This window comes from Tenrec ecaudatus, chromosome 14, assembly GCF_050624435.1.
Source record: "Tenrec ecaudatus isolate mTenEca1 chromosome 14, mTenEca1.hap1, whole genome shotgun sequence".
NCBI classification, from domain to species: Eukaryota; Metazoa; Chordata; class Mammalia; order Afrosoricida; family Tenrecidae; genus Tenrec; species Tenrec ecaudatus.
The window spans coordinates 8,288,963-8,359,931 of NC_134543.1; the positions used below are offsets into that span (position 1 = coordinate 8,288,963).

Sequence of the window (70,969 nt, forward strand, 5' to 3'; positions counted from 1 at the left end):
GATGGAGTGACCCAGTGGCTGTGACGCTGGGCTTGAACATGACAATCGTGAGGATGGAGCAGGATGGGTTAGAGTCGCATTCTGTTGGGCACGAGGTTGCTGTGCGTCAGAACGGACTGGATGGTGCCCACAACACCACCATGTGGGCTGATGCTCAGAGATGTTTGTGGGAGGTCTACCAGTCCTTGTCCAAATTTCCCATGACTGTTCCCAGGAGGCCCGGGATCCCCCTCAAGTTGCTCCTGGCTTGAAGTTTTGCTCCCTGGTGACTTGTCGTTAATGTTCAGCTTGGAGGAAGGTCTTTGAGGCCAGGTGGGAGGTAAGAGTGGCTGGTCTTGTTTGTGTTCCTAGTTGCTCAGGAGGCCTTTGGGACAGGGACGTTGGTGTCTGCTGGGCTGCTCTGTGTACCTTGCACGACTCTCGGATTGGTCTCCATCTCTGTAGGGTTTAGAGACCATGGCTAACCCATTAACATGCTTGGCTACTGAACAGAAGGTGGTGGGAGGCTTGATTTGCCCCAGAAGCATGCTAGAAGAAGGGTCAGGCTTGTGACTTCTGAAACTAGCTCTCAAAAGTCCCCGGAAGCACAGTTCTAATCTGACCCAGGGAGTCCCTGGGAGCAGAGTCAACAGCTTCTGGTTGGTTGGTGTTCGGGGCCAGGCTTGGTGCATAGTAGGTGCTCAGGCGATGCTTACACTGGAGAAAGCTGAACGCATTGCGCATGTTCAAAGCTTCAGCAACACCGTGGAAAGTGAGCTGGATGTGGTCATGGTAGGGCTGGGTGAAGAAGTCATCGCTTTTCTTCCAGCGGGCTTGCTGCTGACGCACTTGCTGCTAGAATGTGAATTTCCCCAGCTTGACTCAATCACCACCCGTTGTTACTGCAGATGAAGAAGTGGACCAGTGACCTTCTCCATGGGCCCTCCTCCACACCAGCACCCACAGGACAGAACCAGGGAGATCAGAACCCTTTAGGACAGACAGGTCTTCAGACACCTCCTGCCTTCAATCAGGGCAAAAACCAAACCCTCGCACAGGGTCAGACTCCTGGACAGTGGGCGTTCACACACACCTGCTGACCTGCCTGGCTGCACTCTAGGGCCTGTCCAGGGTGGGGTGTGGGGGTCTCTAGGGGACAGGTCTGTGCCCCCAGGTAGATGGGCCTGGTGTGGAGGGTCAGCGGAACATCTCAGAGTCTGAGTGACCCAAAAGCAGGCACCCGTGGCCCTTCTGCTATGCTCTCAAGTCTGGCAAAGCACCAGGCAGCCTGCTTCTAGGCGGGTTTTCTGCAGGGCCAGTCAGTCACTGTGGGGGCCTCGAGGGGGCCCGTGGGCCCTTCCTGTGTCCTCCTCCCTCCTCCTCCCTTTCCCCCTCTCCCTCTCTCTCACAGCTCTTCCCTCTGGAATTCTCCCTTCTCCCTCTTCCCTCTCCCTTCCCCCCTCTCCTCTTCCTTCTTTCCCCCTCCCTCCTTCCTTCCCTCCTCCATTTTCACTTCTGCCCCCTTCTCCCTCTCTTCCCACCTCCTCCCTACTCTCTACTCCATCCTCCCCTCCTGCCCTTCTCCCCCTTCTCCCTCTCTCACCCCTCCTCTCTCCTTCCCTCCCCTCTCCACTCCCTCCTCCCCATTTCCTTTCCCTCTTTCCTCTTCTCTCCCGCCTTCATTTCCTCCCCCTCTTCTCCCCCCACTTCCTCTCCTCCCTCCTCTTCCATATTTTTCTGTCTCCCCCACCCCCCTGTCCTTCTTCCTCCCATTGAGTGCCAGAGCTCTGCTGGGCCCTGGTTGAAGCCAGGTAAACCTAGCAGATAGGGGCCAGGACCTGGGAGAACTGGAGAGCTCACAGAAAACACACACTCACACACACCACCACCACTACTCCCCTCCCCCAAGCTCAGGCCTGGGATGAAGTGGTGTTTTGTTGAAAGCGTGTTCAGGGCAGCTGGGCAGAGCTGGTCCTGATGCAGTCTGAGGTCAAAGATGCGGAGCCTCGGGCCCTGGGGCCAGTAGAGTAGGAAGGACAGGGCGGGTGGGCACTGTGCTGAGCATGGGTGGGGATGGAGCCCATGGGAGCAGGGAGGGCTTCTTGTCCTTGAGAACTAGGTGGAGTTGACCGCAGTCTCTGTTTACCTGTGAGCCAGGGTGCTCCAGGGACAGTCTCTCAGTGCCTGCAGTGGGAAAGCCGGGCAAGGGGCTGCACAGGTCACCCGGGACAGTGAGACCCTAGGAATTGTTGCAGGTCCCCTGGGGCTCTGAGTCCCTGGGAGCCACAGATGGCGCCCTGCCTTGGGGTCAGCAGGCTGGACAGCAAAGGGAAAGTGAGCGAGAGTGAGCGTGTGTGTGTGTGTGTGTGTGTGTGTGTGTGTACTGTTCTGGCAAGCTTGCCTTTGGTCGGAAATGACTGGCTGGCGGGCAGTGGATGACCAGTCTGGGGTCACTTTTGTGGTCACTGACGTGTGGCATTTGAAACTGATTACACAGCCCTGGAGGGAGGGGTGTGTTGAGATGACGTTGCTGCCGGCCTGGCCACCCCCTTGGTTTGGCAACCCTGGAAGCTGCGGGGATGACCACTCAAGCCTCCGTGGCCTCCTGCCCCTTAGCATGTGGTCAAAGGTCACCACATTTCTCCCCAGGAGCTTCCTGGTGTGCCATAGGAGAGGCAGAGGGGCGGACTGAGGAAGAGGTCACTGTGTGGGGCCTCTGCTAACATCCAGGGTGGCAGCGGCCAGCCCCCTGGGCCCCAGCCTGCACCTTGATGGCCTCTCCAGCATCATCTTGGTTCCTCCCCCACCTGTCCTGTGCTGTCCCTGATGGCTGTAAACACAGTGGCTGGTATGCTATGGTGCTGGAGGCCAGCGCTGAGCTGAGGTCACCGAGTCACACACAGGCCTGGCTCTCGCTAGGGCTCCAGGGCAGACTTTTGGCCCTTGGTGGGTGGCCCATTTCATCCATCACTCTCACTTCTTATTCCCACAGTTCTGTCTCCTCTCACTCTGACCCCCTGCCGCCCTCTGAAAGAACCTGGTGGTGCAGCCCTGAACTCTGCATTCGCTGCTGCCTGAGGAGTCAGTGGTTCAAGCCCACCAGCTGCTCTGGGGGAGAAAGATGAAGCTGTCCGTTCTTGTAAAGGTTGACAGTCTGGGGAACCCACAGGGGCAGGGAGTGGCCCTCCTCTGACAAGGGCACTGGTGATTGCGGTCAGGGTCCACTCAGACAATCCCAGACCCCACCCCCCTCTCCAGATCCCTGATTTCAACCTGTCTGCAAAGCCCCACAGGCCACAGGAGAACATGGCATCATGGTTCTATTGTGGTTGAGGGGACTCAGTAGGGTGACCTCATGCATAACAAAACAAAATGGTACCAGGCTCAGCGCTGTCTTCACAACTGATGGTGTGTTTGAATCCATCGCTGCAGCTACTGCGTCCCAACAGCTCATCTGGGGCTCCCCGAAACCCAACGGGGTGATGCCCTTTCCTAGCACTGGTCCCTCTTGGTGACGCATCAGCAGTGAGCAAGCTGAAGTCTGACGCCCTCACTTCTAAGGGGCTTCTGATTACAGTTCTTCTAAGACAGATTTGCTCTTTCTTTTTGGTCATCCATGTTCCAAGTTCAATGTTCCATGGTCTATGTTCAAGTTTCGAAGTTTGATGTTCATGTTCAATTGTCACAGTTCACTGTTCATGTTCACTGTTCAAGTCCCAAAGTTCAATGTTGTTCAAAGTCCAGATTCAATGTTCTTCCCCATCACCATAGTTCCAGTGTAGTGGGCGACCGTGGGGGCCATTGTCCGCCTTCCCACCTGGTTACTTGTAGAAAGCAGAGACTCAGAGTGGGGGTCACTGGCCAGAGGCTAGGCTCAGGGTTGGGATGAGAGGCTGAGCTGTCATGCTGACTCATGTGGCTGATATGGCACCTTCACTGAGAATTAATAGGGAGGGGCTGTTCTTTCTCTGGCCAGAGGTAGCTCATGCCAGGCACCCAGCTTGGTGTGTGGCATGTGCTGCAAGCCACCAGATGTCCTCTCAGTCACATGCTGGGGAGTGTACTGTCAATGCTGCCTCCCCTATCTGTTAACCCTCTTGACCCATGGACTAGTGGGTGGGCTCTTTGGGAGTAAAGAGGGAGGTAATGGGGTCAAGCAGATGTGGTAGCTTCTCTGTGTTGGCTGTGCTGAGAACAGATGCCTTCTGTCAACCACAGGCCCTGGGGATCACTCCCCTCAAACATGACACAGCGTGGGGAATGGGGCATGGGAACCCCTTTGCTTCTCGAGGAAGGAGTAGCCCTCAGTCTTATTTCCCAAGGCAGGCCTTGTTAAGCATGTGCTGTCATGGGTCAGCTAAGGGGTGTTCTAGACTCTGCTGGCCATCGAGTGACTGTTGAGTCAACTCCCCTCTGTTCTTGGAGCTGATAGTAAATCCTAGACCAGCTGGAAAGGGTGGGCGTGGTTGGGCTGCAATAAAACTTTATACCAACAGACAGGGGGCTGGGTTTGGCCCAGGGGCCCTGGTTTGCCGGCCCCTTTCCTAGGGCAGCCGCCTCTCTTTCACCTCCTCCAGGAGGGTCACTAAGGAATCTGGAGAGGGTGCAGCTGGGGAGCCAGAAGGCACTGCAGGCCCTGCCTCAATCTAGGCAGTCGAGGGCCGGCTGCCGAGCAGGGAACACCCACGGTTGCTGCTCTGGCTCAGGGAGCGCAAGGCCAGCTGCAACACGTGTCCTGTGAGGTGAGTGAGAAGACCCCTGGGAAACTGCGGCCCTAACTGAGCCCCCTCTCCTGGTCCGATGCCCACCCTGCTCTTCCAGAGCTTGAGCCGGCCCCATACACAATGAGGGTGAGTAATTATCAGCCTTACAGAGCCGGTGTCCCTGGGGGTCAGGGGAGCAAGGCAGGTCTGCATCGGGCTGGCCATCCAGAGTGGCAGGCAGGCCAGGAGTGTCTACAGCAGCCTGTCTGCCAGGTGCCTAAATGTTTAGGAACTATACTCAGCTGGAGGATGGCTGAATAAGATATGCTTCCCCTCCTAGCTTCACAAAACACCCCCACAACCTAGAAGGCCGGACTCAAACTCCGTGGGGCTCTGTGCTGGGGCCCACAGCCTTCTCTTCCCATCTCCGCCTGCCCACCCGAGATCCACCCAGTGCCTTTCTCCCCACCCTGCTTTCAGCAGCTCTTTACCCGTCTCGGAGCCTCCAGGGGCAGACAGACATCCACAGCAGAAGGTTCTCCAAACGCAGATTAGAGGGGAACCATCCAAAGGCCCGCCAATGAATGACTGGGCTGACTGACACTCCGGTCCCTACGTGGAGCCCTGCCACTGACTGTGAAAGGAAGCCAAGGGTGGAACTTGTGAAGACGTACAGGGGTCCTGAGAACACAAAGCGGCCATCCACAAAGGCCACCGATTGCATCTCATCATGCATGTCGCCTGTCCACAGCGAGGATGCTCCTAGAGACGCAAAGTAGACAGATGCATAGTTGTCCAGGATTGGGCTGAGGGGGGTGGCATGGATGGGGACATAGAAAGGCGGTTTTACAGTTTCTCTCTCGAGTTGACTGTGGTCTCGGAGCTTCTATGGTCCTTCCTGCACCCACCGGCAGCACCAGGTCTCCCTCAGCTCTTAAATCCCCGGTAGCAGAGACTGGCTGGAAGCCACCAGCCCATCCGGCCTCTGCCAACAGATCCGAGGGTCCCCCTGAACCCACAGGCTCCCAGGCAGCCAGCTGGGTTGGTACTTCCTGAACTGGCCGGGTTTCTGACACCACACTGCCCCCTGCTGGCCATGGGTGATCGTGCTTTTCCACCTGCAAAGCGTTTCCTGGACTCAATAAGTCCGTGCTTGTAATGAATTAAGTGCATCAGAGATTCTGGGGAGTAGGGTAGGGGTGGGGGGCAAGGCAACATTCTCAATCGTTTTCCAGAGCCAGGAATGTTGACAATCAATAAAGCTACAAACACGTCTGCGCAGGCCTTCAAATAAGCATCTGTACTTGAGGCATGTAGATACATACATGCAGACACACCCATCAACACATGATCGAACAGGCACATGCACTGACGAACATGTGCTTGCTCATGTGTGCACATGGTCTGTACACTTGGACACACAAAAGTGGTCTATGCATCCTCCAACAGGACTATGCATTCAACACGCACAGGCATGTACTGTACACGTGTACACAGGCATGCCCCTACATGCATGCATATAGGCATGCACGCACACAGAGGTGTGTGCTCAAACACACACACACACACACACAGCCATACACACGCATGCGTGATCACAGGCATGCCGTCACACTCTGGAGACAGGCATGTGCCCTCATGCACATACACACTGGTACGCCTTTACAGACATGGACACGCTCACAGGCACTCACTCACCCACGTGGGCGCGCACACACCACAGCTGCTCTCCCACACTGACCAGACTCTCAGCTGAACCCCAGAGCAGGTCAGGCCCTTCTCCTGAAGACCCCCCCACCTTCCACCGCCACCCCTTTCCTTCAGCTCTGCTCTCTCGGCTTGCTCCAGCTCCGTCAGGCCTGGCCACTCAGGACCCTCTAGCCAACACTTCCATTTAAAAGTCCGGGGCCTCTATCCCACAGGCCTGCCTCAGTCTGACCCCACTCTGTCAGTATGCAAACAGAATAAGGTGTGGGTGGGGTGACATACCTTATGGTTCTTTCAGGGCAGAGCCCAGAACAGGCCGACGCCAGGTACAGATCCTCATTGCTGGGGCCATCAGAGACCAAAGGTCAGTGTCTTCTTGCCCAATCAGCAAAGTAAGCGCAGGCTGCCAAGTGCTTACTAATCTGGAGCAAGCAGTGCCACCTGCTCTCGCCACCGCCAAGGCTCTGCTCCTAGGCCTGGCTGGCAGTGGCCTCCCTCCCAATCCCAGAGCCCCTTCCCCCAAAGTCCAAGCCTCGCTTCCCAGGTCTACCCCCTGACCGGAACGGCGGACCCAGTACATGAGGCAAGCATGGACTGACTTATGCTTACTAGTCTGGAGTGAACAGTTTCACCACATCTTCGGGCTTACATGTGATGACTGGCTAATCAATAGTCCGTTTCACTGGTTTCTTACTGTGGTCAGTGAAAAAGCAAGCACAGGTCGGTCCATGCTTACCTTGCTCATGGGGCAATCACCCCAGTGGTGGAAGGAACCAGCGGGGCAGAGTCAGGCAAGGGAGCATGAGTAGGCCAGGACAGCTGACCGGTTGTCGTTTTCTCCTTATTATGCCTCCATGTTTGCTGCTATGTGTTAGCGCTAGGGTCCCGTGGCAGCGTTACTAGGGACAGTAGCAGACATTGATTCTGTTTACAAAGCCCACTCCACCTGTCTTCCTGCCCAATTCAGTGACTCAGCTAGCTGAAGCTAGCTCCTGGCCCACTGGAGACATCCTCCCAACCAGAAAGATGGGCGTGATTCGTCATGTCTACAACATTTATAGATGCCCCAAATACTCTGGAATTTCCTGTGCGCGGGCTCTCTCTTGCTTCTTGCTCCCTAGCAGAAATGCCTACAGTTCTCTCTCTCTCTCTCTCTCTCTCTCTCTCTCTCTCTCTCTCTCTCTCTCTCTCTCTCTCTCTCTCTCTCTCAGAAGCCTGGGCTGTGGCTCCAGAGCCAGTTAACTCTTCCCTCACCAAACTCTGTTGCAGTTTGTTAGTGGGTGGGTCTGCATTAAACCTAATTGTCTCTTCCCTTCTGTAGTAGCGCTCCCGTGGTCTCTGTACCTTTTAAGTTACATAGTTCTCTGGCTTTAGATAAAGGGCCAGCCTCAACCTTTCTTTATCCGGTTATCCTACCCGCCTTCACCTCATCTCCTTTGATTTCCTGTTCCCTACAAACCTCACCTCCCTCAATAAATCGATTCATTAAAGGCCTCGCTCTCTCTTGTCTCTGGGAGACCTTACATTACCTGTGTGTTTCTCGTCTGGCTCACTATGAGCAGGACAGGCCCCCACCGCAGGCAAGCTGGTTCTGACCTGTAGCAACCCTGCAGGACAGCATGGGACTGCTCCGTAGGGCTCCCAAGGCTGTGTGCTGCCTGAAGGCAGACCGCACCCACGTTGTCCTACTGAGCTTTCAGTAAGCTGAGCATTTAACCCTGCACCTAAAGGCACAAACGATGGCTGGGCCATTGTTTATTGCCCTTCCTTGAAAGGACAGTGAATTCTGTGATGTGGCTTTTGTAGCCAGAGTCTCTAACTCCCACCAAATGACCTGTCCCTGCATGCTTCTGGCAAGAAGGTGGGGGAAGATACTGATTAGATACACCTGTGAGTAATTACAAACAGGCGTCCCTGGATTGCCATCCTGCTGTGTATCCTGCCTTCTGAGAAGCAGGAGGAGGGATCTCATTACCAGCAAGAGCCAGAAGTGGAGCACGCCCTCTGGACCCAAGATTCCGGAACCTCCTGGATCCAGATGACAGCTACACCATCAGAGTAGCAGCAGCAGAACCAGGAGCCAGAGCATTTAACAGAGTATTGGGCTGCCCAACCCATGGATCAAGTTAAATGAGTGCTTTTGTGCAGGAGGCTGGCTTGTGGAGTGGTGTGCCTCTGGGCACTTAATTGGGGAAGATGGACTTGCCCACGCACAGAAAGGAACAGAGAACCTTCCGGCTGAGGCTTCCTGGAGTGGGGTGCCTCTGGGGACTTAATTCAGGGAGCTGGGCTTGCTGACCTATAGAGCTGAAGGCCTTCGGGCTGAGGCTTACTTTTCTTAACAGACCTGAAACTTTGTGACACATCCTGGTGAACAGCTACCCTGAGCATTTCTCACTGGCTGACAACTTGTCAACTTCCTGATAAACCCTTTCATCTTGAACTCATGGCCATGGATAATAGAACCCACAGAAGGAAATGAAGAACACGAAGACCAGGAAGCACTCTTCCTAGGTAGCAGCTCTCCCCCAGACTCGGCTCCTACACGTACACCCTGTTGTCTTCACCCCAAGATCTAGAATGGGGTCTCCCTGCCAGGTACGTGGGATGGTGGTGACTTGGCAGTGCTGGCTGGAGGGGTAACTGGACCCTGGCCTGGTCAGGGACCACCGGAACTGGAGGATCGGAAGCTGTTTCGCAGGACTCAGGGCAGCAGGGCTGATTACCGTGACAGATGACAGACAGCTGTTGTGTCGTGTGCAGCCTGGCCCTGCATCAATAATAGTACCTTCTCTGTGGTCATCAGGAGCGTCCACCCATGAAGAGCCAGTCTGAGACAATGGGAAAACCACCGCTGGCAGGCTTTGGAGACCACACTGACCCACAAACAGCCCAGCCTCGCTAGGTGCCGGGGGCCCATCATGACTCAAGCATCCACCTCCCCTCACCCTCCACCATAGAAGCTCAGGCAGCTTGCCAGCTTGGGAGAAAAGGGTGGGCATGGGTTTGCACTGGGCAGCAGAGGGAGGCGGCAAGTTCACACTTTATTCTGGGAGATGGAGTGGTAGTGCCAGGGGCACGGTCTGGCCTGATCAGCCGCCCTGCAGCCAGGGACTTCTTAGCCATGGTGCCCTTGGCCCATGAACCTCTTGACCGGTGTGCCCCATTCTGTACCTGCCCTACTGTATTTGAGAGCTCCTCCAACGCTGGAGCCAATCCTGGATTCCGGCCCAGGTTCTGCGACTCACCCGCTACTTGGTTTCCTCCTCTGTAATGTGGGGCATTAATAATACTGGCCTTGATAGCTGTGACCCAGTGCCCCTGAGTCCTGGGGACCCCATGCACGATGGCAGCCCCCACTCCTGTCCATCTGTAGATCAGACCAGGCGGTCCGTTGGTCTTTCACCTGCTGAATTCCAGTAGATCACCCCTTCTCTTTCTTGTCTTCCCCTGGAAGGGCTGCTTGCATCTCCTCTGCATCACAGCAGCATGCAAACCTCCGCTGACGAGGCTGTGCATGAGATGAATCGGCGGGGAATCGAACCCAAATCTCTTAGGACGGCCAGGGGCCCTTTCAGGATGCCAACTGACACTGGCAGAGCAGGGCTGGCCCACGGGAGGCAGCTGGCACATAACCATCACACTGCCAGGCCTCCTCAGAGGTGATACTTGTACCTCCTTGGTGGAGGCCTCGTGAGGACCCAGTGAGCCTGTAACTAAGAGAATGGAATTTTCCAACACTCTTTGAAGCACCCCCGTTCCCCATGTGTGAAGAGTGCAGACAGTGCCTAATTACTAGTTGTGGTACTCACCTAAGCTGGTGTCAATTTAAGAATTGAGTGTAGGGGTGGAGTCTAGGTTGTCAATATGGAGATAGCCAATGAGACTTCTGTGTGGGCCTGGCCCTCTCCTGAGAATTCTGGTACTTCCTCCTTGGAGGCAGAAGACACCTCTCTCTCTGTCTCTCCGCCACTTCCTGGGAGACATTGCAGAAGACAAGCCACATGGACACAACCAGACCTCAGAAGCCGGAGAAGCCACAGAGAGGACCCTGCCAGCGTTGAGATGCTTACAACGCCACTGGACCCAAAGCCTTTCTACCCACTGGCTTGTGATCGTCCTGCAATTGGCTTCATTGCATGTGTTTCATGTGTCTGAAGAGGATGGTATAGACTGGTATCGGACATATGAGCTAATATCAGACTTATGGCCTTGGACAGGACTGCTTTCTCAATGTTCAATTCCTCTTATATATAAACCTCTCCCTTATATACATACATATGCGTGTTTATGAATTTGTTTCTCCAGTCTACCCAGACTAACACACTAGTGAAGGAATGTGCTCTCAAGGAAGGGTTTTTGTAGTGTTGAAGGACCACAGGCTCACTCATGGAATATCTGTTAGGCGCCCTGGAGCCAGGCACCATGCAGGTGCCAAGGATGAACAAGCCAGGTGACACGAAGCATCTGCTCTCCTTTGGCTCAGGGATGGTGTCCCAGGTGTGATGTCGCTCCAGAGAGCTTGGTCAGAATGGAGGGGGTTCGGGAGTTGGGTCTTTCCAAAACAAGCCCATCATGCTCTCTGTGTGAATCACAGTCAGGGACCAGACCTTAGGGTTCACGTTTTAATTCATGTCACAGCAATGACAACCACAGACATAATGCTCACGGTCACAGGGACATCTCACAGATACAACCGACCCTCTCTTGAAGGGAGGTGTTTTTAACCAAAAGAGCACGCTGACCCCCCACGGGCAGCAGGGACAGGCTTTCCACTGTGATCTGTGAGTGAGCTGGGCTGGTAGTGAAAAGGGGGTGAGGGCAGGAGAATGACACAGGAGTAGTTAAAATTACTTACATCACAGCTGAACCATGGAAACACTAAAATACAAAGGTTGACCATGTCCTTGGCCTGGAAAATTGGCCTCTGGATGGTTGGTATCTCAGGTTTCTGTAAAATGGTCACTATACAGAGAGTGTGACTGCAACTTCAGTGGGGTGGGGGGGAGGCAAAGGGTCAGGGTTCACAGAGAAGGGTTGGAGAGACTGAAGCTAGAGTGTCCCTGGGGGCTGCTGACCAGTCTTCCTCAGCCCACCCCACTTCCTAAATTCGCTCCACCCCAAGAGGGGGCTTCTCCCGGGCTTTGGGGAGTGGCCAGGCCCTAGAAATACAAAGTCAGTGATGGGAACAGGTTCTGCCCACCCACCCTTCTGCTCTTAGGGGTTCCCACTATGCAGGTTGTGAACGCTGCAGAGAGTGGAAGCCCATCAGACTTGCTAAGGACTCGCGGGACGGTTTTTGCCGGGGGTTCTCTGATCTCAGGAGAGTCGCTGTGATCAGAGCTTTGGGCAGGTCCAATCTTTCCTGCATCTGACCAGCAGGGGAAAGGTGGAGCTTCACAGAATGCCCACAGGTTTAGGTTCAGATCAGAGAAAGGGTGACCTAGTACAGGGGTTCTCAATCTCTGCACCATTAGCATTTGGGGCCAGAAAATCCTTTGTTGGGGGGCCACTGCCATTAGCCTCAGCCTCTACACACCAGATGTCAAGGGCAATCCCTTCCAAGTGTCCCAGTCATGACGACCAAGGAGGTCTTCAGATGTGGCCAGATTGGTGGTGGTGGGGGGGGGCACTCAGTCCCATTGGGAACCACAGGGCTGAAGGGCTCTGTAGTCAGGAGCCCTGGGCTCAGTGATGCTCTCCTGCTCATCAACTCCCCAAAGCCCGTTGGGCACAAGGTGTCTTCAAGTGTGAAGAGGGGTGGTCTCCTTCCCGCCAGGTTCAGCTGGATCTCTGAGATGATGCTTTGGCCTGTGTGGACCCCCGGTTCTCTGGTTTGACGACACGCTGGCAGAAAGAGACCCGTGAGACAGTGTCTATGGTGGCCACTCTTGAGTGTGGAGAGTCCCCAATGGCTGCAGGTGACACTGATCACTTGTCACATCCACTGCCCAAGACTGGAAGAGGCTCAGACCTCCTCTTCAGGATGGCAGCTTGACACAGGACACCAGGAGCATCAGCTTATGTCTGGATGGGAAGTTCCAGACAGGTACCACTCCTGTGGTCTCAAAGACCCATGCATGTCCTTGGGGCTGCGGCCCGTGGGCTCTCTCGAGGGCAGAATGCCCAGCGTCTGTCTCTCCATTTTATACCTTGATGGAATGCCTGATTTCTGCAGTGACGGAGAATATCGGCTTGACAGTCCAGAGTGAACGGAGCTCACCATTAGAACATGTGGCCAACCTGTCACTTGGCATGCTTTTCTTCCTGGTTAGTGTGCGGTGGGAATCCTTGGTGTGTGCCCCTCAGCCTTAGACACCATGATGCCATTGTTGCAGTCTTGTCCCCTGCCACCTCCCCCAAAGTCAGCAACAACTCAGGCTCAGGCTGAAACGGGTAGAAGCGGTGACAGGTTTGATGACTTGGCGTTCTCTACATGGCCCCCTTTTCTGTTGGAAGGCTCTGTTCTTTTGGATGCTCACACTCCCATTCCTCTCTGGGTGCAGTTGTGGTCAAGGGACCCTGGGAAGGGTCAGGGGGCAGAGATTAAGACAGGTGGATGGAGCGTGTTGACTCTGCCCACTTCTGTCTGTCTCCTGAGCTGAGATTCACCCACGGCTCCATCACAGAAGCTCCACCTACTGCCGTGTCCTCCTCTGGGACCAGGCTGAGCCTCCAGCTGGAGCTGGTCGCCTGATGCCCCTGGTGGCTGCCCAGTCCAGATCACTGGGAGACGGGACCCTAGGCCAGGCATCCTGGAGAAACGAAGGCCCTACCTTCTGCTATTAGCTGTGGGGTCCGTTCTGACTCCTAGCCACCCCCACCCCAGTGCGTACAGTAAAGCTGCCTCCCCAGGTGTTCTTGTGTGGGGTTGAGCCACCAACTTTCAGGTGCCACTCAGGGACCCACCTAACCGTCTTGACGAGATGGCCACCAAGGTCCCTGCAAACCCACGTGGCTCTCGGCCAAGCCCTACTGACGAGGGTGCAGAGAGGTGTCATTTTGGGAAATTAAACTTGAAATAAGACCCTCCAGGGGGGCGGGTCACTGTCCATGGCAGTTGCTGATGGGGGAAGGGGGCACAGAGGAGAGAGCTGGGTGTACCTCCCAGCTTCCCACTGCTCAGAGACCAGTCCGTGTACTGTCACATGCCCCGAGGGGCGCTTTGGACCATGCATGAGGTGCAATTGGAGGACAGCAGGAGCATCCAAACCCACTGCCATCGAGTCGAAGCCAACTCAAAGTGACTCCAAAAGACAGGGTAGAGCTACCCCTGTGGGTTTCTTAGACTGTAGCTCTTTAGGAGAGTAGAAAGCCTGGTCTCGCTCTCTCAGAGCGACTGGTGTTTTTGAACTGCTGACCATGCAGATCGCAGCCAACATGAAACAACACCGAAGGGTTCCTCAGCAGGAGCGCGGAGCTCCTCAAAGTGACCAGACTAAAATAAACAAGCTCACTGCCGAGGGGGTCGATTCCGACTCTATAGGAAGGGGTAAACTCCCCTGTAGGTTTCCGAGCCCACATGGACCATATGGAAAGCCTTATCGTTCTTCCGCAGAGTGGCTGGTGGTTTCAAACTGCTGACCCTGCAGTTAGCAGTCCATGCATAACCACCACACCCCAAGGGCTCCGACACTAGACCCAAACCCACTGCCATCAAATCGAGTCTGGCTCCTGGTGACCCTAAAGGTGGGCCTCGAGGTTGGAGCCTCACCTAAGAGCAATAAACCCCATCCACAAACTCACTCCCATTGAGTGGCTTCTGACTCACAGCGACCCCAGAAGACAAGGTGGTTCCACCTCTGTGGGTTTCCAGGTCTGTAAATCTTGAAGGGAACAGAAACCACATCTTTCCCCCTCCGAGTGGCTGGTGGTTTTGAACTGCTGACTCTGAAGTGAGCACATGTCACCACTAGACCACCAGGGGACCGACACTAGCTCCAGACTCACTGCAGTCAGGGGATTTGGACTCACTGTGAGCCTGTCAGGCAGAGGAGGGCCTGCTCCTGCGGGTTTCTGAGGCTGTAGCAATTTACACAGGCAGACTGTCTCATCTTTCGCCCTAGGAGTGGCTGGTGAGTTTGCACCGCGGACCTTGTGGTTTCAGGGCCATGCTTCCCAAAAATGCCACAGGACTCCGTTCTAAGATCCATCAACCCCAAGACCAAGCTCTCTGGCATTGAGTCCATTCTGACACACTGCAGCCCCTCTCCAGTGGGTTTCCAAGACACCTTTACAGGAGCAGACAGCCTCATCTTTCTCCCTTGGAGCAGCTGGTGGATTTGAACTGCCAATCTTGCAGTTGTTACGTAGGGCACCACCAGGGCTCCTCCTGAGGTTAAAAGCCATGGATCAATAATAGCTGTGAATTATCTTCCTGACAGCGGCGAATGAAGGTCACGCACAGAGAAGGAAGCACCATTCTTCTGGGAGCCGGTCAGCGGCAGCAGCCCAGATGACAGACACAGCCGCCAGGAAGGGATGGGGACATCCGTTAATGGACTTGGCTGCCACCCAAGCCTTCCATTTACAGGCGGCTGCAGAGCCTGCTGCAGACCCAGTTAAGTGGGCTGTGCCCTGCCAGCCTCCCTGCCTGTCTCCCTGGAGATGAGACCATCTCTCCTAGGGTCGGGGGAAAGGAACTTTCACTGACTCTCGACCTTGATGTCATTGAAAAGCAGCAACACAGAGTAGGAACAACGGGCTGTGTGGCCGCTGAGCCAGGCTCCCACGGTAGACAGAGTACTCTGAGTGTGTGCCCAGCCCAAGAGCCCCGCAGCCCTCCTCCCAGGGCCGTGGACCCCATGGAGTGCACACTTCCCTTTCTGCTGCTCAGTGTCCCTCACACAGGCGGAAATAAAGTCCAGTACCACCACTGCCCGCTGACGTCAACTCCAGAGCAAGTGGCTGCTTAAAAAAAACCCAAACGTTTTTATGGGACACGCATAGAGGGCTGTTGACCTCAAGATCAGCGGTTCAAAACCACCAGCCACTGCTCAGGATAAAGGCCAGGCTTTCCACTCCTGTACAGAATGAGTCTCAGAAACCCCTAGGGGCAGTTCTACCCTGTCCTACAGGGTTGCTGTGCGTCAGCACTGACTCGATGGCAGTGAGTGCTTTATAGAGGGGCCACCCTCAAGGAACATTCCAGCAAGAGCAGGCCTGTCTCAGAGAACAAGGAGACCCGGCAGCATAGCGGGTTACACATTGGCTACTAACCTTGCGGTAGTCCAGCTGGTTCCCAGGAAATCCACCAGCAGCAGATGCACAGGAGAAAGATGAGGCTCTCGGCTCCAACAGAGTGAGTCTTGGGAACCCCTAGGGGCAGTTCTGCCCTGTCCTACAGTGTGGCTGTGAGTCAGAATCCACTCAGTGGCAGGGTTTTTGTTTTCGTCTAAGGAGCTTTCCTCTTTCCTAGGAATGACTTGACCAATATCAAAGGAGCTTGTGGCCCCAGCCTTACTGATGGGGGAGAAGCCCCCACAATTCCCTCTGCAGCATGCGGGGTGCACTAGAGGCTTGGCCTTTGGGGAGGATGGCCCTTGGATTTGGCTCTGAAGATCCAGCCGTAGGGGGACTCTCACTCCTTGTGCTGGGCTCCCCATCTCAGCCTCGGGGAAGGTGGTCTCTTGCCTCTCTCTGGCTCAACCTTATAGCGCTGTTGTCTCACCATCCCCAGGACACCAGGCCTGAAGCCTGGCAGTGGGGTAGTGGGCAGGGGAATGTGCCTGGCCCCATCCAAGGCGAGCCACACCCTGTGAAGCTGGACCTCACTCTCCCCAGCTGCCAGGCGATGTGGACCTTGTGGAATGGCCTCTGGAGACCCAGAGCCTGCTGCCCAAGGTCCTGGAGGTGTCGCTCAGCCCCTGAGGGCAGCGGGGTGGCATGAAAGGAGCTTGTTCTAGAGCAAAGTGGTGCTGAGTTCCAGTGCCAGCTCAGCCACTTGCATGTTGTGTGGCAGGGGGGGTGGGGGCTCCACCTCTCTGAGTCCCAGCCTGAGGTGCACAGGTGAGCACCAGAGGCCGTGCATTGGGGAGGTGGGGTGCGGAGTGAGCGTTAACGGCTCGGCTTAGAGCCCACACTGCCCTCACTTGGGTCAGCTGTCTGGGCCAGCTTCCCCCAGATCCCCAGACGGGAGGGACTTGCCTCCTGGCCCCTGGTTGGATCCACTTTCTAGTTCTACTGCTGAGAGATGGCAACAAGTGACCAACTCACAGTCCTCGGGGATGGCCCCTTTGGGAAGGTGGCTGTGAATGTCCCACCCTGGAGATGGAGCACTTGAAGGCTGGATTTCAGGGACACTCATATTGGTAAAAAAGCACAGCCAACCTTCTCGGGGCCAGTGGGACTGGTCTGGGGTCCCCGCTGCACCCCCCCACAGGGCTGCCCTCCCCAGGGTGCTGGAACCTATCTAGAGACAGAGCTACCCTTTCTCCCCCTCCCATCCCACCCTCTGCCTCTGCAACCTTCCCCTGGTTAGAAAGCAGGGGTGGCCACCTCCTCTCCCCAGGAATGGAGGCTCCCAGAGGTCAGTCAGAGCGTGCTGGGGTGGGGGTGATCCAAGAAGACACCCCTCAGACAAAGGCTGGGGCTGACACAGGGGCAGGGGGGCTTTCTGGAGAACCAGAAAGACCCAGGACCCGAGGGACCCAAGGCATGAAGGCCAAACCAAACTCACTGCCACTGAGTGGATGCCGACTCCTAGGGACCTTGAAGGACAGGGCAGAGCTGCCCGTGGGCTTCTGAGACGGCCACTCTGTGTTGGAGCAGAGAGCCTTGTCTTTTTCCTGCGGAGCGGCTGGTGGTTTCCAACCGCTGACCTTTTGGTTAGCTGCCCCAACAAGTGACCACTACTTCACCACCAGGGCTCCCCAAGGCAGGAGAGGATTAATTAATGACCATGCAGCCTGGGGCTGGTCCTGCAGAATGCGGAAGCCCCCCAGTCATTGTTCCAGAAGACGCCCCGACAGTTTCAGCCTCTCTCGTAAGGTCCAGTGACCCTCTGCACCCAGGGCCTCCACTTGGAACTGACGTGTCTGCCGGTGGACACATGGCGGCTGGTGGTACGAGTGGCCAATCCTAGCTGCCAATCCTCAGTGCCAGCCTCCTGCCTGGAGGGGCTGCCCGGGGACCATCAAGGTGTCCCTTTACCTGCCATTGAGAATGCCCACACCTCAGAGACCACAGGGATCATGCAGCCTTCTATAACTGTGCCCAAACACGAACCACGCGCACTGACCGCTTCACAAAGTCATGGGGACACGGGGGTGGGACAGGAGGTTTATGCCACTTACTACCTGGTTGGAGTCCCTGGGTGATGCCAAAGGCTCTCACCATCAGCCGGAGGTTCGAAACCACCCAGAGGCTCCTCAGAAGAAAGGTAGGCCTGGCCATGTTCTTCCCCCCAAGAAACAGCCCCCCAAGCGCAGTGGGGCCCACAGTCCTATTCTTATGTGCATGGGGAGGATGTCGCCAGGAGTTGGTTGTCTTCTCCTGGACAGCACAGGGTGGTGGCTGGGAGAAAACTACTCAGGCCCCCTGCCAGGCGAGTCCCTTCCTGAGCCTGCCCACTCTTTGGCCTTCACGGAGGGCCAGACAGCATGGGGATGGTGGTCTTCCCAAGGTGGAACAAAGCCGCTCTTTCCCTGCCCTGCTCCTCCAGCACACCCCAGCAGGCTCCGGTCTTCTTGGGCACTCTCCTTGGTGGCCGGGGCCCCAAGCCACTGGCTTTTCAGGGGCATAGGGATTGAACAGTTTGAACTGTTACCTGAAATGTTCAAACCCACCAGCGGCTTCTAGGGAAGACAAGGCTCGGTCGTTCGTCTCTGGAAAGAAAACTCTGTGGGGGTGGTTCTACTTTGTTCTGTACAGGATCGCTCTGAGTCGGGGGTGCTGACTCAGGTGGACACAGACTCAAGCACAAGCGGACTTACACCGGCAGACGAGCGAGGTGTCCCCACTGGAAGTGGACATGGGGGGGGGGTCTAAGCCACCTGCTGCTCCTGGTTACAACTCCAGGAGGCCCTGGGGGGTGATGTGATCAATGGGGGCTTGGTTAGGGCAGAGAGTGCCCTGAGACGAGAGTAAGGAAGTACCCTTCCACTCCCACTCCTCCAACACCCTGCTCGAGGGCACGGGCTAGCTGCCCCCTCCGTCTCACCACCACACAGGCAGGGGTATTAGATTCATTGCAACTTCCCGGGAGAGGGGGGACATCTTCCTAAGGAAGTGAACAGATCAAGCCTGAAAAGGGGAAGGAAAGGTCCACCCCAGCCGGCCCCCTCCCCACCATTTCTTACCCCCCACCTTGTGCCGTACACAGCAGGGCCCCTTCCTTCAGTCTCCCGGCCTGTGGGGGTGTCCAGAGTGATGAAGGCACCCTTTCCAGGTCAATCTACAACACTCTATGGCACCACCATTTCAAGGGGCGAGTGGGAAACAGGGATTGGTTTGGGAACACATTTTGAGGGCCAGTCCCGTTTGCCAGCTGCCCCCCATGTCTGAGAAGTTAGCAGACACCCAGGTAGCTGCCCCATCGGGTCTCATTCCAGGACTCCCCAGGCTGGTCTTGGGGTTCCGGTCCCAAGGAGAGCCGGGGAGCTGGACATCAGCTTGAGCCTGGCCAGGAGGGGGTGACTGAAACCAGGCCCACTGGGGGCTCTCCGGACGCGGGACATCTCGCCCACAGAGGCCTTGTGTCTTCCGGGACCCTGGCCTCTCTGGGGGTTGGGGGGACTCGGGAACAAGGCTGTGGGGGCTGCCCCTCAGAAGGTGAAGGCGTACACCACCCCCACCACCACGATGTTCCCCAGCGTGGCGATGATGGCAATCCAGAGCAGGACGGCGTCGCGGGAGGACCGGGAGGGCTCCTCGGGCTGGCCGCCGGCGGCCGCGTGGACATTGCTGGAGGAGTTGAAGAGGGAGTACTCGGTGCTGAAGTCCTCGTTCGGCGAGTCCATGAAGGCCCCTCCCATCATGGGCAGCTGTGGAAGAGGAGAGGGAGCGGTCAGCGGAGGGGACAGTCCACAGGGCTGGACGACAACGGACGCAAGGCCTTGGGCACACCTGCTGCACACGACCCCTTTCTCGTGCCGTCAGGGAAGACTATTGCTTCGAGGACTGAGGCGTGTCGGGCCCAAACCACGGTGTTCCAAGCGCCTCCTATGCTCGTGACAGTTGGACACTGAATAAAGGAGACGGAAGAAGCGTCGGGACACCTGACTTGTGGTGCCAGGGAAGAAGACGATGGAAATCAGCGTGGGCTGCCAGGAGAACAAACAAGCTGTCTCGGGAGAAGTACGGCCGTCAGAACGCTCCTCAGAGGCAGAGGTGGCCAGACCTTGTCTCACGGGCTTCAGACATGCCAGGAGAGGCCAGTCCCTGGAGAAGGCCACCGTGCTTGACGGCAGCATATATTTAAGTGTGCCTGATGCCATGGACATATGGATTGTTGTAAGAGCTTATAAGAGTCCCCAATAAAATAATTTAAAATAAGTGAACAAAAACCCCGGCAACTTGAGCTCAACAGCATTAACAAAAAATTCACCTGTTACTAAAAAACAAAACAGAAGGGTGGTGAAAATGGGGAAGGCCCTCGAGGACATGGACTGATGCAGGGGCTGCAATAATGGGCTCAGACGGCAGAACAACTGGGAGCGGGGTGCAGGACTGGGCGGTGTTGGTTCTGTTGGGCATAAGGTCTCTATGGGTCAGAACCAACCCGATGGCCCCAGCAACACACATACCAATGCCCCCAAGAACCTCCTTCTGAGATGGGCATCGTCCCCTCCTTACAGATGGAGCCTACCTGCAGCCCCCGGCAGGACACACAGGCCTCTCGCCCTCAGGCCAGCTCTTCTCTTTGAAAGCCATGTGCACCGGGCGCAGGGTACACGGTAACAGACGGAGAGAAAGGGGCCGGCGAGGCACCACTCCCGCCACTTTGGGATCAACCCGCCCATCTCTCAATATGCCCAAAGCCACCCACTTCTCTTTCCAGTCTTTTTCTGAGGCTCCTGGGTAGCACGAATGCTAAAATGCTCATTTATATCAAGCTCGTTCTTCCTCATTTTCAAAAATCATGTTATTGGGGGCTCGTACAACTCTTATCACAACCCATCCATCCATCCATTGTGTCAAGCACATTTGTACATTTGTTGCCATCATCTTTCTCAAAACATTTGCTTTCTACTTGAGACCTTGGTATCAGCTCAATTTCCCTCCTCTCTCATGAACCCTTGATTAATTTATAAATTATTATTTTGTCATGTCTTACACTATCCAGTCTCCCTTCACCCACTTTTCTGTTGTCCATTCTCCAGGGAGGGGGTTATATGTAGATCCTTGTAATAGTGCCTCCTTTCTATCCCACCTTCTCTCCACCCTCCTGGTATTGCCACTCTCACCACTGGTACTGAAGGGTTCATCTGTCCTGGATTCCCTCTGTTTTAAGTTCCTATCTGGACCAGTGTACATCCTCTGGTCAAGCTGGATTTGTAAGGCAGAATTGGCATCATGATAGTGGGTGGGGGGGTGGGGGTTGGGAAGCAAAGCATTAAAGAACTAGAGGAAAGTTGCATGTTTCATCGTTGCTACACTGCACCCTGACTGGCTCGTCTCCTCCCCGCGATCCTTCTGTGAGGGGATGTCCAGTTACCTACAGATGGGCTTTGGGTCTCCACTCCACACTCCCCCTCATTCACAATGATATGATTTTTTGTTCTTTGATGCTGATACCTGATCCCCTCGACACCTTGTGATCACACAGACTGGTGTGCTTCTTCATTAAGCTCATTCTCATACAGACATGAGTATCGCTGGTTTTATTTCTCCAGACAACCCAACCTAACCCACCCCTACCAGCCAAACAGGTTGGCAGTTCTACCCAGCACCCAAGGCACCTCTGGAGACAGGCCTGGAAATCTAATCCCACAGGGGCAGTTCTCCATGTAGGGTCGCGATGAGCTGGAATTCACTCAATAGCAGTGAGGTTTTGCGTTTGAGTGCTTTCTGAGCCCCAGAACCACGAAGGTGGGGCATTCTCTGTTGGCCACGGTATTCCCAACGTGGAAAACAGCACAGCCACTAAAACAAAACAAAACAACCCGAATATATTTGGGATCCACAGTCCCTGTACACGGACATTCAACCATCTTAAGAGGCAGCACAGGACCAAGAACCGATGACAATGAAGAAGGAAGTCTCCGCTACATTGTAGCCAAAAGCAAGGATCCAGGAACGGGCTGGATCAGCTGACAGGCTGCAACAAGCTGAAGCACTGGCAACACTCACTGTCTATGCCAAGAAATTTGGAAGATGGCTACTCGACCGAGCCACTGGCAGAGATCCTTATTCGTGCTCTTCCAGAGAAAGGTGACCCAACAGAATACAGAAATGATCGAATAGCATTCATACCGCATGCAAGAAAAATTCTGCCGAATATCATTAAACGTGGCCTAGCAGCACACCGACGGGGGCTGCCAGTATCCGAGCAAAATGTAGAAGAGGATTGGCACGAGGGGCATTACTGCAGGCGCCAGATGGATCTTGCTGAAAGCAGAGAACACCAGAACGGCGTGCACGTGTGCTTTCTTGACGATGCAAAGGTATCCGCCTGTGTGGATCGTAACGCACCATGGACAACCTTGAGAAGACTGGGAATTCCAGAACACCATATCGGGCTCCTGTGAAACCCGTACACGGACCAAGCAGCGGCCGTAGGACCAGAACAAGAAAATAGTGTATGGGTTGGCATCAAACTTGATGACAATGAGTTCGTGTTTTTGTGAGTTAAAATCAGGCCAGGTGTGCCCCGGAGTTGCATCCGCTCACCCTGTCTATTCACCTGCATGCCGAGCACCTAATCTGGGAAGCTGGACTTGAGGAAGAAAAATGCAGCGTCAGGACCGGAGGGGAGCTTACTAACAGCCTTCAATAGGCAGACGACACAAGCTTGCTTGCTGAGAGCCAGGAGGATGTGGCCGATGAAGATCAAGGACTGCAGCCTTCAGAATGGATTACACGTCAAGGTAAGGAAGCCCGAAATACAACCAGACCAACGGACAACATCGTGATATACAGAGAAAAGATCCACATTGTTCAAAGAGTTCGTTTTGCTCGGATCCACCATCCACGATCCTGGAAACAACAATCAAGAATCAATCCAAAGACACACTGCACTGGGCAAATCTGCCGCACGAGCTGCCTTTAGAGAGCTGAAGAACAAGGACTACGATGCGGCCGCCCCAAGCCATGATCTCTTCAATCGTCCCGTAGGCATGAGGAAGTTGGACACGGGATAATCCAGACCTCAGAAGAATGGGTGCATTTCAATTTTGGTGCTGGAGAAGAGTGCTGAAAACACCACGGGGGTCCGGAGGGACCAACACACCTGATTTGGAAGAAGTCCAGCCAGCGTGCTCCTTAGAAGGGAGCTTAGCAAGGACCTCCGGCCTGTCCCGGGTGCACAGACGTCAGCCTGGCTCCTCAGGATCTGGGTCAGCGGCTCAGAGGACATGACCACAACCCAGCTCAACGCCAGTTCACAGGCCCCCCATGTGTCACAGAGCACAATGGCCCACACCTCCAATTCACGTTTCTGGCTGAAGCCCCCAGGCTACAAGTGGCCAGGTCGGGGGTGAGTTTCTGCAAAAATGCTCAGCAAAGTGCTTGGACATGCTGTCCGGAGACCAGTCCCTGGAGAAGGACATCGTGCTTGGTAAAGTAGAGAGCACTGGGCAAGAGAAAGGCCCTCAACGAGGTGGGCTGACACACTGGTTGCAGCGATGGGCTCCGTGACAGGAACAATTGTGAGGACGGAGCAGGGGGGACAGAGGGTGGCTAGGGGTCGGAGCCGACGGCACTTAACCTCGAGTCCTATAAAAGGGACCCCTGCTCCGGGCACAGGGCTCTCCACCCCCTCCCCTGGGGCCTTGGCAAGAAACGGTAACCAGTACAGGTTTGAAGCCTGCTCCTGAATGATGGGGCGGCACCAGTGGCCCCTGGTAAACTTCCACCCTGGAAAGATAAGGGTCGGCGTGTGCTGGAGAGAACGACCCCAGAACGTGAGATGAGATGCGTCACGGAGAAGCGGTATCTCGTGGCACTGGGCTCAACCCCGTGAATGCTCTCCCATCCCGTGACATGAGCAAGTCAGAGGGTGTGGTCAGGGGCCGGGCTGTGACTGGTCCAGAGGAGGTGGCTGGAGCACTGAAAGACCTCCCACTCACCCAGATTAGCTGTCATGGATCGCCAGACTGACACAGGTACACCAATGGCCACCCGGTTTCATGCACCCCCTTATCCTCTGGTCAGCGAGGGCTCCTCTCAGGCAGGTGGGTCTTCCCATGTAGTTGTGGCTGTCAGGTGTCATGAGTGGTCACTGTTCCAACTCAACAGAACAGAACACAGCTCGGCCCTGCGCCACCCCGCCATCACTGCTACGTCTGAGCCCCGATTGCCACCACGGTGTCCATCCACCTCCTGAGGGCCTTCCTCTTTTTCGCCGTCCCTCTGCTTTGCCATCCTGATGTCGGTCCAAAGCACGTGGCGCGGTGTTTCCTTCTATGGCACACGGGGTGAGCATCCATCAGAAACGAACTCAGGGCAGCTAACAGCTGGGTCCCAGCCTTCACCCCCCTTGGGGGGTGTTGCTAAAGCAGGAAATAGTCCAGACCCCAGGACCCCAAACCTGGACTCGCCGAGTCACTTGACCTTGCCGCCACTCCCAGGCCTTCCCGCTTCCCACCTTTACAGCCTTCGACATTCAACACAGCTGGCTTTTGCCAGAAGGACACTATGGCACCCTGGGGTGCAGCGACTGAAGTGCTTGGCTGCTCACCCAATGGGCCACAGTCCAAACCCACCTGCCACTCAGACGGAGAGAGACGCTGGTGGCTGTGTCTGCAAAGGCCGCCTCCGGACCCACCAGGACAGTTCCACTGTCAGTGAGCTGGAATCATCTCCCTGACAGCAGGTTGGTTTGTGGTGTAGTGGTTACATGTTGGGCTGCTAGCCACAACGTCAGGAGTTTGAAACCACTAGCTGCTTCTTGAGCAAAAGATGAGGCTTTCTGCTCCCTTAAAGAGTTACAGTCTTGGGACCGTTCTGTCCTGTCTTGTAGGGTCGCTATTGACTCAATGGCAGCGAGTGTCTTTGGGGAAATGATCAGTATTTTGTGAATCCGGCAGTGTTTGTGAGACAAACTCAGAGGACTCGTGAACACCTGGGAGCAGCAGCAGCAGCACATTAAGTGCCACAACCTGTTACGACCCACACGGCGTGCAACCAACAGCACAAACACGTGCCTGGAGTTTGGCTCGATGGACTGAGTCTGACATAAACTGGGGACAACCTGCACCCACACGGTGGAGGAGGCGGCGTGGCAGCCCTGCTAATTGCAAACCTACCGCTTTGGAAACTATTACCATAGAAACTCAGCGCAGCGCAGCAGGAGGGGACCCTGCCTCCTCAGCACGTCACCTCCCATCACCAGGGTGGAGTGAAACTCGCCTGGGGGAGGGGAGGGAGGGCGCAGATGAGCAGGCTCACAGGTGGTTCTCCAAGACTCCTGGGCCCCGTCTTCTACCATATGCCCAGTGAGGACTTGGGGTCCCCATGGAGCCCCAGGGAGCACAGTTTCAGCCGCCCATCCACAAAGGCAGTTCCTCATCATTGCCAAGGTGGTCTGAGTCTCCAAAGGAGGGGAGAGCACACTCCTGGCCTCTGGGTGTAGTGAAGATGGTTTGGCACCCTGCGGGCACGGCGTAAACACTAATCTCCACCAGGCTGTTTGCATGCCCCACACATGACTGTCAAGGCTAAGCCTGCAGCAGGGAACTCTGAGCCCCTTTTCTGATGGACTTAGAGAGGTCTGACTACATCAGGGTACCCAGCGGGGAGGAACCCAGCCCCACAGTGCAGGCAGAGTCCCTGTGGCCAGCCCACGTGGAAGCTGAACCCGCTGAGACCCTGCAGGGCCAGGCCCGAGCCAGGAGGTCATGGGGGAAGCTGCCTGCTTTGTGCCCATCCTGCCTGACAGATGGTCTGTCAGGGGACCCAGGTGGCTGCTGTCCCTGCATCCCTGAGGGAACAGGCTCCCTGGAGACTTTATCCTCAGAAGGCTGAAGCACTGGCTGGGTGGGGAACAGCCCCCCTCCCCTAGCAGAACAGCAAAGAAGAAACCTTCTGTGAGCTCTACCAAGGGGGAGAGGGGTGGCGGTGAAGGGGGTGAACTTTGGCCAGACTTTTCCAGCAAGAGGGCAGCTTAATCAAACACTCCCAGGAAGGCCTGGTCAGATGCACACCGTTATGTAAGTCAGTGTTTACAAGGCTCTTTCTTATGAACAAAGAGGGTGCGTTAGTGCTGGGGGATGGACAACTGGAAACAGAGTGGGGGGAAATTGGCTTTCTGATGGAAAAAAGCAGTATGGGGTCTGAACCAAACCAAACCCATTATCACCTATTCAATTCCCACAGTGACCCTACAGGACAGAGCGGAACGGCCCCTGTGGATTTCTGCGGTGGAAAATCTTTACGGGAGTAGAAACCACATCGGTTTCCCAGAGGAGCAGCTGGTGGGTTTGAACTGCTGACCTCGAGTGTGGCATCCCAGCGTCTAGCCCACTGTGCCTGCATGGCTCCTTAGCACAAGGCTAGGGGGCAGCCACTCCCAGAAGCCCAGGCCTGTGTTTGGGAATAACATGGGTGAGGAAGGAGGAGGGAGAGAAAGAGGAATCAGGGAAAGACTGGAGATGGAGGGAGGGATTGCTTTGTGCACAGTGAGAGTAGTGGAGGGTGATGGAGGCGCTGTAGTCTATGGTCAGGGCTGGGGGCAGCGAGAACCAAGAGGACCATGATGATCCTTGGGGCATTGACAAGGACGGGGTTCAGGGTCACTCCGGGAGCTTGTAGCACTCCCGGTGCGATGCCGACTAGGAGGGGCGAGAGGAGAGCCCTCTGTGTCCATGCAGGCACGGACATGAAAGGGATACAGATTGGGGAAGGAGAGCTCAAGAAGATGGCATGATACACAAACGCTCAAGGAAATCCTGCCCCCCTCCCCCTCCCCCAAAGACGCACCTTCCGAAACTAATAACCCAGACAGCCAGGTAGCCGGATACAAAGCGAGCACATGAGCGAATCCTCCGTGGAAGCACAGAACCAGAAACAAGCAGCACAACGGAACCCACAACGCATGTCTGCTGGAAATTTGAGAGATGAGGACACTATTGACACAGGACTTCAGAGGACACTAAGCACGAGGTCAGCGGGGCCCCTTCATGTAGACAGAGAAGAGGCAAGGTTTCTCATGTACCATCTAAATTAAACTCTGCTCTGTGCCTCGCCCTCAAAAGGCCGGGTTTCACTCTATGGACCAAGAAGCACAGCCAGTCCTGCTGTGATAACAGACGTTTTATCTAAATAAGCCTCAACCCCAGTGGTGCTTTCCAGACTGTGCATCTTTATAGAAATGCGCTTCTTACAGTCAGCAGTTCGAAAGCACCAGCCACTCTGTAGAAAGATGAGGCTTTCTTTCTGTTCCAGTAAAGATGTACCCGCCTCAGAAACCCACAGGGCAGTCTGTTCAGTCCTACAGGGTCGCTGTGAATCAGACTCAACTGGATGGCAGTGGGCTAAGTTAGTCCACTAAGAGGCTCCTTGGAGGAATCCTTGTGATCTCTGTGTTGGTCTGGGTGGACTAGAGAAACAAATTCATAGACACTCTTGTGTCTAAGAAAGCTTTATATAAAGAGTAATAGTATATTAAAAAACATCCTAGCCCAATCTAGATCAAGTCCATAAGTCCGATAGTAGCCCTTATGTCTGATACAGTCCATAAATTCCTCTTCAGACTCACACAACACATGCAATGGGAGATCACAGGCCAGTGGATGGAAAGTCTTGTGGATCCAGTGGTGGTGGAGGCATCTCAGCATTGGCAGGCGTCTCCACGTAGCTCCTTTGCTCCAGGGCTCTGGCTCCATCAGCATAGCTCCATGTGTCTTGTCAATAGGAAGAAGCAGCAGAGCCTATAGGTCTGGCCGCCAGTGAGCTATTTATTTATCTCCTTAGCGCCTCCAAACGACGTCATCAAGCGGCGACCCGTTTGACAGGCTAAACTCCACCCTTTCACTCTTAATAGTCTCCAGTTGACACCAGAGTCTCCTCCTGAAGAATTATCTGCCAACCCTGCGTGGAGTGCAGTTCTCTGACACACAGGTGGCACCACGGCCAAGTGATGAGGGTTAAGAATTATTACCGTAGCACTTCGAATCCGTGCATGTCGTCACTGTGTGTGGGAAGCTTTGTGGCAGGGGGAGAAAGACGGGGTTCTCTCCTCTCATAAACATCTATTTACAGTCTCAGACACCCACAGGGGCCATACTACCCGGTCCTATCCACGCGGTCGCCATGAGTCAGGATTCAACTCCGTGGCAGTGTTTGGTTTTTGAGTTGACTACGAAAGCGGTTTGCTCACCAGTTTATGCACTCTGTAGGCTTCAGGAGGCTGCTTCTCCATCCACCTGGGGGTCTGAAGCCTGTGGACTGGAACCTCCCAGGTAGCGGGGACCCTGACCTAGGTGTGGGCTTTGGTCCCAGACCCAGCAGGGCCTCTGTGCACAGTGGTGCCCTGCAGCCTCTAGGGGGTGCTGCTGCCTGGGCCTCACGGCCCGGCCCTCCCACCCTCCCCCAGGTGCTGCCACACAGAGCCCTCTTTGTAGGGCCCTTGGCACTTGTCCCTTTGTAGGGCCCTTGGCCCTCCTTAGGTTGGGGGTGGTGGGGGCCTTGCAGACACTTCCCCACGCTGCGTCTGCACTCAGTACCTTTCCACCTCTGCCTCTCGTTAGCTCTCTCCAAGCCATGGGGTACACAGAGCAGCAGGACCTCTTGTTTGGGGCTCCCTTGGGGGTGGGGCAGGCTGTCTCCAGGCCTGTGAGCTATGGGGCCATCCCGCACCCCATTCCAGAGGGAATAAGGTCTAGGCATGCCAAAGCATCCCCCGGCTTCTCTGGCGCTTTCTCAGTAAGTGGTTGACGGTTGACAAGGAGGTGACTGTTCACTTTAACGTGGCTTCCCCCTTTCGCAACTTCCCCCCACCATTGGGTCTTCAGAGCCTCCGCAGCCCATCTCCTCCAGCCTAGCCTAGTTTGTCCAGCCCAGATCCTGGACAAACTCAGTCATGGGACTGTCTCAAATTCCGGCTTCTGCTTCCCTGTCCGACACTGTGACAGGGGGTTCCACGGGAAGCCCAAGCTCAGCCGCCCGACCCCTCCCTGGTGAAGTCGTTCAAAGGACATGAGCCACATCTTTTGTCTTTCAGACAAGATTCTGAGACAGATGGTGCTGGGCAGAGTAGCTCCGGGTGGGTGATAGGCCCACGGAGGGCCATGTGTGTGTCCGTGAGCCAGCATGTCCCTCCTCCAGCCTCGCTCTGCAGGGCACCATGCCAGGTCTGCCCACTCCCTCTTCTAAGCTCCAGTCAACCCTTTAAGGCCAAGGTCACTTGAACTCTTTAACAGAGGACTCTAGAGAAATGGAGGGACTGACCTGCCCAAGCCACACTGTGGCTCAGAGGGCAGGGCCGGGATGCGAAGAACCGTGCTATCATGGGGGCGAGGCACTCACCAGCTAGCCCCAAGGTCAGAGGTTGGAACTCAGCCGCCTCCACCTGCTTCTGCAAAGACCATGACCTTGGAAGCCCATGGGGCAGCTCTGTGCTGGCCGGGAGGGTTGCCTCGATTGGGAATGGGCTCCGGGGTGGCGGGTTTGGGCTTCTGGTGGCTTCTTGCGAAGGCAGCAGGACAGCTGTGGAAGGGACAGAGGGGAGTCGCCTGGTCTTACAACACCCCAAATCCCGCCACGCTGCCACGGAGTCTATCCTGACTCATTGTGATCCTACGTAGGTTTTCCGGACCCTCTAGCACGTGTGAGAGAAGTCCTGATGATGCCGTGGTTCCCGCAGGGTCAGCTGTTCAAAACCACCAGCCCCTGTGCAGCAGAAAAAAACACGGCTTTCTACTCCCATCGAGATGACCGTCTCGGAAACCCACAGGGGCAGTTCTGTGCTGTCCTGTAAGGTCGCAATGAGGTGGACACCATGGTGATTCTTCTTTCTCTGTCCCCTGGCACTGACCCACCTTCCTCTGTCTCGATGGATTTCACGTCAGTGGGAATCATGCCAGTCTGTCCTCACAACAGCACTCTGAAGGCTCATCCGTGTGGTGGTGCGTGTCAGAATGCCATCTCTCTTCAGAGCTGACTAAGACTCCATGTCTGTCTACCAGAGCCTTAGTGGTGCAGGGAGTTAAACACTGAGTAGCTCCGGGCGGGGTCCTCACGGAAACTCAACAGGCCGACAAGGTACGTGGGTTCACTGGTAAGTGGGCTTCTGTCTGCCATTCTCAGCTCTCCACCACTGGTCTGCACGGTGACCCCACCACCGGTTTGCATCGCGGAAGCTTTCAAAACGGGGCATGCAAGTGCTCCAATGGCCGGGTTTTAATGGCACTGCTCACCTATAAGATGTCCTGTGTAGGTATATGGGGGTGGTGGTGAGTAACACCCCTCTATATGCTCCATTAGGGACCCAGGGCAGCTGAATGGCAGCAACCAATTGGCTACTTGGGGCCCTTGTATGGTGTGACAGTAAGGACTGAGGTTTTCCAGTCCTGCCTAGGTCTGACTGCATCTCAAACCCTTACCCCCGTTACCCCTCCTCCTGCTTCATTCAGTCCCTAGGCAGCGCCCCAAGGGGCACTCACAAACCCTCCCCACACCCTTTGCCATTGAGTCAATTCCAACTTCTGGCTCTGGTGGCGAGGGATGTTGTATTGGGCTACTAACCCTCAGGTCAGTAGTTTGAGACCACCAGCTGGTCTGTGGGAGAAAGATGAGGCATTCTACTCCCGTAAAGAGTTACAGTCTCGGAAACCCACAGGGCCAGGTCTGCCCTGTCCTGTAGGGTCGCTACAGTCAGTGCTGGCTCAGGGGCAGGGAATTCTGTTTTGGGTTTGGGTTTTCAGTGGTCCTGCAGGGCAGAGTAGAACTGCCCTCGTTAGGCTTTTGAGGCTCTTGTCCTTACAGAAGCAAGCTGCCCCTTGTTTTCCTGTGGGGAGGCTGGCGGGTTTAACCACCGCCTTTTTGGTTAGCAGAACCACTGCGCCCCCAGAGTTTTTCCCTCCCCAAACAACACACATCTATGTGAGTAACATCCCCTAGACCAGAAAGCAGACTTTGGAGGCCCAGCTCTCAAGGCAGTTATGTTTCCGCCCCCAGAAAGCTCAGTGGGCCCTGCCTGCCTGTTGCTAAAGTCAGCAGATGGCTGCAGCAGGAGGCCGGCCAGGCCCGCTCATGGCAGCTCTATCAGCTCCCCCTCCACCCCCCACTAAGCTGCTTTTGTTTGGCTGTCAGCCCGAATGGGGTGCTCTCCCCAGGCAGCCTGCACTGTGGCCCTGAGACTCACGCTGGGCCTGCACCAGCCTCTCGTACAGTCACAAACTCAGCACTTGTCACCTGTGGGGCCATCCCAGAAGCTCAGGCTTATTGTCCCCTTTCAGCCTTCCTGAAAGCCTAGGAGGGGGCTTCCTTTTTCCAGATGGAGAAACTGAGACCTAGAAGGTAACTCAGCTGAGGCTGTGAACCCCAGGCCATGAGCTTTCTGCTTCAGGCCCCTCGACACCCGCTCCCTGGGTCCTCAGCACTAGCTGGGGAGCCGGGGGACAGAGTGATGCTTCTGTTTAATGCGACAGGGCTCCGAGGCTTGGGTTAGGGAGGGACCCGATTCAAAGTGACCCTCTTAGGGCAAAGTAAAACTGCCCCGGTGTGTGTGTGTGTGTGTGTGTGTGTGTGTGTGTGTGTGTTCGGAGTCTGTAACTCTTTACGGGAGGGAGTAGAGGACTCCAGTCTTTCTCCCATGGAGCAGCCGGTGGCTTTGAACTGTTGACCTTGGGGTTAGAAGCACAATGTGTAACCACTGTGCCACAGAGCTCCAGACAGCAGCTACTGTTGCTGTCAGGTTGGTTCCAACCCATAGCAACCCTATGAACAGTGGGACAAGCAAACACTGCCCATCCTTCTCCATCCTCACAGCCATTGCTCGGTTTGAGCCACCGTTGCAGCCGCTGTGTCCGGTGATCTCCCCGAGGGTCTCCCCCTCTTTCCCTGGTCCCTGATGTCCTTCTCCGGAGACGGGCACCTCCTGATACCACGGCCAAAGTACGTGAGACGAGGTCTCACCATCGTTGCTTCTAGGGGACACTCAGACTGCACTTCTTCCGAGACAGAGGTGACCATTCCCCTGGCAGTCTGGTATATGCCATGGTCTCCGACAACACTGTAATTCAAAGGCATCCATCCTGCCTCACGGGATGGTAACCCTGTGGGCTGAGGCACAGGGGAGAGAGGGGAAAGACACAAGTGGTCTGAGGGATGGGCTCCGAGCCATGGTGGCAGGGGGGCCCACCACCTTCTTACCACGACCTACTCAATAGGCACGGTGTGATGTGGCTGAAGACAGAAAGCTACTTCCGGGCCTCCCATCTAGCACCTGTGGAAGGGAAGGATTCCTGCCGCTTTTACCAGACCACAAACACTGAGGATCAGAGAGGCTGAGTCGTTTGCCCTGGGCAGCACAGCTCAGGAAGCTGGGGTGTGAGCCCTGGCGCCTGCAGCTCTATCACGGGAATCTAAGTATCAGAGTAAGTTAAAAGGCCCCATCAACACCATCATAGAAACCCTTATTGGAAAAAAAAATCTCAAAAAATACGATGTCACCGCTCCTCCACACATCCTCCATCCAGGTGTATGGGCTTCCGGAGGTGGGGGTTCCATGGCGCTAACCCTCCCCCCAGAGAGTACCGTGCTCTTCTACTGACACCATGGCAAGACAGCAGGTTTGGGGTCCTCCAGGGGCTCAACTCGTGATCCTTTGAGCTGTCCTTTGAGTGTGGGGAGCGGAAAGCAGCCAGAAGGGGAAGGGCAAGGCTGAAGATCGGATGGGGTGATGTCCTCACCGGAAGGGTGCTCCTAGAGGGACCCCCGCCCCCTTGGCAGAAGGAACAGGTGCATGGTGGGGGGAGGGGAAGAGAGTCCTGAGCACACGCTCCCTGGCCTTTCCCCCTCACCAATGCAGTTAGTGTTCTTTAGACTTCTTTCTCATAAGTCCACGTGATCGTCCTGTGTCCGTTGAGAAAATCCAGTCATTGGGCCCTTTGGGATTTCCCCAAGTGAGTGGTCTTAACCTCCTGAGCTGACCTCTCTGTCCTGTACCCACGCGGAGTACACGAGAAAACAGACACGCTGCTCTTTGGTCATCACCGCAAGCGCCTGGAGACCGCCAATAACCGCCGCGCCCTACACATTAGCTCTGGCTCTTCTTCTTTATCCACGCGAGGCCGTGCACTGCCCCTCCTTTGCGACGGGCTTGCTTCACCAGCAGCACATCTTCAAGCTCCATCCCCGCTGTCGCGGGTCCCAGGCCGGGACTTCAAGAAGTGCCATTAGCTTTTCATTGCACTTTTCCTCAAAGTTTTCGAAGCCCCTTTTGCATGTGTTTCTGAGCTTAAGGTGCCTCGCCAAGGATGCCAAGAATATCCCTCTTTTTTTTTTGGATGGTGTGGTGGTGACGGGTTGGACTTCTAACCGTGAGGTCAGCAGTTTGAAACCATCAGCTGCTCCATGGGAGAAAGAGGAGGTTTTCTCTTTCGTAAAGGGTTAAGTTATTTTGGCTTCTCCTACGTTTGAATAAGTTTCTGTGATAAACTTTTAGGGGACTAGCATAGCACTGAACGTTTCATCGATGTAGCTGCTTGCTAAAATGTCTAAAGTTCAATAAATTATATTAAAGAAAAATTCTGTATTTCTACATGATAGATTTGTTAGCAAGTCAAAACTCAAAATTGCTACGCTGCTTTGGATTTTATTCCTTGAAGAGAAACAGTCTTTGTGATAGTAATGTCTTTATTACTCTGCTAGTTGAAAAAAATCAGTGAAGATGCTTCTGTATTACTATTATTTTAAATTACAACCAAATAACATTTTAAAAAAGAAGAAGAAAGGAGTGATAGTCTCAGAAACTCCCAGTTCTACGCTGTCCTGTGGGGTTGTTATGAGCTGGCATCGACTCCATGGCAGTGGGTTTGGTGTGCTTTGTCTTTCAACAAGAACACAGTACAATGGGGCCCTGCCCCAGTCACTGTTTTGAGAACAGGAAAGTCAGAAAATCCAGTTATCTGGAATAGCATGTCGGTCCTTTCCCAGGTGATTCAACTTCGTTGGAGTTCCAAGTGGCCTTCAGTGGGGTGGCCAGCACCCCAGTCGTCCCCAACTGAGTTCTGGGAATGCCCTTAGGCCCAGACAAGCTGACAGTGACAGCCACAGACGAGGCAGAGACAGCCAGACCTCACTGAAAGAGAAGTCCCATCAGCAGTCTACAGGCAGGTGGGGATCAGGGCTCCTACTCCTAATGCCACCTGAGGAGCATGCTGACCTTGGCACCGAGTAGGTGGATGCGGGGTGGGGAGGGGGTTCTGAAGGAGCACGTGGGCTGCGGGTGGGGGGACTATGAGCCAGACCAGGTGTCTGCAAGTTGGCACAAGGCGTGGCTCGCTGTTTCACTTCCTGTCCCTTATTGGCCCGCTCCCCCTGGCCCTGCCTGGACTCACACATTAGAGGGTACTATGTCTGGTCCTGGGCTTTTGACCAGAGACCCTGACATAAATAAGTCACCGCACTCTGTCCTCTGGGGTCTCAGCGGAGATCCAGGCACAGAGGCATTGGGCCCATCACTGCCTGAAAGGGAGCGCCTCCCGCCCGCCCTGCTCCTCGCTCTGGGGCCTCTCCTGCACCCCTGCCTCTGGTGCCAGCCAGTCTGTGTTCTGGAACAACTCCCCTGGCACATACCATCTGCCTAGGCTGATGAAGGCCAGGTTGGGGGAGTGGGGAGACCTCTGCACCCCCACCAACAGTCTGCATCCACCTGCTGCTTCCCAGCTGTCTCCTGGGCTCTGGGCCCAGCTCTGGCCTGGACAAGCCCCGGAAGCCCCCTGAGTCTGGGTGTTCACCCTAAAACGGTGGGCTCATAGTACTTTAGGAGTCCTGGGTGGGGTCCCCGCGCAAGTGCTCTACATCTGATCAAAAGGTCAGTGGTTTGAGCCCAGGGCACCCTGGGAGAAAGGCTTTGTGATGGGTTTCCAGACGGTTCTCAGCTGTGAAAAGCAGAGAGTCCAGTTGGACTCTATGCTTTCCCCTAGAAAACAAACAGACAACACACAAAAATCAAACTCACTGCCATCGAGCTGATGCGGACTCACAGAGACCCTATAGGACAGGGCTATAGGACAGGACATACCCTATAGGACAGGACAGGCCCTGTGGGTTTCTGAGACTGTCACTCTTTCAAGGAATGGAAAGTCTCAGGGGTAGTTTTGGATCGCTGTCCTACCTGTAACTACTAAATCCCCAGGGTTCCTCTCTACCTGGAGGTACCATAAGCCAGGCTTGACCAGGCAGCAACCGGCTTGGGCTTGGGCTTGGGCTTGATAAAGCTTCTCCCACAGGACGATTGTGGGGCTCAGAGCCAGGTACTCAATAAGTGCTGAAGGTTCATCCACACCTTCTGTCTGCTCTTCCTCTGCTCACCTGTCGGCATGCCGAGACCCCTGCTCCCCGTGATGTGAGGATGAGGAAGTCTGAGATCCTGGTTCCCAGAACTGGAAGCACAGCCTGCTGCCTAGCCGGGCCTGATGGGTTGGCTGTTGGCATTCACAGCAGGCCAAAAGGCGAATCTCCACGGGGAGGGAAGTGGGATTGGCAGGAGGTTGGAGTCAGAGAGGGGGTTACACACAGGCGCATGACTCTGGGAAGGCAGGGGGCCTGGGAGAGCACATTGATCGCTTCAGGTCTGCCTCAAAGCTAAGTCCTAATGCATTTGTAATCAGCTCGCAGAGCTTCCTGGTGGGAGATGGATGAGGGGTCCTCTTGGGTCTGCAGAGGATAAACTGGGCCCAGGCTGCTGGTTGAGCAGGGGCTGCCATTCTGGGCTAGGGGGTGGGACCCTCTGCTCCCATGCCTTGCTTTCGTTTTCTGGGTAATGAATCTCTTTGTGTGTGCAGGTGCTTGGCTGGGGCGCAAACAAAACCAAGCCCTGCCCCCTCTGGGTCTACTGGCAGGCAGAACCAATACCATACAAGGAGAAAGCAGACAGCAGAGAAGGGGAGACCCACCGCCAACAGGAAAAGATAGGGTCCCGGTGCCGAGACCCTCCTAGACCCAGGGGAAGACTGAGGTCCAGATACCTGGAGATCTCCCAGGAACCAGGTCCATGGGTGTTGAGAAGAGAAAGGACCTCCCCCAGAGGGGGCACCTGAACTCAGAGGTCTCGATGAGATGGATGGGCACAGTGGAGCAGCCCAGGTAGGGATGGCAGGGCAAAAAGAACCCTGGCCACCCCCCAGACTCTGGGGTCAGAAGCTGAGCTGTAAGTTCAGTATGCGATCCCCACTTTGCAACATTCAGAAGGAAGAGGGATGGCGGCTGGACCGAGGTTCCAGAGGGGAATGAAGAGGGTAGTGGTCCAGATTCAGATCCAATTGTTAACCCTCCTGCACCCACTGTGGGAGGAAAGGATGCGGGCTGGAAGTGAGGTCGTTAACAACACAGGTTTAAGAACATTCTGCTTCCGGACAAGATGCAGGAGAGGGTTGGATTTACCCTCCCACAGGGAGCAACTGAAAACACAGACCACCCTGATTTCCAGATCTTCCACAGCGGACACCGAAGGGAAGCGACCCTTCAGGGATAGGAAACCAGCAAGGTCAGTGCTTCCATGGCCCCAGCTTACTGTCTGGAGATACTTCTGGACTGTGGAGCGGAAAGCAGAACCCAGGTCAGTGGGCCCCAGTGGCCTACCTGGGTTGATGAGGAGGAGCTGAGAGTCTGTGCAGATGGGGTCCAGGGACAAGTATGGAGAGGAGAAAGGTACACACAGAGAGAGCCTTGGGGATCTGTAGACAGTGAACACATCACTGATGGGCCCCTGTGCAGGTGCACACTACCTGTGGCCAGGTGTTATGGGCTGGACTGTTTCCCTTAGAAATATGTTCTGTAGCCCTTAATCTCTGTGCGAGGGCCTGGTGGAAATCCTATTCGGGACTGGGTTGTCTTTGTCATGTTAATGAATGGCATTCAGGTAGACTGGGTGTCTGGAGTCAATCTCTTGAATGGTAAAGAGAAGCAAGCAGTGATGGAGGGAGATGGATGCCAAAGCACAGGGATATCCCCAAGGAACCAGGAAACACACTAAAGGGACAAGGGTCTTCCCCCAGGGGGGACAGATGAAGAAAGCCTTCCCCGGGAGCAAGTGCCCTAAATTCAGTCCTCTAACCGGTTTGAAAACAGAACACAGATCTGTGCTGGCTATAGCCACCCACTTGTGGCACTCTGTGGTGGCCGCACTGGCTAGTTCAGACAGCAGGGTAAGCGCCAGCTGAAAGAATTCACCACAGGGAACAGAGCCTGATGCCCAGCAGACCGCCCCAAACCAAACTCACTGCCATCGAGTTCATTCCGACTCCTAGCGACCCTCCAGGACCAGATGCCATCCCTGCCCCCACCACCAATTCGAAGCTCTCGTTTCATGCCCCACAGGGAAGACAAGAAGGTCTTTTCTGGGTAGTGGGGAGGAATTATTCCTAGACTGAAGATGGTCTCGCCTAACAAAGAAAGAGCCAGAAGGATCTAACTTAATTAGCTGCATCTCAGACCCGAGGTCAAGAAGACTGGTAGGAATTTAAAAAAAAATAAATCTCCAGCATCCAACAAGTTGCTCAACTGGTACAGAGTCAAAACTGACAAGGATTCAGAGCTCGCAGACAAGGGCGTCAAAGCTGTGCTCACAACTGCGGTCCACACGTCTGAAAAAGACGGCACATCTTTCTCTGGAGAAGCAGCTGGTGGATTTGGCTCACAACCTTGCAGGTAGCGTCGGACTACGTGCTCACTGCCTCACCAGGGCTCTTCTTAATAGCAGCCCAAACCAAACCAAGCTCCTGGCCACCGAGTCCATGTCAACTCACAGAGACCCGCCAGAACAAGGCAGAAATGCTTCCGTGGGTTTCTGAGACTGTCATGCTTTATGGGAGTAGAAAGCCTCATCTTTCTCCTTCAGAGAGACTGGTGGTTTCAAACTGCTGACCTTGTGGCTAGCAGCCCAATGAGTAACCCACTAAGCCACCAGGACTCATTCATAACAGCAGTGAAATGGCTGCAATGAATGACAGCCACCTCTCAGTGGGTCCCCTGGCTGGCCGAGAAAAAGGGAAAGCCACTGAAGAACTGACAGTGGAGGGGTTGCCACGAGTCAAACATCACCGCAAATGGCACCTGACAACACCAGGGAGGGAGAGCAGGAGCCCGTCTCCAACCGAATTACTATTATTGTCCCCATCATGAGTCAGGCCATTTAGTTAATGCTGCTTGTGGGCAAAGCCAGAGCAAAACTGCCGCTCCATGTACACAACTCCCTCACCTTCTGTGTTCTCCTCCGGACTTGTTGCCCTTGCTTTGCCAGTTGGCGCCAACTCAGGGGGACCCTTGGCTCTGCCAGAAGCCCGTGTGCACCTTCATCCGAGTGCCTGAGCCCCTGGCCCAGCGATTGGAATGCCGTGGAAAGCCTGGAACGTGTATTACGACTGGGACGTCATTTCAGAGAGAGAGAATTTTAATTATTCTAGTTCAGTGGTCCCAAGTGCCCCCAGGGGGCATTTGGCAACGTTGAAATGTATTTTGGGGATGTCACAATGAGGGGACAGATGCTACTGGTGTCTGGTGTGTAGGGGGCCGGGGACGTTGCTAACCATTCTGCAGTGCACAGGACAACGCTCACAGCAAAGAACTTCTGAGTCCCTAATGTCGGTAGGCAGTGCCCAGCTGGATGGCAGGGAACGCACCGTCCCTACCTGCAGGAAGGATGAGTCTCACAAACACAATGCGGGAGACTGAAGAAGCATGTAGCACAACATATCAGTAGACACGTGACTTGCTGTTTAGACACGGCCAAGATTTTCACTCCATCCTGATTAGAGTTGTAGTTGGCTTTGGATAGACAGGATGAGGAAGACACCTGGGATTCAAGTGATGTTCTAGAATCTGACCTGTGTAGTAGTTATAAAGTTACACATACAGAGAGAGATGCATACATCTAATTGTAAAACTGCAGCTACCTGGAAAGAAAATAGATATTTATGTATGTTTGATTTCAATCAAGTCAATAAAAAAAAAAAACCAAAAAAACTTGCTGCTATCGAGTCAATGCCGACTCAGTGGCTTTACAGGTCAGGGTAGAACGGCCCGTGGGACTTCCCAAGATTGAAATTGTTTACGGGAAAAGAAAGCCCTGTCTTTCTCCCGGAGAGCGGTTGGTGGTTTCGAACTGCTGACCTTGTGGATTGAAGTTCAAAGTGTAACCACTGTGCCACCAAGGTTCCTCAAAACCCTAAGAGTTGGGAGGGGGGTTGTTAAAAAAGGAAGAGATTGGGGCAAACAGAAAATAATAGCAAGAGGGCAGATTTCAACCCAACGTTACCCGTAACCAAGGAGCCCTACTGGTCTAGGGGCGAAGTGCTGGGCGGTTCCCGACAGTGTTAGCAGTCTGGACCCACCAGCTGCCCAGGAGAGAAAGGGAAAGGCTTTCTTCTCCCCTAAAGGCTCACAGTCTCAGAAACCCAAAGGGGTGGTCCTCCACTCTGTCCTGTAGGGTCGCTATGGGTCAGAACGGCCTTGATGGCAGTGTGAGATTTTACCCATGATCACATTAAATATAAGTGGCCTAGAGACACCCCTTCCCTCCAGTAAAAGGCAGAGATCATCAGACCGGAGTTTCAAAAATCAGCTGCGCTGGCACGGCGCTCTGACTTTGAACCTCAGCTTGGCGATCCTGGGCAACTGTTGCCCCTCTGCCTCCGTTTCCCCAGCTGTCATGTGGGTCGGAAAAGTGAGGACTGCAGTGAGGACTTCGAGAGAGGCCGTGGGCAGCTGTTTCACACTGGACTGCCTGGTACCTCGCACGCGCGGGTTTCTGGCCGGTACAAGCCAACGGGACAGCGTTCTCACTTTGGGTAAATTGGGGTCCGAGATCCCAAAGGGGAGCTGAGCACACAGCAGGTACCCCGCAAACTCTTATCCACTGAACTGGAAACTTCAAATCCTCCTTCAGATGCCCCGGTTTCCTTGGCTCCGTGAGATCCCAATTTTCCAAACGCAATGGACGGTTTGGCCTCTTCAGACACGGTCTGGAGAACGGCTTACACAACGCGCCATACAATTCCCCTCTTTCCCTCAGCTGCCCGCCGGTCACACCCCTGCAAAAGGCAACACTACTGCCTCTCCCAGAGCAGTCTAATGAGAACAACGGAATACTAAAATCCCTTTGAGCCGGAATGTGGAAGTGAAGACAGGCCTTTTAGTTAAAACACTTGAACCGACGGATCCTTTGTATCCTCAGGATACACTTTTAGAAAGGAGAGCCCTTCTCCGACTGGGACAAGCCTGCCCTGAGCAGACTGCCAGGCTGCCTAGAATTCGGCTTCTCTGAGCCTCTGCTTCCCTGTTCCTCTGGGGATGGAAAACTTCTGCTCGTGTCTTGCGCACCAGCTGGAATGCTCCCAGAAGCCCTGAGTGCAGCTAAGACCATTTTAGGAACTAACACCATCGTCTCCCCGAAACTGCTCAATGGAAAGAGGCCCGCTGTCAGCCGTTTTGTATGGCCAGCTGGTCAGAGTCCTGGCTTACTTCCTTGGGAGGCTCCCTTGTGACAGTTTACAAGGCCTTGTCCCTTCTGCCCACACCTCCAGTGCAGAGATGTTGCACGTACAGCCTCAGGGGAACCTGACCATCCAGACTTGCCTGCTGGCTCCATGTGGTGGTGGGCAGTCAGTCTCTAAAGGCAGCCACCACCGGTGCCTTCTCACCTTCCTGTGTGGACCCACCGCCCTCTTACACCAAGACGAGGCCTGAGAGCCCCTCTCCTGAAAGCTGGATCTGCCATGCGACTTTCTGGGCCCAGAGCATGCAGTGTTGGTGGCATTCTGGACGTGTGGAGGCCGCAAGGTGGTAAGAAGCCTGCAACTTCCACAGAGGACTGCTGGACCACGTGCTCGCGGGGAAGTCGGCCATCCCACGGGAGGTGCAAGAACCACGGGACTTCCATATTGGGGGAACTCCGCCCAGGCTGTCTGAAGGACGAGATGCTAGACAGAGATGAGTGGACAAGCTGCACACAGACACCAAGCAGGCGAGTGAGGGGGGTCTTCCCAGGAGCTGAGATGCCCCAAAACTCACCACTGCTCGGCCTGTCCCTGAAGGGTCCCTCGTTCCAGTGCTCAGCTTTTGAGAAGGAAATCGCCCTAAAATAGTTTCTAACCTTCATACCTTGGTGAAGGGCAAGACGCTTGGGCTTTGGGGCATCACACCGAGCTAGCCTCATCCATTTCCTCAATGATCAAGCAAGAGGCCTCCCCTGCCAGCCCCCTAGCTCAGATCCTCTGCACCGGCTGGCATTCCCCCACCCCACAGCTGCGAGGGCACAGCGCTTCTGGCTCCAGGGGACTCGGTGGCAGGATTCTTGCCTTCCCTGCAGGAGACCCGGGTTCAGTTCCCACCAATGTTGCTCACACACTGCCACCACCTCTGTTGGCGTAAGCTTCCGTGGTGCTGAACAGGTGTCAGTGGGAAGACAGACTCAGAAGAACAACCTGGCAATCTACTTCTGAAAATCAGCCAAGGATGTGGTTCTCAACAGTCTGATCTGTAACTGATCGTGGGGTGGGCGCAGCACCGGCAGCACTGTGTTCCAGTGTGGGCCGGGGCACTCTGAGCATGGAGCCAACTGGATGGTGGCTTTTCTGCACCTACTGACTATACCCAAACTCCCTTCCCAATGTCAGCATGTTCCAGGTCCTGGTCCTGTCTCCCTCTCCTACCCTCCACCCTCACCCCTATCCTCCTCCTTCCAGGTATGAGGGGCTCCGCAAGTATATCCTGAAATTCTCCGACTGCAGGCCTCTCCACTTGGGATGCCCTGCTTTCCTGGGAGCGGGGAGCACCCCACCAAGAGAATCTGCTTGTAGTGTGGAGCTCCCACTCTCAAAGTCCAGGTGAGGACAGGTGTCCAAGTTGGCGGTGGCCACTCACGGCCACTGTCCTTTTCTGTTTCATGTTTTCCAGGCACCCGCTCATCCAATCACTGTTGAGGACCTACTGTGTGGGAGAAAGCCCAGGCTTTCTACTCAGTAAAGTGTTACAGTCTCAGCAGAGGTCTAGACTGCCTAACAGGATCACTATGAGTCAGAATCGACTTGAGTCAGTGAATTTGGTTTTGAGTTGACTGTGTACCAGGCATCTTGCGGGTAGCCACTTGGGTGGCCTTGGCTTGGCTCCTCGGCTCCTCAATCGGCCGTAAGCAAGCAACGAGAAGGAGCTAGGCTCCAGTTCACTTTGTGCCCAACATCCCCACCCAGTTCCTGGCATGCAGGTCCCCAACACCTGGGGAACAGGTGGGTGTTCCTGTCAAACTGCCCACCACTGTGAGAGAAACTGTGTGTGGGGGGGTGTGGAAGGGGAAACTCTATCACCGACACTAGACGCGCACTGGTGAGTCTCTTGGTGGCTCAAGCAGTTAATGTCCTCAGCTGCTAACCCCAAAATTGGGGAGTTGAGTACCCAGAGGTCCCTTGGAAAAAGGTTTGGCCATCCAGTTAAAAAAAAAAATTAGCTCCTGAGCTCCTACCCCCACCATGGAGCACAGCTCTCCAACACACATGGAGCGGCCATGGGTTGGTGTGAATGACACCGTGGTGACTGGTCCCTTCTACTGTCTCTTCCTCCCACTGAAGCCACAGGTGGAAACCCAGCCACCTTGCAAACACTCCCGGGCTCTCCTGCTGAGAGTGGCATGTCCTTGGACAAACGACTTCAGCTCGGGGTTGCGATATGCAAAATGAGGATGATGGGGACTAGGTCATAGATTTCAAAGGTCTTCATGCCATAAGGAACCCCGTGCCCAGAGGCTGGCACAAGGGCGGATGCTGAGCAAACCTCAGTGACTGTCCCTGCTGGTAAGGCCATTTCAGGTTTCTGGTCCTTCTGCCTAGCACTGTAACGAGCCTATAATCAATGCCACATGCCTGCTAGGGCTCCTGACCACAGGCATCCCTGGTAAACAAACAAGGCCAAGATTCCTTGCAGACCATGCCTATAGGTGCTGAAAAGCTCTCTTGTTTATTTTGTCCAATTACCACAGCAACTCCGGATGCTCCAGACATCTCAGGGGGGGTAGCATGTCAATTTATGTTGTAACCAAGGCAACCCTGATTGGAGGGAGCCAAAGGGGAAGGCAGAGGCAGAGGCAGGGACATGGTGTGATTGCCGAAGTCACAAGCACACTACATCCCGTCCACATGGCAGTGTCTATTAGCGTGGGCTTAGGAACAAGAGGCCGCAACCCCAGCAGAGGGAGAGAGAGGCCAGCATCTCTCAGCGGAGTCATCAGCGTGGAAGAACACTTGTGCGCAGGCTGCCACGGAGCATTACCCATGTGGCCAAGAACCAGGTGGGGAGGGGCACTGTGTCCTCTCACACTGGTGTCTGGGGGCTTGGACCACCCACAATCTGAGCTGACTGGGACTTTTGAGGCTCCGGTGAAGTTTGGGGAAGAGGAACGTGTTGTTTGCAACCCAAATCCTCCGGAAAGACAATAGCAGGAGGTCCCCCCATCTCCCACCCACACACTCACCAGGCTCAAGGGGAGCTCCCTGCTGCCAATGTGCCCAGCCCTGTAGAGGTGGAAGGCTGGAGTTTGAGCTGGTGGAACGGACCGACTGGCTGACCTAGACCTAATGCATGTCTTTTCTAGAGCCACTCTGTCGTCAGTGCGGAGGAAGGATGGGGGGTGGATGGGGGGGGCGGGTCAACTCCAGAGAGCAGGGTCCTCCTTTGTTCTAGCTATCCAGTGACAAGGTGCTCACAAAAAGACCACCCAGAACGCGAAGGAGAATTCAAGGGTGGGGGGTGACCTGGCGCCGGAGCCCAAACTATGCGAGGCCCCCCTCCGCCCTGCCACTGGGCGCCTGCTTTGTGTCTAGGAGAGAGTTATGGCCAAGCTGGAAGAGGACAGGACGGCGAAACAGACTGAGCACAAAGCCAAGCAGACGAAGCCACCGCTGCGAGCCGGCGCCGGCGGCCCCATAGAGGGTCTCTGGTCTTCCTGGCCCCGCTGCCAGGAAGGCAGGGCGGTGGGCCCCCACTTTCTGGGGAGAAAAGTGGGACTCGCCGAGGTGGAGGGGCTGCTTGGCGCGAGGTCACCAGCTGATGACAGATTGCCACGGAGACCGAGCCAGTGGAGAGAGGTTACCCGCCCACCAGGAATGGAGCGGGTCTGGGCTGCCTCGGCCTAGGAGCGCTTGGGGACCCGGGCGGGGACGTCGCGCGGGTGGTATTCAGGCGGGGCGACTCGGGGTGTCTCGACCCCCTGGCAGTCTGCAATCCAGCTCCAAAGAAGGGCCCAGGCGGGAACAGAGGGACCTGGCAGCAAGCAGGGAGCTCAGCTGTGGCCGCTCACCACCCCCGACCCCCGGGAGCCTCGCCCGCCGCCCCTCCCCCCCCCCGCCCCGACGCGCGCCCCGGGAACCTCCCCAAACTTGGTGGCCCGGGGTGCGCAGGAAGGGGCCCGGCTACCTGCGCGGCCATAAAGGACAGATCCATGGTGTCGCTGCTACTGCGGCTGCTGCCGCCGCCCGCGCTCGTGTCCTCGCTGCCGCCGATCCAGCCGCGGGCACAGCCGGCCGGGCGCGGGCCCCGCGGCGGCACCCACCTCACCAGCCCCGGCGTGGCGGCGCCCAAAGCTGCCTCAGGCTCAGGCTCCAGACAGCTACTGGATGGCCGGGCGAGGCGCGGGGGACAGGGCGGGGCCGGGGCGCCCCTGCACGTGACCGATCCAGCCACACCTCCGGGGGCGGGGCCCTGCCCCGCCCCTCCTGCCCCGCCCCGTGGAACCCCTTGGGGCTCTGCCAAGGCAAACTGAGGCCCGGAGGAGGCCCCGGGGGTCTCCCGAGGTCGCCCTATTGGTCCACGCAAGGCCAGCCTGGAATTCCAGACCCGCGCTGTCGACGTCGGTCCTGTGTAGTTGAGTTTAGCCGCAGGGTTGAGAACACAGCCTCCCTGGGCCGGGAGGGTCCAATGCCCGCCCTGCTACCCCTGGGGTTGGGGGGTGGGGCTTCGACAGGTTAGCTGCCTCCTTGAACCTGGATTTATTTCCCCATCCGTGAGAAGAGGAGAACGGAACCTGGGGAGTAAATGGGATCATGCCTCTCTCGAGGTGGCTTAGTGAGTTACACATGAGCTGGTAACTGCAAGGTCAGCAGTTCAAAACCACCAGCCGCTCTGTGGGAGAAAGACGAGGCGTTCTATTCTTGTGAAGAATGACAGTCTCAGAAACCCACAGGAGGTAGTTCTAACCTGTCCTGTATTGTCCTTATGACTCAGAATGGCTTCGATGGCAGTGAGTTTGGATTTTGGATTGAATGTATCTGCCATGTGAGACGGTACCGGTTAGCTTCCGTCCACTCTAACTGGGGGAAACGTGGGCTGTTGAAAGATGCGTGACTGGAGCAGGGGGACAAGAACAAAGAGAATTCCAGAATGAGGACCCAGGAGATGAGCAAGAACCAGCACAGTGGAGGAAGTGACCGTGGTTGAGTGTGGTCTGCACAGAGAATACTAGGGATGGACCAGAGGGCCCACTGGTCTGGGCCAGAAGGTAGCTGGTATGATCCAACTGATGGGTTGCTTCCTAATATGTTGCATTATGAAATATCACATGATTTTATGTTACATTGTAGTGCATTCTGTAAGAGCATAGAAGAACACCGGCCCTACCTACCAAGGCCAACCTATTTAATCATAAATAATGCCTCCATAACACACACTGGAATCAATCTTCAACTTTCTCATTCCCTCACACCCTTTAGTCCACACAAGCATCCTGAGGCCAGCCCTTCCTCTGAAGTCCACTGGGAACTCAGCCCCTTCTCTCCATCTCTCTAGTCCGCTGCCCTCGCCTGTGCTGGGAAGAGCCATGCCTCTCTCCCCTGAGGCCTCAGAGACCCAAGCACCCCTGCGCCATCAGCAACTTGAGCAGCCATCCCAGGTAGTTGTAGAAGCACCCCAACCATCTTCTCATTGACACTGGAATGGCATCAGGGTTTCTGCTGTTCCCACAAAGCCCCAGAAGACCTCACTGCTCCAGGCTCCCTGGCTGGTTCTGATCACAGTCCTCTTCTCCTGGGGGCCCGCCTCTCTCCCTCCCAGGAGCACACCACCATGCTTGCTTCCACTGCAGGTGCTTAGGCTTAGCTCTTCCTTCTGCTTGGTGCTGACTTTCCTCCAGGTCTTTATTCAGGGTGCTCAGACATCCTTCATGTTCCCTCAAGGAGGTATTTCTTCCCTGCCCCTCCCCCCAGCAAGTCCCCCGACCCTCTCCATCACACTCCTTGCTGCACGTCATCCATCTCTTAATTGATTCACAGGTGGGATGAGGGGAGCACCCTGGACTCCGAGTGCTTCTGCACCTCTGGATAGTGGATGTTGACTTTATCTTTTTTTTCTTTTAAAAATAATTTTATTGGGGGCTCGTACAACTCTGATCACAATCCATCCATCCATCCATCCATTGTGTCAAGCACATTTGTACATTTGTTGCCATCATCATTCTTAAAACATTTGCTTTCTACTTGAGCCCTTGCAATCAGCTCCTCATTTTCCCCCTCCCTCCCCACTATCCCTCCCTCACAAACCTTCATAATTTATAAATTATTATTATTATGTCATGTCTTACACTATACGATGTCTCCCTTCACCCACTTTTCTGTTGTCCGTCCCCAAGGGAGGGTGTTATATGTAGATCCTTGTGATCCCTCCACCTTCCCAGTATCACCACTCTCACCACTGGTCCTGAGGGATGGATCATCTGTCCTGGATTCCCTGTGTTTCTAGCTCTTATCTGTACCAGTGTACAGCCTTTGGTCTAGCCGTATTTATAAGGTAGAATTGGGATCATGATAGTGGGGGGGGGGAGGAAGCATTAAAGAACTAGAGGAGAGTTGTATGTTTCATTGTTGCTACACTGCACCCTGACTGGCTCGTGTCCTGCCCGCAATCCTTCTGTAAGGGGATGTCCAGTTGCCTACAGGTGGGCTTTGGGTCTCCATTCTGGTTGACTTCATCTTGACAGTACAGCTGTCCCTCCAGCGAAGCACTGGCTGCTTGCTCCTGGGCCACTTTCCAGGTGACCATGAGAGACCAGCTCCCTGGACAGAGAAAAATCTGTTTCCTGCTCACCCCACCCCCAACCAGAAGTCCCCTTGACTGCTCTTGGGGGCCTGTGTGTGTGCATGTGTATGGGCACTGACCAGATGCACAATCAATATTATCTCCCCTTGTTCCTTAGAAGGAGGAGGGCCATGTGGTTCAGTGCTGCAATGCTCACCTTCCACGTGGGAGATGTAGGTTCGAGTCCCAGCACCTCCACCTGCCACGCATCTGTTAGTAGAGGTGTGTGTGTTGCTGTGAGGTTGACCGAGGTTCCCAGGAGCTTCCAGGCTAGGATGGTCCAGGAGGAAAGGCTGCAATCTGCCTCTGAAAAACCAGCCAAGGTAAACTCTGTGGATCACAAAGGTCTAATCCGCCATTGATCAGAGGCATGGCTATGGTAGCAGGCTTGACTACGGCCATGGGCTTGGCAAATGACCAGGCAACATTGGTGAATGGGGCTTCTGTGAGACCATGGCAGCTGACAGTAGTCCTTTAACAGCCGGGCCTCCCTATGAGGTGGGGCAGGCCAGCAGCAGGGAGTCGCTTGCCCCCAGAATGCACCACTGGTGGGAAATGGGGAGGCAGGGTGGATGTCTGCCTCTAGAATCTGTGTTCTGGGTCATGTGGCCCATTTGGGCCACAGCAGGGGACGTGCCTTTCCACAGGACACCAGAAGAAGATTGAGGCTCCAGGGATAAGCTCCAGCGGGCTGTGCTGCCAGCCTGGGACAAAATTCATGTGCGTAGAGAACAAGGGATGGGGTGGGGGCGGGGAACACTCTGTTCCCAAAATGGTTCTTGGCCTGCAGGCCACAGCGGGGAGTGTGACCTGTCACCCAGCCCCATCTGGGACCCAGATGGAGAGGACAGAGGGGCTAGGGGAGGCTTGGGGTGGATGACGCCCTTCCTCCCTGGGAAGTCCTGAAAGGGGTTTCAGTATTCACAAGCTTCACGCAGAGTGATTTGCTCGGTTATTTCTGGCACAGAGCGGGCACTCCAGACCTGGGACCTGCCCCTCTCCCCCAGGCAGAGGACCACAGAGAGCAGCAGGGAAGCCTGGCTGGATGGAGATCCTGCTTCCCTCTTGAGGCCTGGCCCCCAGCCCCCTTCCTCTGTACACTCACTTGGTGTGGTCCCTGGGCTGCCTAAGTTAGGCCTTCCCATCTCTCGAAGGGCCTAGGATGTTGCTATGAACCTGCCAATGAATTCAATTTCGTGTAACCAGTGTTTGCTGAGCACTCATGCTGTGGGCAGACAATACACCTTTTCTATTGAGTGGACTCCTTCCTACTCAGGTAGGTAACAGAGTAGACCTCTGGCCCACAGGGGGTTCAGGCCTGGTTTTTCTGAAGTAGATCACCAGGCCTTTCTTCTGAGGGCCTCTGGGTGGACTTGAACTGCTCATGCATGTCTGTACTGTCTGTACTCCTCAGGAAGTCTAGACACAGCCCCTTGCATGCATAGTCTCTGTTGTTGGGGGCTGTTGAGACAATCCCTACTCCTCAGACTCCACGGGATAGAGAGAACTGTCCGAGAAGGCTTCCTAGACTGTAATCGATGCATTGGAATCAGGGTGCTGACCAAGAATGTGGAAAGCACCAGGGACTGCCAAAAGAACAAACAAATCTGTCTTGGAAGAAATACAGCCGGAGTGCTCCTAAGACCATTGGAAAACACATTATTCCCAATGGTTTTAGGAACGAGACACCGCTACATCTCCAGGCTGGTCCGCCCACATGCAGATATGCTGATGTGGTGAGAAAGAAGCTATCTCAACCTTCCCACTGATGCTGGCTTTTTACGCAGACTGTCGCAAAATGTAGCAATGTAGTTTACTGCTGTTATATTAAGACTGTTACCCATGCTACACCATGCTTCAAGACAAAATTTCATTTATCTGTGATTAGAAATAAATTTTTCACAATATATAGTTACATATTGTTTTTGTGATTCATCACTAAGCTTTAATTATGTTCAATTTGTACCAAAGAAAATACATCCTGCCTATCAGATATTAACATGACAATTCATAACAGTAGCAAAAACACAGTTATGAAGTAGCAACAAAAATAATTTTATGGTTGGGGGTCACCACAACATGAGGAACTGTATTAAAGGGTCGCAGCTTTAGGAAGGTTGAGAACCACTGCCTCAGAGGCAAGGATGGTGGGACTTTGTCTCCAGTACGTTAGATATGTTATCCGGAGAGACTCGTCCCTGGAGAAGGACATCATGCTTGGTAAAGTAGAGGGGCAGCGACAAAGGAGGCTGTCGACAAGATGGTTTGACACCGTGACTGCAACAATGGGCTCAGGCAGAGGAACGATTGTGAAGATGGTTTCAATTGAGGTCCATTCCCAAATCTCCCTGCATTCTCCTCTCAGGTTCCTGCCCACAGGGAGCTTCTGGTTTAGTCGGGTGAATGTAAAACCACAAAGAATTTCAGAATGGAGAATAACTCATCCATTCACCCACTATTCACGTTGGGCTGCCAGCCTCAAGGTCAACAGTTCAAAACCACCAGCCACTCCACAGGAGAGAGGCGAGGATTTCCTCTCATGTAAAGATTTACAGTCTTGGGAAGCCTGTTGGGGGCAGTTCTACTCTGTGTCCCTGTGAGTCAGAATTGACTCGATGGCAGTGAGTTTGGTTTGACTCTGTGCTGGGCACTGTGTGCCTCCTGGAGGGGTGATGAGAGCTATGCCCAGTTTCGATTGTGCTGACCAGGAGCTGGAGACGGTCCACAGGGCCCTGCTCTGGGGGTCCAAAGAACACACATTGCATCCTGGCTGTGCCCCTGACTGGCTGGGTGATGGTGTGAACTTCTAAAGCAGTGGTTCTCAACCTTCCTAATGCCACGTTCCTTTAATATAGTTCCTCAAGTTGTGGTGCAGGAAGATCACAGGCTGGTGGGTGGAAAATCTTGTGGATCCAGTGGCAATGGAAGCATCTCAATGTTGGTGCGGATCTCCACGTGGCTCCTCCAGCTCTCTGAGAGTGTCTCTTCAACAGGAAGGGGAAACAGAGAGAGAGGTGTTGCCCGCCTCTCAGGAGAAAGAAAGTAAGTTTCCAGAATCCTCATGAGAGGGCCACACCCACAAGGAAGCATCATCAGGCTGTGACCTGATTGACAGGCTAGACTCCAGCCCTAGACCAATCTATCAAGTTGACATGAAAGTATGTTAACTACCACAAACGTCTGTTTCACACAGAGCTGCCCACTTGCTTCTGGCTTACTGGGGTGTTCACGTATGTTCTGCAGATCAGAAATCATTCCTACGTATCGTCTGTGGACTGAGCCAAGACCTCAAAGACACTGGGCTCAAAGGGTGCGGCTCCGTGTGTGTTTCACACATGAGAAACCGAGGAGACCCCAGGCATTTGTGATCCAGTCAAGGAATGGATGGAATTCGATTGGAGGGCACTGGTGGTGACGCGGCTCCTGTTGCTCCTAGTGGCGCCACCTGCTTCTGATTGCATCTGGTCAAGGGGCTGACTCTTTGTCGCTGCCCCTCCACTTTACCAAGCACGATGTCCTTCTCCAGGGCCTGGTCTCTTCTGACAACCTGTCCAAAGTACACTAGACAAACTGCTTCCTAGAAATCTGAAATCGTGTGAGTAGCTGACTGCCTATTTCTTTGAACAGGCTCTGGGATGGGCAGTTCATGAGATAGTGGGCGAGAGGCAGACGGGCTCTGGGATCTGAGTTTGCACTTTGGCCTTCAACGGAGGGCCTGCTGGAGACTGGGGGGGCAGAGAGAAGGGCAGCCAGCCTGCCTAGGAATAGCTCTAACCCAAATGTTGCCAGACCTGCAATCATGTACATACTAGAACAAAATGTGGCTCAGTCCTACCACCTATTCACTGCCCTTGGCGTGTCTGTGTGCGCCGTGTCAATCCATCTGGATGGTTTGCCTCGTTTTCGCTGGTTTTCCAATGCACACAGCCCTCACTCTGACCTTGCTGGTGCATGTCTGAAGTCAGCGAGGCAAGGTCTTGCTAACCTGGTGGCTCAGGAGCATCCTTGCTCCTTCACTTGTCCACCCTGGCTCCCCAGCAGACGCTGCTGAGGGCGGGTGCAAGTCCAGCCCTATACCTTTGCACTCCCAGGGAGACGCATCTCACCGCACCTAGACCTGGGGCCAGACCTCAGACACCCAGGGTGCCCCTCCGAAGTGCCGGCCAGGGCCCCCTCCCAGACAGACACCCATGTGTCCGACCTCCAGAGCCCACCTGCTAAATCCCCCCTCCCCCGCCCACGCTTGTTTCTCTTCAGAGGAAACGTCCATCTTTGCAGGCAGCCTCCCTAGGAGGTAATTGGTGTTTTGGCTTCCTTTGTCTGCAGCGCCTCCAAAGTGCCTGATGAACTCATTTTAATTAAGGCGCTGATTGCATGGGGAGGAAATGAAAAGGGAGGGGGGCGGGGTTCGGTTCTGCTGGTGAGGGTGGCAGGCTGTGACGCAGAAGCCAATCGGAGGGTTCTTCTCGGCTCTGCCTGCCCAGTCACCCCCCTGGTGACAGCAGTAGCAACAATGGGGGCCATGGTGGCAATCTATTGTCCCCTAAGAGTTCCTGTTTCCTTGTGGGCGACCCTCCTGCATTCCTGGGCATCTCCTCCTCTCTGTCAGTCCCCGGGGAAGCCCTGCGAGGCTAGGACCAGGGCTCACCTCCATGGGAGCCTTTCCAGAGAGAAGCCATCTTTCTTGAATTCAGCTCCTGGCCTCCTGGTAGGCCACCTGCCAGAGGCTCAACTCTCCCAGCCCTCCGAGAGTAAGATGTGTTCCTTGGGATTTGTCGATGGTCAGACCCCTTATTCATTCTCTGACTTTGCCTCGGACGAGTCTGACCTATGGGTTAATAATATCCTTGGCCGCACAGCCAATGTCATTAAAAATGAGCACCTGCACTTAAGCCCTTCACTGCCTGGTCACCTTGCCCCACCTCCATGCCCCTTGGCAATGCTGAGGATAGTGTCTGGGAGCTGTAGAAACCCCCCACCCCACCCCGCCAATCCTTCCTTGCCAGCATACTCAGCATCCCCTGTCTCAATTGGGTTTCGACCACTCTGATTATACCCAGTGGGTGGGACTTACTCAAACAAGCCATGTCCTCGCACGCCCTGACCTGCACTCACATAGTCCCTTCTGCTTGGAACATCTTCATCCTCCCACCCCGCCACCTCTGCATCCTCCTCCTCCTCCTTTATGCTCCCTGCCTGGGAGACTTCCTCCAGGAGCCTACCCAGGGCCAGGCAGGTGTCCACGCCCGGTGTCCCCGCCATGCCCACGCCCAGGGGAGCACTCTGTGCTCACCGCCCTCCTCCTCCTTTATGCTCCCTGCCTGGGAGACTTCCTCCAGGAGCCTACCCAGGGCCAGGCAGGTGTCCACGCCCGGTGTCCCCGCCATGCCCACGCCCAGGGGAGCACTCTGTGCTCACCGCCCTGTGTGTGTCCCGTTGTCTCCCGCCCCGCCCCAGTGTGAAGGCCCTTGGTTTCCTCGCTGTCGCATCCGGGGAACATGGAGCAAGAGGCAAAGGAAGCCGCTGAGCCCGGGCCGGTGGGATACCCACTCTGCCCCTCACTAGCCCTCTAAGCTAGAAGGGTTTGCTGAACGTGCCAGGCCTTTGTTTTCGCATCTGTGAAGTGGGGAGGCTAACAGCTGTGCCTGCTTCGTGGAGCTGTGAGGGCTTAACCCATTGCGGTTCTGTGGGTTCTCAGTCAAGGTGATCACATGGGGTCAGAGCAGAACAGTGCCCCTCCCCTAACGTTTCCCCCGGCTGCTTTTTGGGAAGCAGATGGCCAGGCCGTTCTCCCGAGGCACCTCCGTGTAGATGGGAACCTCCCACCTGTTGGTGAGCAGCTGAGTGTGTTAAGCATTTGCACCACCCAGGGATTCCTGTGAGGATCAGATGGATCCTTTTATCCAAAGTGCTTAGAACCGGGCCCAGCACAGTCAGAGCAATATACGAACAGGCCTGGTTATTAGTTGCAGTGATTGGTGTTGCTGTTAGGTGTGCGGTACAGGAAGATTTCTCCCACGTTGTCTCCCCCAAATATATGCCAAACCCAAGACGCTGCTTGCTACACATGGTAAATGACTGTACACTAGGAGGTCAATGAAAGAGGTCAGAGGTTATGCTCCTTAAGGGTATCTAGGGCAACCAGACTGTATAGCCTGACTCACCCTAAGTAGGGCCCACTCCCTTCTGATATTGTTCCCTTGAAGGAGAGCCTGAAGGCAAGCCCCAGGGGACCACTCAAGGATGACTAAGGTTAGGCTACTATATTGAGTCTAGGGTCCACCCATCATGCCACATATGTACCCCTCTTCCCTTCCTTTCCTATTGGGTGTACACCCCTAGGTCACCCCCTCGTATTGGCTATGTTACAACCCCTTCCCATGACATAGGTTGTTATCTGTAATCAGAGGGCTTGCATGCCCCCAAGGATATATAAGCTTTGGTTAGAAATAAAATCTCATGAGGTTCTCTCTCCTGCCTGCTCGTCCCCCACCTCCTCGTGTACCACCAAGAGGAACTGAGGTGAGCGTGCTACCATGAAATGTGTCAGACTTCTTTATTTTACTCTCTCTCTCCCATCTCTCCCATTTCTCTATGACTTTACAATAATCTTTATATAGCTTAACCATACAATTGCGCCTACTGAGCCCGTGATTAGTTGTGGGGGGCTGGCTACCCCCACAGTTAGGTGTAGTGGAGTTGGCTCTCACTCCTAGTGACCCCAAGCGGCCATCTAAGTGAGACGTCAACTAAGTCCACATGGAAAAAGCACACCAGCTTTGGTGATCCAAGGGTTGTAAATGATAAAATCCAAATCTGAAGGAGGGAATGGTATCAGAGCTTCAATTCTGAGCACTTGATTTACAAAAGGCAAACTCAATTTACAGAGCCCCCACAATGGATGAAGCCTCTGGTCAATCTCCTGTGACCACAGTCCAGCCAGGGGTTTGGATAGCTTTGTTCTCAGATAGAGCATTGTGAAGTCAATTGTAGCAGATATAATTAGGTTCAAAGGTAATACCTTACTGTTTGATCTCCTTTTGGACGCATTTTAAAGTTTCAGTTTTTAGTATTTTGTGCCTTATTTTCTATTGAGGTGTTTCCATGTTTTGTGTAGTTATTGTTATGGGGGTTTTGCTTGGTTTGCTTCCTGTTTGTGTTTTGCATGGTTCTCTGTATAGGAAATCAGGTTAGGTCTAGAGAGACAGTAACTGGAGTCAATAGCTTAGGGGCGTGGCAGGGGCAGAGGTGGAGAAATGGGGACTTAACCACCATGAGTATGAGAAGAAAATGTTCTGAAATTGATTGTGGTAATGATTACACAGCCATTGATATGATTGAACCATTAAATTATATGACATGAGAAGTACATGCCAATTAAATAAATAAAAAATATATATATATATATTTAAAAACCACTGCCTTGTTCTGAGCCACGCTCACAATCATTCCCATATTTGAGTTCATTGTTGCAGCCTCTCTTGTCACTCCATATCCTTGAATGTTTACCTACTTTTCATGGACCTTCTACTTTACCAAGCGTGATAGGCTTTTCCAGGGACTTGTCGCTCCTGATGGCGTGTGCCAAGCATGCGAGACAGAGTCTTGCCATTCCTGTTTCTAAGGAGCATTTTTCACTGTATTTCTCTGTAGCCAGATTTGCTTGTTCTTCTGGCAGCCCATGCAGTTTTGCTCAAAGATGTACGTTGTCCAAAGGAATTGAGCAGCTGAAAGGCATGTGGCTGACGGTCCTGTTCTCTAGCTACAGCTGCCATCTAAGTCTGAAGACGTGGTAGACATGTGTGGCATGTGCCTGTCCAGCACCCGTTCTCCCTCCTCTGGCAGAGCACCAGCTCGCAGTCCACGTGTCTCAGATGACATCAACTCTACAGGTTTCCAGTGCCATGGTGATTTGAATCGGGGCCAGACACAAAACCCCAAGTGGGGGGAGGGAGGGGTCCAATGACCATCAGCCTTGTAATTTTGACTGGGAAAAGAAGATGCCTCCTGTTGAGATGGCTAAGCTGGTGGAATATAAGTTCAGGACTGCTAGTAAGTAGCCTGTCCTATAGGGTGGCTAGGAGTTGCAATCGACTCAGTGACAGGGAGTTTGGATTTTGGAGTAGCCATCTGCCAAGCCCAATCCACAAAGGAGCAGAGTGGGGAGATGAAGAGAGAGAACATTCCCAAGAGCACCATTTGAGCACCTGGATCTCCTGTGCCTGAAGGCATAGCTGCCCCTGGACTTTTCGGTTATTGGAGAAAAAAAATTGGAGTTTGGTCTCCTACAACCAAGAGTCCTGAGTAATATTGAAACTGGTCACCAAAGTGGGGTGTTGAAACAGTGGCAGAACCTCGAATGAGGAACCTGTTGAATGGGAAATGGTGTGGAGCAATGAGAATCTCCCCACTGTGCCTGGGTTCTGGGCAGCTCTGGGCATGTAGGGACAGATGAACTGGTCAGCCATTGTTTACTTATCCTGCGACTGTAGCCATGCATCTCCCGGTACTGGACTAATGAGACAGGGGGCAGGGTGGTGGGGGGAGGAAAGGTGTGGGCATATCGGCTGCACATTGTGGCTTTCATTATGTTTTTACATGAAAGTGTGAGCTTTTGGGGTAGCTGACCCATCCTTTCCCCAAAGAGGCGCTTTTGTTTCATTTTGGCCTGTGATCAATAATCCCCATTGACTAAGCGTTATATAATATTCCCCTTTATTTATTTATTTATTTATTTTTTATTATCCCCCCTTATAAGATTAGGAAAGGTAGTTCTGTCCCCAAATCAAGTAATTGTGAGGAATGGTGCAGAACAAGGCACGAGGATAGCCTGGAAACGTGTGAGCCTGCTCCTACTCCAGGGACCCACCCTAGAGTCCCCTTACTGCCCTACATGTGCTATTTTAAAGGAGGAGTGCTGTCCCCAGAACAGAGTCATCACTGAGATCCAGCACATGGGCAGGCACATTTCCCCTGATGTCATTCACCATGCCACAGCCATGATGGAGACCATCTGTTTGAGGGATGATTGGGGTAAACCAAATAGACATCTCTTCCTGACCTGGATGCAAGAACCACACCTCATGGAGAGGTCTGGCTTTGGATGCTGGTCCAAGGAGTTAATCTGAAACAAATAGACCAGGAAGATCTTAATGAGTTTTTAAGGTCATGGAACTTGGGAGACACAAACCTGAGTTCTTCAACTCCTGAGGCCATCCTGAGGCCCTGAACCAGAACCAACAGTAACTGGATTTCAAAGACAGCTAGCTTTTGAAGAAGATGGCAGTGAAGGTAGGGAGAAAAGAGAACCAGAGGCAGCCAAAAGTGGCTACCCAAGTGTGGTAGTTACATAATTTCATGTCCACTTGAGGATATATAAAAGTGTAGGGATGGTATTCAACCTGTCAATCAGTGCACAGCCTGATGATGCCTCCTTTGGGCTTGACCTTTTCGTAAGAGAGGGCCCCTTCTCTCTCTGCCTTCACCTTCTTGCTGCCTGACCCTGAATGCTGCCAGAGCCCTGAAATGGTATCACCACCATTGGATCCACATGACATTGCACCAACCCACCTGTGATCTTCCTGCGTTCTGCATAGTTGCATGTGGCTGTGTGAGTCTGAAGATGGACTTACTGTATCAGACTTATGGACTAGAGTTGGACTGGGTTGGGATGTTTTCTTTTATTTTTTGGTGTGTGTGTGTGTGGGGGGGTGTTCCTTTCTTTTTTGGGGGTATGTTCTTGATCAATCATTTCTTCTTGATATAGAGGGAGTTCCGGCAAGAGGGCACCCAGGTAAGCAGCCCACATTGGGAGCTCCGTGGTGATCAGTGTATCCGGTGTCCAGGAGGATGAGTGTGGGAATTGGGTAAGTAAAAAGACTCCTGTGACAACCCAGAGTACATCCTTGGTCCAGAAGGCAACCTTCTCCCAGATCTAGCCTTGCTCCTGTCCCTGGGATCAGCAACCTGGTCCCTTGGACTCCCAAGCCCATGCAGATCACACTACTTTGGACCCCACCACACCCACTACCCACCAATTGCCACCCCCAAGCCTTATTTTTGCACCCAGAGCTAGCCAGCAACCATATTGGGTCCCCCACAACCATGACTGGACCCCCACATGGTGACAGTCTGTTCACAGCACTCTCTGGCATGAGAGGATCCCTCCTCCCAAGGCTCCCTTTCCCCAAGTGGTGGAAGTCCCACCACTGGGGCTTGAGTACCTCCCATCACCCACCCATGGCCCCAGCAGCTGTTGCTAAACCCTGTCTGCAGTCTGCCTGCTTTAAACTTAATTACCTGCAGCTGCGGCAGCTCTCCCCACCATTGCCTGACACCCTCCTTCCCCACTCTTACAGCAGCGATCGCTCCTCTCCTCCCATCACCTGCAACAGCAGTGGCCTGTCCATGCCTGCTTGGCGCACCCTGTCCATGGCAGCAGCAACTGCCCCCACCAGTGCCTGGCATCCCCACTCTGTGGCAGTAGGGGCTTTCCTATTATCACCCAGTTCCCCCTCCCTCAGTAACAGCCCCTCCCCCCATCTGATCAGCACCTCCACCTGCAGCAGGGAGGCTTTCCCCTGGAACCTGCACCAGTGGCAGTGGGGCTTTCCCTGCCTTCACTTGGCACCCCACCCCCGCCCAGTGGCAGTCAGATCTCCCACACCAGTGTCTTCTATTTAGTGCCTTAAAAAAAAGGCTGCAAATCATGGCCTGACAGCCCAGAGCAGACCCTCGGCCAAGCAGCAGGCATGCCCCCAACTTGGCCCAGGGGCATACCTAACAGTCACCAGCCTCACCCAAGTCTCTGAGGCCAGCCCCCCTCCACCCCAGCTCTGTTGGCCACTGAGTTGGGATGGCGAACTGCCTACACAGCAGTCTGACTCACCACCATAGTATTCCACAGTCAGGCCTCAAAAACACTATTACCAGTCACACAAGAAAGACCTCAGGACACCTTGGTCTACCAGAAACATGGTGTCCAGTTCTAAAATGACAGGCAGACAGCAATATACCACAACACAACTGCAGAGCTAATGATTTTCATATAAGAATCAGACATGGATCTGCCACAGAAAGAAATCTTCAGAAAGCTGCTTGGAATAATACAGGAGATGAGGGAATCAACTCGGAATAAGGACACAATGATAGAGGAGATGCAGCCCAAGATAGAGGGGATGAAGTCCACGCACCAAAGGGAAATACAAGAACTAATGGATGAGGTAACAGAAGCTAAACACAAGATCACAGATCTCAAGAACAGACTAGAAGAGGTAGAGAATCATACTAGCGATCTCAAGAACAATCAGGCAGACTTCAACAAATGAGAAAGACAGTCAAACAAGATAATCAAAGCGGTGGAAGAAAACCTGAGATCAATGACAGATGCTATGAAGAGGAACATTATTTGAATAATTGATCAAAAACTAAAATTAGGGGATTTCTTGAAGCAAACTTCCCCACCTTAATGAATGAGAATCAGGAAGCAGAGAGGACTCATACAGGAAGCAGAGAGGACACCAATTAGGCTAAACCATGGGAAGAACTAACCAAGGCATATAATTAATAGTTAAATTATCCAACTTCGAGGAAAAAGAGAAAAATTTAAGAGCAGCAAAAGAAAGAAAGATGGTCACATACAATGGTACTCAGGTAAAAATATGCTCAGACCTATCAGTAGAAACCATGAAGAGGAGGAGAAAGTGGAGTAATATCATGCGAAAGCTGAGAGAGAGAAAGAGAGAAAAACACCTGCCCAAGAATCCTCTACCCTGCCAAATTATCTATTAATATTAAGGTGACCAGACGCCCCGCTTTTGGTGGGACAGTCCCAATTTTTAACAATTTTTCCCACATCTTGCAGCATTTTTAAAAAGTCCAGATTTTTGGAAAGAATGCACGGCAAGCTAGGGTATACGGTTTTGCCAGGATATGAGTTTTATCAATGCTGTCCCACTTTATCAATGTTAAAATATGGTCACCTTAATTGATATAGAAAGTGAGGTAAGAGTCTTCCAGGACAAGGAAAAGCTCAAAGAATATACCTCAAGACACCCAACTCTACAGAAGATTCTTGCTGATTCACTATGGTCAGAAGACCAACATCCACCAAGCACAAGCAGGAGACCATAGAAGCCAATGTGCTGATAACAATTATCAAAATAACATGGCCTCAGAGGGAAAATAAGGCAAGAATGAAGCCCCCCTCCCCCAACACAGCACACTGATATGAAGGGAGAGAGGAAATCAGCCAACACAAAAGGTATGAGATGGCAGCAATGAATCCACAGATCATGATAATAACCCCGAATGTCAATGGTCTAAATTTATACATTGAAAGACAAAGGCTAGCAGACTGGCTCAGAAAACATAACCCATCAATCTGTTGACACAAGAGACCCATCTTACGCTTGCAGAATCAAATAGACAAAGACTAAAAGGTTGGCGGAAAACATATCAAGCAAACAGCAACCTAAAAAAAGCAGGGGTTGCAATTCTAATCTCTGACAAAATTGATCTCAAGATTCAAACCATAACAAGAGATGAGGAGGGGCAAATGCTCAAAGGATCAGTAAACTAGGATCTAGTGAGCATATAAATATATACATACCTAATGAGATACCCGCAAAATGCATCAAGCTATTCAAAAGATGAAAAAAGAAATCACAGATTCAGCAATCACAGTGGGTGACTAATACATCACTACCCGAGAAAAAATAGATCACTGGGAAAGAAGCTCAGCAAGGAGGCTACAGAGTTAAACACTACAACTAAGCAACTGGACCTGATGAACATGTAAAGAGCTTTCCATCCAAATGCAAAAAGAAAGAAAGAAAGAAAGAAAGAAAGAAAGAAAGAAAGAAAGAAAGTCACATTCTTTTCAAGTGCTTATGGCTCATTTTCATAAAAGATATAAAGCTCTTAATTTTTTTTTCTTTATAAAGCTCTTTCTTAGACACAGATGAGTGTCACTGGATTTATTTCGCTAGTTATTCCAAACTAACACACTGAAGAACTCATCCATTGAGAGGAGCGACTCCTTGCTATTATTTATAAGCCAAATAACATGGAAGATTGACTGCCTTATGCTGTTTTCCCTTATTCTCTTTTCCAAAGGGGTTTTTTATTGCAATATTTTCTCTCTCTACTCTTGTACAGAGAGTGTTGGATGGGAGTTAATTTATTCAGTCATATGCAGCTGGGCTACTAGAAGCTACTGCCAGACTTCATCGACATGAATTAAATTCACCCAGATATGTGGACATGGACACCTTTTTGAATTCCTCTATCTGGAGGTCCAGGAGAGGAAGTGTTTGGTCATAAGTGACTTTGTTGAATTATGTTAGGCGGAGCATTTCTGAAGGCACGGGAAGGCTGTGGTGTGTGGTGGTTGGGCAGCTACGGGCAGACTGTAGTTAGCAGCCTTTGTCTTTTCTTCTCTCAGCAACCTGCTTTGTCTGGAGTATGGCACTTTGATTTTATGTCAACTTGTAATTGTGTCAGGGTGGTGCCCAACTTGTCAATCAGTTCACAGCCTGACGATGCCTCCTGGGAGGTGTGGTCTTTTAATGAGAGACACTGGGGATCCCTTCTCTCTCTCTCTCTTTCTCCCTTTACCCTCCTGCTTGCTGGGATTCTGAGTCTGCCTCCAGGCTAGACCACCCTGGGAGCTGTTGGCACCTGCAATGTTTCCGCTGACCTTGGGCCCATGGGACTCTGCATGGGTTTGTAATCTTCCTGCATCCCACTTCACCTTTGTACTTCATTCGCCTGCAGCTACTTGAATCTGAAGATGGCTCTGGTTAGCATCAGACCCATGGACTTGAATTGGACTGGGCTGGGATGCCTTCTTGATGTCAAATTACTTCTTGATATAAAGTCCTTTCTTATACATGCATGAACATTACTGGTTTTGTTTCTCTAGACAACTCAGCACACCACACTGGGGAGCTGTCACACAAAGTGGTCAGGCCAGGTTGACAATCTCTCTACCATCTCCCAACTTCTTAGCACTAGAAGCTAAGAAAAAACCAAAAGCCATCAAAAGCAGACATGCTATTCTAATAAAGTTCAAGCAAGTACTTTCCTTAGAGCTGGCAGGGGGCGGGGAAAGTTCCTTTTTCTTGAAGTCATGGAAACAGTAGAAAGCAAGTCTGAAGTCTCCGGTCGTGTCTTGCTGTCATGATGGAAAAACCCTATCTCAAAGCGAAGATCGATTCATTCACATACCTTTGGGTGCCTTGGATAGCTTGGGATGTGTTGTAACTCTTGAGCCCTGGGATTTTCAGCTAAGAGCCCTGGGGTTTTCAGCTAAATCTCTTTTGTGGGACCAGTTTCTGCCCTTTCAGTTGGAAGGAGCTTCACTTAGAATTCAAGTGGGTTCTTGAAGTGAAAGGCCTTGAAATAGCAGAGTGTTGGTGATTTTTGTAAGGATTTGCTTCGCAACATTCTCTCTTCTCCAACAATTTGTGAATGACTTGGAAAAACTTTCCATTACCAACTGCAATACTTACAGAGCTGTGTGAACACACCAGAAATGGGGCTCCTCCAGTTAGCTACCGAGGTGTGGACATCTTCAATGGTTGACTGATTCTAGCTCTTTCCTGCTTACAAATGGGGCAGGAGTAAATATAATTATATTTGAGTTTAACGACCAACACTTAATTCTGGTGTCATTTTGACATCCCAAAGTTGTAAGCACGTCACAAAGAACTGCCATATGCTGTTTACCCAGATTTATCAGTTAATATTTTACTGCATTTGCCTATCATTCTCACCACAAACACAAGCAAACTATTGCTTCTTCTCTGAATCATTCACAGTAAGTTGCAGACAGCGTACCTCTTTATCTTGAAATGATTAGTGTGTATTTTTTAAGAACCAAGATATTCATCTTAGAGTACAATGATCAAGACTAAGAAATTCCAGATCATTTTATACCATTATTCAACTTAACAAATGGACTTACCAGCAGCTTCATGACAAAGGAAAGATTGACGTTGTTAAGGATTTCATTTCACTTGGATCCACGAACAATGTCCATGGAAGTGACAGCAAAAAAAATCAAACAATGGGTTGCACTGGATGAATCTGTTGCAGAAGACCTCTTCAAAGCATTCAAAACTAAGACCTCACTCTAAGGATGAAGGTAAACCGGTGGCATTTTCAGTCACGTCACAGGCATGCAAAAACTGGACGATGAATAAGGAAGACTGAAGGAGGATCGATGCATTTGAATGATGGGTGTAGTAAAGAATGTTGAATATCTCATGGACTTCCAGATGAACAAATCCTTCTGTCTTGGAAGCAATACTGCCAGAATGTTTCTTAGAAGGAAGGATGGTGAGATTTTAAAACATCCTTATTTTCTTCGGATATGTTGTCAGGTGGGACCAGTCCCTGGAGAAGGACGGCATAGTTGGTAAAGTAGAGAGCCAGTGAAAAAGAGGAAGACCCAACTGTGGCTGCAACAATGGGCTCAAATATAGCAAGGCTGTCAGACAGGCACAGCACCAAGCAATGTTTTGGTCTATTGTACATCAAGAAATCGCTGTGAGTCGAAACTGACTCCGTGGTATCTAAAACAAATATTATCTACAGAAATTATTCAAATTTTTGTTTTGTTTTTTAAAATCATTTTATTGGGGGTTCATACAACTCATCACAATTCATACATTCATCAATTGTATAAAGCACATTTGTACATTCGTTACCCTCATCAGTCTCAAAACATTTGCTCTCCACGTAAGCCCCTGGCATCAGCTCCTCATTCCCCACCCCCTCCTTTCCCGCTCCTCCCTCCCTCATGAACCCTTGATAATTTATAAATTATTATTTTTTTCATATCTTACATTGTGTGATGTCTCCCTTCATCCACGTTTCTGTTGTCTGTCCCCCAGGGAGGAGGTTATATGTAGATCCTTTATGTAGTGTTATATGTAGATCCTATATGTAATCGGTGCAGTGTAGCAATGATGAAACATGCAACTTTCCTCTAGTTCCTAAATGCTTCCTCCTCACCCACTATCATGATTCCAATTCTACCTTACAAATCTGGCTAGACCAGAGGATGTGCACTGGTACAGATAGGAACTGGAAACACAGGGAATCCAGGACAGATTATCCTTTCAGGACCAGTGGTGAGAGTGGGGATACCGGGAGGGCCGAGGGAGGGTGGGGTAGAGAGGGGAAATTGTTCAAATTTTATTAGTGAGCTCAGTGGCATACTTGATGGCACATTTAATTTTAACCCAGGTACAGATTTGAGGTGGTGGTTTCTTGTGATGGCTAGTTTCTCTAGGTGATTCCAACTCACGGCGACCCATGTGCACTAATTATCATTGTTCTTTAGTCTCCTTCTCTCTCAATGGGTTCATATGTTTGTTTTTGTTTTTATGGGTATCGATATTTATATTTTGTAGAATGCATCTTAGTTTGGGTTCGTCTGGTGTTTCCCTATGATCGTTGTTATTTGGTGCCATTGAGTTGGTTGACTCACAGCGACCCTATGTACACCAGAATGAAATACTGCCCGGTCCTGCGCCCTCCTCACACACTGGGTGTTTTGTTTGACCTCCTTCTTGCAGCCCGTGTGTCAATCTATCTTGGCGAGGGTCTTCCTCTTTTTTGCTGCCCTTCTACTTTAGAAAGCATGATGTCCTTCTCCAGAGACTGGTCCATCTCTCCTAGGAACCTGTCCCCCAATCTGAGACGAAGTCTTCACAATTTTGCTTTTAAGGAGTGTTCTGGCCGTACTTCTTCCAAGAAGGACATGTCTGTTCTTTTGGCAACCCATGGTACTTTCAATATTTTCTTCCGGCACCACAATTCAACGGCATCAATTCTTCTCTGGCATTCCTTATTTAATGTCTAATTTTCATATGCATGTGGAGCAATTGAAAGCACCATGGCTTGGGTCAGGCGCACCTTAGTCCTCAAAGTAACATCCTTGCTCTTCAACACTTCAATGCGGTCTTGTGCAGCAGATTTACTCAGTGCAATGCATCATGTGAGCTCTTGACTGTGGACTCAGTTGGGGCAGGAAAACCAGAGAAGTGGCCTTGTGTCTTCTCAGTTCTTGGTATCAGTTTGTCCATTATTGAGGATGCTACTTTGATTATTTGGTTGATCAAAGGTGGTGTCTCCCAGGTTTCTCCACCGAGTAGCTAGTTCTTCTGTTTGCAGTGATGACGTAACTGTGGTGTGATACCTTGAATAATATGCCTCTCCTGATCACCATTACATTTTCAACTTCCACATTGATGATTCTTGTCTGTTTGAGACATCAACATGAAGACTACCAGAGGGCTATTTGTTAATGTCACCACTCCTGCTTTTGCCAGCCGGCATTCTCCCCACTTCTTTCCTTTCTTCCTTCCTCTCGCTCACTCACTTGCTCTTTCTTTCTTCCTTTCTGTAAGAACTCTCAGCGTCCTATTTTATTCAGTGGGTTAGGATCTATTATAATCCTTTATGCTCTTTATTGATGAGGTCGCTCACATGTTCTCTGATCTGGCTATTGGGAGCTTCTTCAAGCTGGCTTCTGTGTCCTTTCAGCACGTCTCCATCATTTGGGGGAACTTCCTTATGTCCCTGACACAATAAGATGGTCCAGTCCTGATTATACTTTTCCAATCCCAGTCCATGGACCAGACATTCCCTCAAGGAGGCTTGGTTTCCTTTACCCAACAATGGTGGTTAGGAAACAAGATGTAGCCGACTTGAGCCTTTGGAGCTTAGACGGGCCAGGTTTGAAGCCCCGAGGAGCTTCTTGGGCACCTCTGAGTTCTTGAGAAGACTTGGCAACACTTTGCCTATGAAATAGAAGCAATAGGCCTAGTTGTATTGAAGGGAGCACCCAGCATAGACCTCAAGACCTAGTTATCCTATTAGGGAAGAGTGGGGCCATCTCCCCACCTGTTCTTGCTGGAGGGACCTCAGCAGCCAGTGGCCAACACCCATTAATGTCTCGCACCTACCGTCACACCTGTCCTAGCCACTGTTAACAGGGCACCACGTGGTTGGTGCTGTTGAGTTGGCTGCTGATTCATGGCATCCCATCCACACCAGGACTGAACCCCAACCCAGGTCTGTACCACCCCCATGGTCTGTTGTGGTCCAAAGGGGTTTCGCTGGCTGTTTCTCAGAAGTAGGCCCTCCAGGCCCTTCTTCATAGGCCATCTTCATCAAGAAGCTCAGTGAAACCTCTTCAGCATCACAGGAGTACACACGCTCCCAGTGAGCGCAGGTGCATGGGCCACACATCAGTGGGAACTTGAACCAGGTCTCCCGGCATGGAAGATGAGAAGTTTGCCACCGAGCCAACATTGCCCCCCAGACCATGCCCTCTCTGAGCGTACTCCCAAGGGGAGGGGGCCATCAGAACATCAGAGAGGGCATGGGTTTGCTTTTCCTTAGAGAGCCCCTTATCCCAGAGCTCAGTCACCTGCCCCTTTAGCAGGGAGAGATGCCCTCGGTGGTCTGCATTGGCCTAGGCTGATGAATGGTGATGGGCGTATGCTCAAGGGGCTTCCCACCATGCACTGCTGACCCTCGTGGCCACAAGGGGCAGCCGCTTCAGCAAAGGGGTGTGGTTGTGGGTGTGAGTCAGGAAATGGCACACCTGCTTTGTCATTGCCTTGCCTGGGGAAGGAATTGGGGCCATCCCATCAGCATTCTTATCACACTCAAGATGCCAAGAGGCTGTGGTCCTGGATCCTTCACAGGAACAGACAAAATGAGCAAAGTGACTTTCATACGGCTCTCAGTGGGGGCTTTTGCAGATAGGATTTATCACTTATTGCTTCTGGCAGCTTATCTCTGGATGGAACACAGATCTCCCGCGCTTAGCTTAGGAATAATAGATAAAAGTCTGTTGTTCTCTCCGCTTCCAGGAGAAGGAAATCTACTGTACCGGGAAATCAGAGAGTCCCAGGTCTGCTGGAGAGTTTCCTACAGTCCAGACTGTGTTTGACCTTCTACCAGGGAGACAGCAATAGCTTCCTGAGCCACGAGGTAGCCCACTAGTCTGCTGTCCCCTTCCCATCCCTGTAACTGGGTTCTGGGAGCTAAATCGGTGCCAGGTAGTGGTGGTTAGAAGACCTCTGGCCTGGTAATTTAAAGGCTTGGATTCTGGAATCAACTCAGCTATTCATTGACTCTAAGACCTGGAGAAATGATTTCTCTCTCTTGACCAATTTCCTCATGTATAACAGAAGAGGCTCGCACTAGATCTCGATTGACATGCCACTTGTACTGAGAAGGAAGGGAAACAGCCTAGACAGCAGGTTAGAATGCTTTGATTGATTAATAATGTCTGCCACAGGTACAGGAAGGGGTGCTGGTGGTATGGGAGTCCTGTGCTCCCAAACCCTGAAGGTCATAACTCCTAAGGACATCCTCTGATGGAGCATTCTAGTATGCCATGAATATGCTCTTCTGTGGGTTGGAAAGATCACAAAGTGGGAAGAAATTTCTCCAGAGTACAGTCACAGCCCCGCTGGGCTTCACCCCAGCCTTTCTGACTCAGTAGGTATTCCGTGGGGGCAAGAATGTGCATTTCTAGCACCTTCCAAGTATGCTAATGTTATCAGCGCAGGGACCCACTGTGACAGACACTGCTCCAGGGTCTATACTTCTCAGCTGGTGGGAGCTCCCAAGTGACCAGTCATCCCCAGAAACTTTGTGCTGTGGGGTTTCTCATCTTAAAAGGGATCTGTGGCCCATCCAATAGTAAGTCCAATGAAAAAGACAAGAACACCCCTCCCCCCCAAATAAACCCAATCACTGTCACTGAGTCCATACTGACTCATAGCGATCCTAATCAGCAGCACAGGGTAGAACTATCCCTATGAGTTCTGAAGACTGTAGCTGTTTACGGGAGTAGAAAACCTCATTTTGCTCCTAAGAAGCAATTGGTGGTTTTGAACTGCTGACGTTGTGGGTCACAGCTCAGCCACTCCACCATCAGGGATCCTGAAGCAAGTAAATATCTTAGATTGGTGATTGGAGGAGGGGGATCCCTGAATGCTGCACTAGAGGCCCCTCTCACCACCTGATTTTTCATACTTGTGTTTGGTTGCTCTGTCAGCCTCCCCAAGTTGCCCATGAGCTCCATCCATTAAGCCAGAGTCTCTCTCCCTACTGAGCCCCACCTCCCTAACCTTCAGCAGTGCTTTCCAAACCCTCAAGGGCTCCTACCTTGCTTCTCTTGCCCTCAGAGCATCACCGAAGCTAGACTGCCCTGCCCTCCTGGGAGCAGATAAATGGCAGGGACACCCTTAGCTTCCATAGGGGGAGAGCTATGGAGGGAGAAATCCATTTGGGAAGAAGTATAGCCAGATGGCACCTTAGAAGCGTGGATGGCAAGATTTCATGTCCCATACTTTCGGCATGTGATCAGAAGGAACCAGTCTCTGGATTGGTCAGCCCAAAAGGGGATGACCCTCGAGGATGGCTTGCAATGGTGGGATGCAACAATGTACTCAAACCTCCCAGTGCTTGTGAGGTTGTGTGGGACTGGGCAGCACTCTCCTCTGCTGGACAGGGGTTGCTAGGAGCTAGCACTGACGCCATAGCACCTCACAAGGAGGGCGAGAGAGGTGAGCCAGATATTCTGTTCCAGAATATTTGTGAAATTCTGTCAGCTGCTGCATGTCCCACTCCAGGTGGCCTGGGTGGTGGTCATGCGCTCTGTCCCCTGACAAGTAAGTCAGAAGCGAAGGCTGTGGAGCATTCCTCTCTCAGAGCACCCTCTCCCACCGAGAACATCACTCACGTTCTCCTGAGTGTTGGGAAGTGTCCAAGCACCCTCCTTCCGGCGTGAATGAAAAGCGACACAGCAAAGGAGATGTGCCCATGATTTCACTGCCTCAATGTCCCACAGGCATGGTAGCGTCCTAGACATCTTGATCCCCAGATCTAAAGTCATATGAAGTGTTTGATGTTCCGTAAATACTCTGTGCTGAGACTAGACTTGAGGCATGACCACGGCCAGCCTGGGGTGTTGGAACGGAAACATACCAGGACCTGAAAAGGGGACGTGTGTTATGGATTGAATTGTCTTCTCCATAAGAAGCCACCTAGAAGTCACAAGTGACTGTGAGTTTCCACAGGAGTAGAGTGTCTCCTAAACCAGTCTGAGTGGTGTCTTTATCAAAAAGAAGGGGCATGGACAGACACATGGAGGAAAGGGGATGGGTCACACTGCAGCTACAAGCCAAGGGGTACCTGGAGCTTCTAGAAGCTGGGGGAGATTCAGGGATAGGTTCTCCTGAAGAGTGGGTTCCAGAATTAACCAAAGGATCCAACACAACTGCACACTGACCTCAGAATTCCAGCATCCAGAGCTGTGAGACAACCCACTTCTGCTGTTTAACCTGGTCTTTTTCCTCGGCAGCACTAAGAAACTAACAGGCAGTCTTAGCACCTCTCAGGGTGGTCTGAAAAGCAAGCAAGAGGACCCGGGAAGAGAGTTTGGCCTGGTACCTGCACATAGGACATGCTCAACACAATGGCTCACGCATGGCCATCGAGCCAACGCCAGCTCAGAGCAACCCTATAGGACAGGGTAGAACTGCCCCCTGTGGGTTTCTGAGACGGTCACTCTTAGAAAGCCCCGTCTTTATCCCTCGGAGCTGCTGGTGGTTTTGAACTGCTGCCCCTTCGGATCATTCCACCTCCAGGGCTCAATACCATAGGTCATTTTTTTCTTCATTTACTAGTTCATGGATTTATGGACAGCTCATTTCTGGGGCTTGGGGGTACTTATAGCTTATCGGTGGGTACTTAAAAGCACCTGACCTGTTGGAGCAGTCTTCTGGACTTTGACTCAGATTTTCCTGGTCAGCGGCCAGCCCACTCTGAGTCATTAGAGGGTCATCTGCTTTCCTAGCTGGTCCCCCGTTGAGAACTATGGGACTCACCCACAAGCCACTCTTGGCCTCAAACCATCAAGAAAGATGGGCTTGGGTATAGGCGTTGGCAGACGCTGGCTTTGCCGGAAGGCCCTGTCTACTTGTATTGGCTTGGGAGGGGCTCCCTGACACCTGTCATAGTGCAGCCAGGCCTCATGGGCGTCCCGTCTTCTCAATGATGTGCATCTCAGGAGGCCTGTCAGAAGGAGGAGAGAATTCCCCAGGACAATGGTCTTGATTTTCACCAATGAATAATTACACAGATGAGGTACTTCTTTCCCAAGCAGAAAACTATCACCTTGGGGATCCACCTGCTGGTTCTATCAGCTGCACCTTTATTCTCGCCATGGATGCCTTCCTAGGCTGGCCACCAAGGGCAGCACCTCTCGCTTCCAGCAAGCAAGTTTGTGTGGTAATCAGCCTTCCTCCAGCCCTGATGCCACACTCTTCTTCATGTAACGCAGCTTCTCTGAGGATTTGCTCAGCATACAGATTGAACAAGGATGGTGAGGGGATAGAACCTCTTAAAGGTACGATGCACACCTGTCCTGTTTTCAGCCATGCAGTAATCCCTTGTTCTGTTCACACAGCTGTCTTTTGATCCATGCACACTGCAGATTCCCATTCTTCTCAAGGCGACCGACCGTTGGTTATGGTCCACACAGTCTAATGCCTTCACACAGACAAGGAAACTTCTTTCTGGGAGTCTCTGTTTTCAGCCAAGACTTGTCTGATATCATCAATGATATCCCTGGGCCTTTAAAGAGGATCCAGTGGCGGTGGAAGCATCTCGGCGCTGGCGTGGGTCTCCACGTGGCTCCTCCAGCTCCAGGGCTCTGACTCCATTAGCATAGCACGGGGTGGCTTGTCATCAGGAATATGTAGCAGAGAGTGTGACTGGCCTCCAGTGAGCTATTCATCTCTGTCATGCCTCCAAATGAGGTCATCAAGCTGAGACCTGATTGACAGGCTAGACTCCACCCCTTGTTCAGGCGGACAACATTGCCTGATGGCAGAGAGTTTGCTGTTTTTGGAGGTCACCTTGTAAGGATATGGTGATTGTTTGGGGGCATCCCAAAGGGTCAAGATGATCACAGGGGGCTTATTATGAAGAAACTTAAAAAAAATGGAAAGCTGCTTTGGTGAGAAAAAGGTCAGACACATTGTGCTGAACAATTTTTTCCCCTCCAACTCAGCCAAATACACCTACTCCTCCTTGGAGGGCAGCAATGACTGTACTCTGAGCCTTTCGTTTGGAAAACTTACTGAGAGAGCTGAGGTTTATGGTGCCAACCTGGCGGATAAGCACATGTGGGATTAACTCAAGGGCGAGGGATAAATGGCTCAGTGAGCCTCACCTTTCTAGTTCTCAGGTGTCTTGCTTTCTGATGGTCGGACCAGGGTGCAGCTGCCTTAGCCAGCTCCCTGCTTCAGCTGGCAAGGCTTCATTTCTTGCAAGACATCCCTGAGGGGAAGCTACATGGACCTACCCCGATGCAGCCCTGGGTGCTGGAGCAGTCGTGTGGAGACCCCTGCCAACACGGAGATGCTTACATGCTCACTGATTCGGCTCTCCTCCTGAAGTCGGCATCATTGTGTGTGTTTTGTGAGATTGAGGAAGACTTTGTAGATTGGTGTTGGACATATGGGCTAATGTTGGACTTATGGGCTTGGGCAGCACTGGGTTGGAACACTCTCTTAATGTACACTTTCCCTTTATATAAAACTCTCTCTTATACATATGCGTTTCTGTGGGTTTGTTCCCTAGTTTACCCAAACACACGTACCCAGTCATCCAGAGCCCTGATAGCACCCCTTAGGATTTCATTATACTCCAAAGGCTTAAGGAACATTAAAGAGGAACACAATTTGGGTTCCTGGAAGTATGCCAACGCTGCCGTTTTGACGTGGCATCCGCTAGAGAGTGCAGAATTCCACGGGGGAAGGGTGAGAGAGATTGAACCCTTGCCTTTAGTAGTACACTCAGACTACGAAAGGAGACAGACAGCAGGCTACCACTGGACAGATGGACATAGATGTGTGCTCTTCTAGCAAGTTCTCGTTTGCTCCCCCAATCCTCCCACCCCTAAAAGTGGACTCCGCAGCCAAGGCTCCGGCCTCAGGGAAACGACTCACCACTGAGAGAAGCAGGTTGTCAGTTCACTTTCTCAGTACGTTATTTTATATCTCTGTACCCAGAGCCAACACAGGGCATAAAAGCCAAGATTTCAATGGATTGCAAAAGCAAGTGTCTTCAGTCCCAAGAGTTTGTCTTTGAACCCGATT

General features: G+C 53.0%; 1 protein-coding gene across 1 annotated transcript; it reads right to left on the bottom strand.

Annotated features, from left to right (window-relative positions):
• Positions 1-11,000: 11,000 nt before the first annotated feature.
• C14H14orf132 (chromosome 14 C14orf132 homolog) lies at positions 11,001-52,031 on the bottom strand. The gene is made up of 3 exons (XM_075531625.1): positions 51,844-52,031; positions 44,118-44,361; positions 11,001-19,372 (listed from the first exon to the last, which is right to left on the bottom strand). The coding sequence occupies exons 1-3, from the start codon at positions 52,029-52,031 to the stop codon at positions 19,154-19,156; spliced, it is 651 nt and encodes a 216-aa protein (XP_075387740.1). The 3' UTR covers positions 11,001-19,153.
• Between the last annotated feature and the right edge of the window lie 18,938 nt (positions 52,032-70,969).

What these genes read in the sequence shown, in the direction of transcription:
- C14H14orf132 (XM_075531625.1), bottom strand. Translation starts at nt 52,031, where the DNA reads ATGGCGGGGACACCGGGCGTGGACACCTGCCTGGCCCTGGGTAGGCTC. An exon ending in CGAGGACATGGCTTGTTTGA is followed by an intron (nt 44,362 to 51,843) that starts GTAAGTCCCACC and finishes GGTCACGTGCAG; the next exon opens with GGGCGCCCCGGCCCCGCCCT. An exon ending in TGTCCTTTATGGCCGCGCAG is followed by an intron (nt 19,373 to 44,117) that starts GTAGCCGGGCCC and finishes CCTCTTCCACAG; the next exon opens with CTGCCCATGATGGGAGGGGC.